Below are 69,940 nucleotides of genomic sequence, written 5' to 3'. Positions count from 1 at the left end.
AGTATCTATGAGTGGCGGGTTCTGCTGCCATGATTGCTCTGTGTGCTAATTTCTCTTGTTGTTTGCTTCTTGCATTGGGTACTCCTAAGAAAATGACTGCTAGTTGCCGTTGGGGTTCTTGATAATCTCCTTCCGCCTTCTTCTCTTTCTTCTTTGGCTCATCTTGTTTTCTTTCCGTGTTGTTTTGGCGCCCATTTTCTTTTTTTTGCAAATTGTTGTTGGAAGGTAAAGCAATCAACTATCTTATGCCCGGAGCCTGGATGTATGTGGCATGGCAAATTCTCAAATTTTGGGCCTTCTTCCCCGATAGTCGTTGTTGCGGTAATTGCTATGACCGTTGCTATTGTTGTAGTTGCCATTGTAGTTGTTGTTGTTGTTGTTGTATCTTCTCTTGGTATCCGTTGTTGCCACCATATTGTCTTGCCTTGGCCTTTTATCTTGTTTCCTATAATTAGGCCTTCCTCTGTTTTCCGAGTTGTCTCTAGCAAACCTGTGCCGGGTTATTTCTTCTGATGAGATTAACTTTTCTACTGTCTTTTGAAGTCTTCATTTGTCCTTGGGTTCTCACTGTAGTAATCTTTGAATTGCCAATTTGCGAAAATTCCTTCTGCAAAAGCTTCAATTACTTCTCTATTAGTACTGTCATGGACTTGTGCTCTGAATTCCCCAAATCTTCTATAATAATCTCTTAGGCTCTCCCCCCTTCTTTGCTTTACTCCTTTCAACTCGGCTGTCGTCATTGGATGAGTGATTATTCCTACAAAGTTGTTGCAGAATGCTGCTTGCAAATCTTCCAAATATCTAATTGATCTTGGCTTCAGTTTGTCAAACCATTGGAGTGGCATTGCTTCGAGTGCCATTGGAAAAATAAAGCTTTGATGTCGTCATCTCCCCCTGCCAATTCAATGGATTGAGAATAAACTCTGAGCCACTGCCTTGGTTCAACTTTGCCATCAATATTGGAGTGGTTTGCTGGCTTGAATTTATGAGGTAGCTTCAATTGTTTGAAGTCGTTCTGCGAAGCAAGGGAATTCTGTCATAGGGTTCTGCTCTTTCGTAATCAGGTGACCTTGCTCTTGGTAGTAGGATCTATCTTTCCTCAACTCGGATTCCCCTTGGTCGTCTTCTCTGTCAAATCTTCTTGATGTCTCTTGGAATCGTTGGCTTAACTCTGGCCTGCCTCTTTTCTTGTTGCTTTTGAATAGTGCTCTTGACTTCCGTTGACGTCTCCGCTATCCGTAGGGCCTAGCCTTTGAAAAATTGATTTTTTGGGTGGTTGCTCTCCTTGTTGTTCTTGTCGAATTTCTGCTCTTCTTTCTCTTTGCCTTTGTTTGTGAGGTTGTGTAATTCTCCTCGTTAGCTCTTCAATCCTTTCTCTCTTTGTGTTCTTTGCAGCTTCTCTTTCTGCCTTCTTTCTGTTATATTCAGTAAGCTCCGCCTTGTATTTGGTTCAAGATTTGTTTTCCGTTGCTTGGCTTGGTTTCTGCGGCCAGCTCTTAACTTGTTCTTCTTTATTCTTGCCCTGCTTTTGTTCTTCGTTCTCATTACTGCCGCTTTCTTCATCTAGCGATATATTGCCTTCTGACTCATCAGATGACTTGATGTCAGGGATCTGAAGTGGCACTAGTGGCTGTTCTAATGGTTCCGCCATGTATATGGTGTATCTCTTTCGAGCTCTTCTTGTACGATGTCTCGGCCCTCGTTCAGTCGAACTGTCCGTGGTTTCTGAGCTTGATCCGAGTTCTTTTCCCTCTTGGTACGGTAGTTCTTGGGGATAGCTGCTAAGCTAGGCTTTTTCTGGAGTGAAAGAACTCGGCCAGTGTACTACACAATCTTGTGGGGTCACAGTCATGATTAGTCCTTGCTCTCCATCTAGGAGTATTCTTCTTGCTAAGCTCATCTTGTCTTGAGTATAGTTCTGGTAGATTGACGCTGAGTTGCACAGTCCGAAAATTTCTGAGCTCTTACGCCGGAATGGTTGGGTGAATGGAACAATACCCCTCGTATCTTTTTACGATTGCTGCCGTTGTCTTGGAGTCTGATGAGGTGTGGGCTCTTACGCTTTGAAGATTGTGTTCGAGTTGGAGTCATATTCCATCTCCTTCTCCGTGTCGGTTTCGTAACCACTTTCTCTTCTTTTCTTCGAGTTGGTTCAGAAGTCGAAAGCTTCATCATCTTCTCAGCGAGTTTCTTTCTTGACGGGTTTTCTTCATCGTTGGATTCTTTTTGTTCTTGGAGACGGGTATGCGGCTTGTCGTCGTCGTCAGCTTCGCAGATCCAGGATCCAAGATGAAGGTTGTTCCCGCTGAAAATGTCATCTTGAGGTCGAGGTCCACTGAGCTCTCGAGAAAAAATTTGTCGAAAGCCCCCCTACTTGGCGCGCCAGCCTGTCGATGTTTTACCACCGATAGCCTGCCACGGGGGGTAACCGGGACAGTTGTTCGGGCTTCGGCGAATAACGGAACTCGGTGGTTTACGCAAAGAGACTCACGATTTATACTGGTTCGGGCCCTCGACTAGGTCGAGTAATAGCCTTTACGTCCAGTCGGCGTTAGCCTGTTTGCGTCGTGTTGCTTTGAGTATTGAGTATATGTTGTTTACAAGGGGTACCCTCACCAGCCCTTTATAGTCTATGTGCTGGAGAGAGTTGTTTGAGTCCTACTCGGATTACAAGGTTGGAGTCCTAAGCTATGCTTTGGGCACCTTTCCTTGTATAACCCGAGTTGCTGTCCTGGTTCTGCATGTTGCTTTCGATCCGTTCTTCTATTGATTGGGCTATGGTCCTTCCTGGTAACGCTGCATGTAGGGGATCCCATGGATCCCCCATCGACAGGGGTACCTTTAGTCCCGGGTGGAAGACCTTTAATCCGGGTTGGTGATACCAACCGGGACTAAAGGTCACCCTTTGGTCCTCCGCCAGGGATGTTTCCTGAGGAACAAAGACGATGGTGGTGGCCACCACCACCAGCTCTGGCAGGTAGCCAGTATCATGGACGGCAAGAGCGGCGGCACCGAGCCGCTGACATGGAGGCGTAAGTCAGCACCTCCTTTTGTTACTGGCTCTAGGTGGGAACACATGGCCGTTGTTAATGGGGTTGTCTACTTCATGCCTATCGAGCCCAAGACCAATGTTGACGTCCATGAAAATGGTGATGCGGCTGCACGCTGGAACCGCATAGCCGCTTTCGACCTTGAGAGCGAAGAGTGGAAGATAGAGGCGATCAATGGGCCCACATTGGGGTATCAGAAGGACGGGGCGATAGGGTCCATTGCCCTAATCGATTTCAAGGGAATCTTGGCTATGGTTCACGGGGTACATGTGAACAGCTACCCATATACAAGCATATGGCTCTCAGTTGATGCTGACAAGAGTGTGTGGGTCAGGAGTATACCATACAAATGCCCAAGAATCAGCTACGACCTGCTAAGCCATTGGGGGCCTTGTTTGATGGAAGAATACTTTTGTTGTCGAGGGTGTTGGACAACGAAGAACAATGGCGTCTTCCTCCTCGTGATATTGTTCTACTCTATGACCCTAGCACAAAGGCGTTACCGACTTCGTGGAGATGGCAAAGGGGTTCAGAGATACACTAGTCTTTTACACTGGGAGCCTCCTATCTTGAGACAAACACTACCCCGAAAACTTTTTTCCTGACGGCCAGAACCATCTGACAAAAAGTATCAGGGATCAGCCGTCTGGGAAGGCTATTCCTGGCGAAAACTATCACGGATCAGCCGTCAGGATGAACTGTCAGGAAAGGTCAACTTTCCCTCGGAAAACCATCAGGAACCAATCCCAGACGGTAACGCCGTCAGGACAGATTAATTGTCCAAGCAATGAACACCACAACTATGTCAATATATGGCTCTTGGTCGACCATAACAAAAGTGTATGGGTAAAGGAGTATAACATACAGATGCCCAAAACCTGGGAACTGACTAAGCATATGGGGACCTTGGATGATGGCAGAATATTATTGCTGGACGTTTACAAAGTTCATCGACATAGCGAGTGATGCATTGGTCTTGTACACTGGAAGCCTCCTATCTTGACAGATAACTGTAGAAACCACCTTGGAGGAATCAAATATCTATGTAAGCACCATATTATGCTAACTAATGAAGGTGAAGGTAGACAATTAATATTTGTGTGTGCAATGTGGTAATCATTATGTGTGGACCAAGTCCTATGATATGATATATATTTGTGTGTGCAATGAGGTAGTCCGCTGATAAAGGAAAGTTTGGTTGAACTACATACTCTAATAATAGTATCTCCAGCACATACCACATCATATCAGTTTCTAGATGAAGAGATTAAAGATTATTAATTAATATTATATATAGTTCTTTTAAATCCACATAAAATTTTATAATTTTGTAGCCAAAATCAATGACATGGCAGCCTTGTAAACAATGCCGTGCTGTGAAATTTTGCACTCAGACTGGTCTAAATACGTGGCATGCTGTGAAATTTTGCACTCAGACTGGTCTAAATACGTGGCATCTTACTATTACTAATTAGAGGCCTCAACGTAGGCACCACGTTAATTCTCACCAGATGCGCTAGGAAAAAGATAAGTCCTATAAATTCTCACAATGATCAGAAACATCCAGCCTTTCATTTGGTAGACTCTAATTATCTTCGTCGATAATAGCCATCAGATCTGTCGTAGTTTTATTAAAAAATTACCCACCATTGTCATTATGAAAAATATATAAAGTAACCCCCTAATTTTGCATGTAAATTACCCACCTCTGCCATTACAAAAGATAATTCAAAATAACCCCTAAATTTGTATCTAAATTACCCACCTAGGCCATTATGAAATATAATTAAAAATAACACGCTAGCTTACATCTAAATTACCCAACTTTGTCATTATTAATTTAATCCCTAACGTTGTATCTAAATTAACCACATCTACTGTGAAAGATAATTAAAAATAATTTCTAGTGATTTTATAAATTATCCTCCTTTATCATTATGAAAGATAATTCAAATTAAATAATAATCTAATTAGCATTTAACATACCCATATACTCTCTCCGTCCCAAAATAAGTGTCGTTTTGGGTTTTCGTGCCATAAGTTTGACTCGATTTATAGAAAATACGTGCAATATTTATATCTTCAAATAAATTTGTTAAAAAACTAGACAAAAAGATCTTTTCGATGATACTAATTACTTAGCATAAATATTTATATATTTTAATATATAATTGCCGGTAGTTGTTTCTCGAGAAACGAGAACGACACTTATTTTGGAACGGAGGGAGTATGGTATTGTGAACGATAATATAAGGAATTACCTTTATATTTGTATGTACCTTAGCCAATTATAAAAAAATAAACAAAAAACTCTAAAATCTACACGTAAATCATAATATATATTATTAAAAAATAATATCAATAAAGTACGATACATATATTTAATTTACATAATTTTATAATCATGAAATAAAATAATTATATTGTTATATTTCACCGTGTATATCAAACAAACATGTATACATAAGAATAAATATTAATTTTAACAACTTATGAAACATGGAAAATATTCACTTAACAAATCATGTAGCAATATATATTTTACTGAAACATTATGACATGTCAATGTTGTTAATTTAATTTTATGCATATTATGGTATATAAATAATACTCGCTCTGTCCAGGAAAGAATGCAATTCTAGCACAATATCATGTCTTACTATGTCAAGTTTGACCAATTATATATAAAAAACTATAAATATTTATTATATCAAACAAATACCATTAGATTAATTATGGTGTGTATTATCATAATAAATTAATTTAAATCCATACTCCCTCCGTCTCAAAATAAGTGTCGTTTTGGGTTTTCGTGCCACAAGTTTGACTCGATTTATAAAAAATACGTGTAATATTTATATTTTCAAATGAATTTGTTAAAAAACTAGACAGAAAGATCTTTTCGATGATACTAATTAATTAACATAAATATTTATATATTTTAACATATAATTGCCGGCAGTTGTTTCTCGGGAAGCGAGAACGACACTTATTTTGGGACGAAGGGAGTAACTGTAAATACTATTTACTAAAAACTTGGTCAAACATGAACTACTTTATTGGGCACGCAACTCATAGTTGCATTCTTTATTCGACAGAGATAGTACTACACATATAATCCTATGATATAATAAATTCAACATGACAAACACTACATGCAATTACTAATATAAGTTAAATCATGAATAAATTATTAATCATTCGTACTTAAATTAGTTTACTCTATATTATACAAATATTATGCTATGTCGATACCGGTAATTAATTTATAAAATAATAGTATTACACGACAATTAAATTATTTAATATAGTAATTTTAACATTTTAATTGTTGCAGTGCAATTGTAATGGATTTTTCTAAATTCAATATCATAATTGTTGCAAAGCAATTGTAATGACTTTTTATGTCAATATAGTAGATAAAAATTTAGCCAAGAATCTACACTTTTTCATAAAAAAGTTTAAAATATATGTTATGGTAACACATTAACCTAAGGATAAAAAACAAATGTATCTATCATGGGACATGCAATTAATAAACGTCGACTCCGAATTTCACAAAAGTCTCCAAAAAATACTGCCTATCCTAAATCTATAACGAGCCAATCTATCTTATTGATTTGGTAAAATAATTGGTAACAAATAGTTCCGACGATGTTCAAAAGGTTAGCCAATCTCACAAAAATGTTAAACTACACAACTAAGCTAAGTGGTCTATGTCAACCAGTGACCATGATAATCATGTTGCCACATCCTTTTGAACATGCAATTTGAAAGATGAAACTACGGTATGTCAAGGTCAAAGCAGTGACTTAATTATGTGGATGGCATTCGTTCACAAGCAAAATATAATAAACCAATAAATGAAAAACCAAACATCTAAGTAATGACATTAACCTCAAAATTTTCTTCATACAAAAGACTACAAGTCATGAAAACAATTAAAGGTACAGATTTCAATATTCAAGAATATTAGTTAATAAGAAAAAAATCCAACTCTATGCACGCGTGTAACTCTAGATTCAAATGAAAGTTATTAGTGATACGAAGAAACTTTGATTAGTTAATATATATTAAATAGGGTTTTCTATCCGCACGGGTTCATGGACTCGCACGGGTTCATGGACTAATCCTAATTAATTTCCCATGAGTTGTACTAATTTACACGTACTCTATTAGAACAGATTTTTTATTAGCTGGGTCCGTCGTCTGCCATCATCTGTTGCATCGTTGGAGTTGGGAAACGAATCGGACTCCGTATTCTACTCGAACTCAACTGACCCGGCCGGCTGTGTCCATATCTCAGAAAAATATATAATTCCATCTCTGGCCGGAGCACTTATGCAGGAAAGAAAAAGGAGGAATCTTAATCTTAATCCATTTGTACGTGAACTCTTACCGAAACTTTTAGGCCTTGACAGGACTATATATACGTGGGAGTTTTATGTTGTAATTATGGATATTAAGAGGATTAAAGAATAGTCTCCCTATCTTGTGTCTACTCGTTATACTTTTCATCTACTATTGTGTTGATCATGGGATACAGAGAGGGAAAGATCTTAACCGCTGATGATATGTTTTATTACACGTTATCAGCACGACAAGCTCTACGTCTGCATCGCCATTGAAGTCAACGCCGACCTCGACGTTGACATCCGTGCCGACGTCCTCGCCACGACTACATCGACAACGTCGACATCGCTGACGTTGTTAGCGGAACGGATCTGCTACCTCTTCCTGCTATAAATCCGCACTGCATCGATATGTACCGTTGTCATCAAGCAGATTGATCTATTACTATGCCAAGCGCCCTACGCGGTATGTATCTACTAGCCCACTGCCCTACGCGGCACATGAGGTAGATCAAATTGGCATCCTCTATCCCGTATGATAAAGAATTTCATCCTGCAGATTGCATTTGTCCGACTATTAAATCGGGCTAATATTTGATCTAATTAATTTCTACATGCAGTAGATAGACGTACATGTATAGTATATATATATGCAAACGCTATGTATATGCACAAATGCACGGCTTGCTTGCTGCAATCTATGAAATTAGTCGCAAACAAGAAGTTAGCAACTAAACTATCCCCACACATGTGCGTATTAACAATATATAGCAAACATGCATGTAACATGAAGTTACGAGAGCTAGCTATGTCTATTTACAGTACGGCCAGGAAGCAAGAGCAAGACTAGTTCACGGCGAAACCAGCGTGTATGTAGTGTTGCTGCACTAACACAATGCGCCAATTTGTTTGATGCTAGAACGCATCACATCGTTAAGCCATGAACGACGTGTTGCTGTTGACGTTGTGCTCCAGATAGGATCGTGTCTGAACCATGCACGACTCCGAATTAGAACTGCCTACACGGTAAACGCACATAGTACTTCACTTGTATCCGGTATCGACTTGTAGTCGCGATGTGGCCCGTATGCCACACGACCTCCTCGGAATCATTGTACTAGGACATCTAGGAGCCCTTGGCATCAGCTCGGCTCGCATGCCTCGAGTTGCCCCTTAGGCCCCATGGCACGGCCAGCACGCCGCAAAATATCCTGCTAAGTGCGATGACCCCATGCAGATGAGCTGACATCGTCCGTGTCTTTTGCCTGCACGCGCCGAGATTCGTGCTCCGACCGCTCATCACGGAGTAGCCTGAAGCTCTGATGTTAAAATATTTTCTCTCCCCGTGCCTGGATTGAGTGCAATCCACCTGTAGCTACTTGCCGTTGCCTGTTAGCCTGAAGCTGCAGTTTGTACATAATATCGACATCGCAAGCTGCTGTTTGTGTGAGGTCGCTGAACGACCTAAAGTATTTATTTGTTGCTTGTGTATATATGCTTTGTATCAGTATTTTTAAATGTATTTATTTATCATGCATTATGGATATCACTATGCCAGAAAAGCTTATCAGTGACACCTTGATTAGTGACTCAGAAACAAAACACGTCACTATAAGAATATTAGTGACGTGGGTAAATGAGAAGAGTCACTGATTAGTTGTTGCCCATACTCCAGGAACAAGACGCGTCACTAATAACAATATATCAGTGACTCTTGCAAAGAAAACGCGTCACTGATAAAACCTGTGACGCGTATTGCTTAGCCGCGTCACAGATATATGGCTGTATTGGTGACGCGTATTGCTCAGGCGTGTCACTGATAAGGCAAGTGACACGTTTTGCCTAGACACGTCACTGATACAGGGACATATCAGTGACTCTTCTCAACAATCCACGTCACTGGTACAGCCGGCTGGACAACAAGTCAGATGTATTTGGCATTTGGGCTGCAAGGCAGGACCAAGTAATACGCGCAGGCCCAAGTTGGGTACAGACGGGTTGCTCAAAAAAAAAGTTGGGTACAGACGGACTCAACTCCGTTCTCCACAAGCCGCCGCCCCCGTCTCTCTCGTCGCATCCCTCTTCGTCTCCTCTCATCGCTCCCCCACCGCAGCAATGTCACGAGCAGAGATCACGACTCCGCCTTCCCCCGGTGCTCCTCCGAGGTCCCAGCCCTTCCCTGCAGCCCGTCCGCGCCCCCCCTCGCGCCACCCCCGCTGCCCGGTCTTATGCTGGCTGTCCGCTACCTCCACACCGATGCGGCTCCCCAGCGCGCGGACAGCAGGTTGCCGCCCCTCCGCGACTCCACGACGCCGCGGCTTCCCCGCATCTGCACCGGATCTCGTAGGGGCAGGAGGCGCTCCATCCAGTCCTCCACTACTCCAGGTGTGGCCTTCTCCATCCCCATTCGTCTCACATCCCCAAACCCTAGATGGCGCATCAGCGGTCTAACGGTTTCGTCCTACTCTTCCGGAGGGGCGCTGGCAAGGAAGCTGGATCTGAGACGACAAGGACGTGCATGAACTCGCACTACTCTCAGCCAAGTTCAGGACCTCAATTCAGTCAAGCATGTCGGCACCAATATTCCATCAGGTGAACATGTAAGTAGCTAATCAGCCTGTATCTTCTTTGTTCAGTTGCAACAGATTGTGTTTTGTTTAGGCCCAGTTATCTTGGCTTTTTGAACTAATCAGTTCATTTTTTATGCAATATATAAAAAATTGTATGAAACCTGAACATATGCGCAGATGGCAATTTGATAGCTAAGTATTGAAACTAATCTTTACTTTGCGCTACATACATATCTAATTCAGTTTTAAATTTTAATTGAGTTGGAATTTCTGTAGTGTGGCATTAGTTAATGGGATTGCTAGCTTAGTTCCTGATAGAGCGGTATTGAGTTGCCTGATCCATGAGCATTATTGGCATGATGCTGTTATGCAGCTCAGCCAAATTCATAAATCGTCCATATTTAGATAACAGGGCAGGTCCTCTGGAACACCATCTTTTGATTGTATATATATGAAATAGCAGGTCCTCTGCAACCATATGGGTTGCTTAAGTATTACTTATGGAATGATTGTTTTTTGCTGACAAGAGGTACTTGATTACTGCCTTGATGAACTGAGTTCTAGCATAACTGAGCATGAAGAAACCCGGATGTATGGTTGTATGTTGATGAATCGGCTGAGGGTTCTGCTTTACAGTTTTAGTTTGAGTTCTAGTCTAATAAACAAGCTTTAGAAATTAATGCCGGTATACTAAGTATATGCACACTGAACTGCCACACAACAGTCTTCAGCAAGAAGCACACTGTGATTAGATGCATCATCATACAAGAATATGTAATGCTGAAACTGATTAGTTTATTTTTACATAATCAACAGACCATATATTTATTCTTTTTTTTTCAGTGCACCGAGGAAGCTCATCGTCCAGTAGAATGTGTGGAGTGGAATGTGAGTGCTCAAACTGCATTAGGCACCTGAAGTACTGATCTATAAAGGGACAGTTCTTGTGCGAGGTATAGTATTGAAGACATTGACCTGTGAGCACATGACTTGTAGTCAGCCTATACTTAAATTTTGATGTTTGCAGGGCTGCAGGTAGCTATGTTGGCTTCTAGCTGGTAATAAACCACTCTAGCAAATGCAGGTAATTAACGAACATGCTTATCTTGTAAATATGTGTTAATGAAGTTACAACTTTGAGTAGTATTGCACAAGTTACAACTTTCGAAATCGACACCATTCAGTACGCACATTGTGCTGCTCTGTTTACTAAAACCCACGTAGCAATGCTTCAGTGCCTCAAAGTAAACACCAAACAAGGTTTGTGAATTTAGTTTTCCATTTTAAGTCACACACTCTTTTGCCTGGTCTATTGCTGCTCTGTTTATTAAAACAATGGCTTGCATTTTCATGGATGCACCAGTGTTTGGATGCCTCAAAGTAAAGAATAAACCAGGTTTGAGAATTTGGTTTCACAATTTTCGTCTAATTTTCTACACTGCAATGCAGGCCTTACTGTTTCAGCTCCAGTGTACAGTGCCTGCTAAGATATGCAATCATTTCTTCCTGTATATATGGGCAACCATTTTCTTTTCTCCAATGAAATTGGAACAAAAAAAGAGTCCGACAGCCATGACCATAACACAGTAGCAGGTTAACTCACTACTTGACAATTCTATATGAGATTATTCTACTTCCATATTTCATATAGAACACTGCATGCTCTGTTGTTTCTTTACCCTTTTCGACAGTGCCTATCCTTACTATGTACCATCTTCCAAAGAACTGTACTTATTCAATATTCATCCATATATGTAGTGTTAAGATCTTTTTGTTCTTTCATCGATGGAATCTGATACAGCTAGTTGCAGGTGCCCTTTTTTAAAATTAGGCTTTACGGGAGCATGGAGCCGTTTTACAGTTTTATTTTACTTATATTTAAACTTAGAATTTGCCATGGAGCAGTCAGCCTATAGTACCATAATTACTGTCAACAGTTATTTATGCTTATATGCTTAAACTTTGCTGATTATTAGTCTAGCTCTTGCAAATTAGAGTATTCTAGTCATGTGTAGGTACAAGGCCTCTGCCTCGTCAATGGTTTAGGTACAAGGCTCGTACCACTTGTTTGACCTGTGGATTTGTTTGCTCCATCATACCACTTTGAAACGACCCGATTTTCCACGAAGGGGAAATCCACGGATTCGAAATATAATGTGATAGTCCCAAGAGATCACCCCATCACATTATCATATAACAGTTGATATTACAGTCATACATCGTGAGATTACAGGCTTACAAGATATTACATTACTTGGGAAAACACCTAATACATGGTTAGTCTAGCGGGGGCATATCTAAACGTCATCAGAGCTGGCGAAACATGTCGTCGAGCGGAGGCTCCTCCTTCATGGGCATCATCAGAGTCGGCGTAGAGTGTTAGCGGGCATAGACTTCATCTCCTGAACCAAACTTGAGCGTAGGCACGAGATCGTCTAATCCTTCCATTCTCCAACGTTGTCGTCGAAGATGTCGTCCAAACCTGGTTCCAAAGTATCAGTACGATTTGTACTGGCCACTGGCTCCCACGCTATGCTTTTGCGTAAGCTTTGTGGTAGGTGGAATCCAAAGGGATAAATCAAGAGGCCTATATATATGGATGGCTGTGGTTTTCCTATGCAAGTATCATCAATATTATAATAATAATAATTGTTCATCAAGTTTTAATCCATCTCATCCACACACATTCTCCCATTCCAGTCACACACATCTCACCACGCCTCACTCTCAAGTCGGCAGGCACGACTCCCTCTCGAGCCTGTCTCAACGGCCCATGGCCGGAAGGTAATAACACCAGGAGGTAGATAGAAGACTCATCTCTCTGGTCTAGTGTAACAGAACACAGGAAAGGTCCATAGCCGACAAGTCGGCATATGTATCGATCGATTGACCATACACTCTGCAGAGGTTTCACATACCCACAAGATAGCCATCATCGATGTTGTACATCATCTAGGCAGATTCCGGCCACCTACTAGCCTAGAACGATGCCACCCTACCACTCAGCCCTGGGCCACCCCGGGTAGAAACCGGCACGCTGAGACTATGAGACATAGTACCAGGCCCAGGGGTCACTATGCTGTCTTAGGAGGGTGTGGGTCCAAATGCCCGTACCTCCCTACACTATCCGCTAACAACCTAGCAGTAGTGGCACCATCCTACCAAGTGGTTCGGCCGTCTCCCCCCCCATAAGGAAGCGAGTGGGATGCAAGGGATTCCCATGAAGCTGGAAACTAGCACTTAAAGTCCTTAGGCTTGACCAAGCAGGACATCTTCTCGTGGGGATAACCATCACCCCGTGCCTCAATGACACCTCCCGCTCCACAGAGGCTCTCCACCCCGGGATCACCTCAAGTCACATATACCCACCACAGGTAACTCTCTCGGGGATGCCCAGGTCGCACCCCTGGCAAGACTTGTCCAACGAATCGTCATGTATTCCTGCTTGGTCGACTCAACCCTCACCACACACCCAAGACACACGCAGCACTCTCCCCAATGGTTAACATGTTTTACCATATCCTCGGCACCAAGTGCCATAGCCACTCACAACCATCCTCCACCATGCATCACATCACAGATATAATGCGCAATAGAAGTAAGTAGTAAGTATCAAGTATTAAGCAAGCGTGTCTAGCCTATCAGCGGGTGTGCAAGTGTAAGGTTGCAACAAGGTAATGGCTTTCAAGCAATTCTACCATGCAACCTATCATAATTCATTTGCATAAAGTAAAGCGCTAGCAATCTACATTATTGCATGCCAAATAGGATCTACGAGGTTGGGTGGGACGTGGCACTTGTTTATTGTCCATTTCTGAGATCCACAACGTACTTGTAGTCGTTCTCCTCCATGGTCTTGTCGTTGATCACGCTCTCCTCTAGCAGTCTCTGATCCGAACAACGTTATCTTGATGCAACTACCTTGTGAAACACACTCAAGGCAAGAGAACATTCAGTACTCGAAAAGACGACAAGACACAGAAGGAACACCAAAGAGGAAATGACTTAGCCCTCTTGGTAGATGTCCGATCCCTGGGCCAAGAATCAGGAGTGGTTGTTTGCCAAGCACAAGCTTAAGTCAAGGCCTAGCCAATACTTCCCGGGCCGATCATGGTCGACCTGTACGGCTCCAATAAAATGGACAAGACCCTAGCTCATCTTAAGCAAACACCACGGCTTGCGATCTTTCGATCCGGGCATCATGGAGATTGACAGGAATCAAAAGAAGCAGCTAAAGCAATTCCGGTCTCTCTCTCAATCCGTACACCATTGTAATTGATGAGAACTAAGAGAGGGTGGAACAAGAGAGATAAACGAAGGCAGTGGTCTACTTCTTCCAATACACGCGCCATGGAAAATACAGGGTATTGGAATGGAGCGACGCACCAAGGAACACAAGTGCTCAATCCACTTGTAGGGCACCAGGACCTAGGTGCACTAAATGCACTAAGACATCTCTAGGGTTCTTAGCGGTGAGGTTTGTCACTGCGAGAACCACAGAAATGCTACGGTCCAATGGGGTACAATCATAAAAGGGCTTAAGCATGAAAGAACCAATAGAGAGGGGCACATGATTTACCTTCATTTCATCCACTCGCCATTGCAACGACAGGAATCAAATGAGTGGAATCAAAAGGGCAATAAACACCAAACAAGCAAAAGGCTGAATCCACGTCTTACAGGATCGACAGGGATTTGAGGGCAAGATAGAAAAGAATGGAATCCGCACTCTTTCGACCAACTCATCATGGAATGGACGAACGTTGGAAGAAGAAAGACACAATCCCACGATCCAAGCCAACTCATAGGGCTCCACGACCGTGCAACTAAAAGGCACAAGGCTATTCCCACGGCTCGCAGCGATGCGGTTGTCACCGCTTAGATCTGAAGGAGCGCTATGGTCCAGGTGGCACAATCATACGAGATGCCTAGGATAAACACGAGTGAAAAAGAGGTAGAGCCCGATGGTCATGGCGAGGGGACTCGTGGCCATGAGCTTTTACCTACACAAGTTGGCATCTGTCTTCTATGATCATCATATCCCGATTCATCCACTAGGTTAGGCCACAAAGGGCTCATTGTGTGTGGGTGATATCTGCACCAAGGTTCAGTCCACAATAGCCAAGTCCTAGGGCTGAACCGGGTTACTAATAATCGTAGTACGTCAGAGTCAACTAAAAGCAAGGGAGCGAGTTACGTTCGCCATTACGACCATGGTGGGGCGAACCCACGACCAAAATGGTCGAACGAGGTACGATCCCTCGGCCGGCTCGGAGGCACGGTCCTTAAACGAAGAAACACCACACAAGAACCAAACCAACAATGAGAACACAAGGACTAAACCGACATGACCACAACGGACGGAGTAGGACATTTCCATAGTGACGAGAGGAATGGATGGTTGGCCAGCTACAGCCTACAGTGGCTAGCTGTGGCTGGCTGCAGCTGGCTGTGGCTGGCTGTGGCTGGCTGTAGGTGGCTGCGGTTGGCCAAAGGCTGGCTATGGCTGACCAGGCGTGGCAGCGACTGACTAGGAGGTGGCTAGTGTGGTCGAACATAGCTAGGGTTGGCAACGAAGGCGCTCGACAAGACGACGGGGCTAGATTGCAGGTCCAAAAAGAGGCAAGTCTCGGTCCCGCGCGGTGCAGTGCAAAACAGGATGATGAGGACAAGTCCATGGCGTAGAGCATGATTTTAGAAAAATGTGGAAACTGGTTTCACATTTTTCCGAGGTCGTATGGATTTTCTATGAATTTCCAAAGGTTAAATCCTTTTCTTGAAAAAGAAAAAGGAAGGATAATCCAGGGCTCGACACGTGGCATGCTGTGATTGGTCAGGGATGTGGCAGTCTGTGACAGGTGGGGTCGGTCAACAGTCAACGTGGACCGGTCAACAGTCAACGTGGACCGGTCAACGGTCAACAACGACCGAGCTCTTATCGGGCTTTATGGGCCGGGTCATGGGCCGGTCTGGGCCGCGCTGGCCCGGACACGTGTCGCTCTGGAAGATGGCCACGTGGTGGTTTCGGGCTCCTAACGGGCCTGGTCTGGACTATGCACGTGGGAGCGGCTCATGGTGCACCCATGGGCAAGGCCTGGTGGACCACGGGCACGGCTTTCGGTGAACCACGTCCACCTCTCCCTCTTCTCTCATGGGTTCACGGCGGAACGGGTGCATGGCGTCGCTGCATTTTAAGCTCGGGTCCATGGGGGTTTGGCTCACGGTGGACCACAGTGCACGGGTCCACAAACCGCACACACGGTTCACGGTGGACCACGTGCATCTCCTCCTTACTCCCTCTGGTTCACGTGGATCGGGCTCATGGCGCTACTTCTCCCTCTCTTTTCTCTTCCCCTCTGTTCCTACCGCGACGGAGGTCCTGCCGGCGGCGAGCTCGCGCGCGTTCTCCGGCGGCTCGGCTTCACAGCGAAGGTGCGCTAGGGCTTCGCGTGGTCAGGGCGAAGGTTATTGTGGGGTCGCGGCGAGGCCGCGGGGCTTCGGGCGACCGGTGCGCACGGCGCGGCGGCGCGGGACGGTCGGGTCATGGCGGCGAGGCGCCATGGGGCACTACCAAGGCTCCACTGGTGCGCGTCGGTTCTCCGGTGCTCCGGCGAGCACGACTAGGGTTCCAGGGTCGACTACAGGGGTCGTGGCTAGGTCGATCACGGCGCCGGCGGTGCTGCGCCGATAGCGGATGATGGTGAGGGGATTTGGGTCGCTAGCAGGGTCGAAGAATCACCTTTTCCTCCAATTAGTGCCTTCCGGGGGTCAAGGGATCTGCCCCTGGTGACCAAAGAGCACGGCGGAGCCCGTGCGTGGCAAAGGCATACGGCGAACCTCTAGTGAGCTCACTGCCACGACAAACGGCGACAAGGGAGGGGCTTTAGGCCTCATCTTCACCATGGCCAGATACGGCAGGTTAGGGTGGAGCTCAACGGCGTGCTCCCGATGAGCGAGGCGGCCGGAGGTAACGGGGAGAAGTATGGCACCGCGGCACTCTAGAGCGCGTCCGCGCCGGCGAGGTCAGGCAGCCAAGGCAGTCGGAGCTCATCTTCGGCTCTGTGCGGGCGTAAGGTGCGTCCTACGATGCGACGAGTCCGTTGGTCGGGGCTTTGGTGTCCCAGAGTTTGTGGTGAGTCCAGAACGTGGCGGCGTCGTGGTGGTCCGTGGCCTTGGCGAGCGAGTGCGGTGAGGTGGGACGGCGACGGCGTTCACGAGCCGCCAGGGCTCGGCAAGGCTGCGCGAAGGCTGGTGAAGGTGTGCGTGCGTGCGTAGTGTTCTGTGGGGCATAAGGGTTCGGTCTTGCGTCCCTGCGAAGTAGGAACGCGGCGGCTGCTATGGCGACGGCGTGCGCGGCGAATAGAGAACGACTGGGGCTCACCGTAGGGCTCGTGGTGGTAGGATAGTGGTGCTGTGGAGAGGCGATGCAGTGTCGATCGGTAGTAGTGCCGTGTCGACCCACGTCGAGGAAGAAGGCGATCGGCGTCGTCCCCATCTCCAACGACCACGAACGGACTCCGGCGGGCGGCGTTCTTCTTCTCCTTCCTCTTCTTCTTCATTTCACCGACTTGGCGTGCTGCGGAGGATGACGTTGTGGTCGCGACGAGGGTGCGCAGCCGTGAGGGTGCGCTAGTGCACGAGTCGACGGCGCTTCCCATGTCCTCGTGGCTCTGGCTCCCCCTTCTTCCTCTTCCCAGCTCCCTCTCTTCTCCTTCTCTCATACTCTCTGGCTTGGGATGGGCAGAAGGCCGTTTGTGGCGGCGCGCGGAGTGGTGCGGGCTAGGGCTCCAGGGCTCGTGGTTTTATAGCCCGAGCTCGGCCATGACGAGGGCGGACGGTGGATGGAGTTGGATGGGCAATCAGAGGGCCAGGGGTGCTCCGAGGCTAGGGTTTTAGGGTCATAGGGTGACCGCGAGGGCATCGCACCCGTGATCGCGGCGTCGTCTGGTAAAAAAGGAGGGGACAGGGAGGGGGCAGGGCCATGCCCCTGCCATGGCCACGGCAGGGCGTGAGTGCAGCGAGTCACGCACCTTGCGTGACCCTGTCGGCCAGCGGATGCCAGTGTGGTGTCCGCGCGGGGTTGGTGGCGTGGAGACGGACGGCAGCGATGCAGCGGTGCCCTTGGATGCTGCCCTGGCACCGCGCTCCTCTGTTCTGTGGGGAAAAATAGAGGAAAAAGGGGGACCGGAGGAGAGGGATGACGGGTGGGGCCCTATGGTCAGCGGCAGCGGCGAGGGAGAGGGCCTGGTGGTTGCTGGCGGGCTGGTTGTGTCCGTGGGCTGCGAGCGGGGCCTGTGGGGGTGCTTGGTAGGCCTTGCGCGCGAGCTGGGCCAAGGCGTGGTCGAGCTGGAGGAGTTGGGTTGTGGCTTTGCTGCTCCTGCGTGGGCCTGTGCGAAGAGGAAGGCCTGGGCCAGCAAGGCGGTGGAGGGCAGGCTGGGCCACGGGCAGGCTGTGAGGCTGGGCTCGGTTGGCTCAGTGCCTGGGCTGGTTGCTGATCACGGGCCAGATTGGCCTTTCCTTTTTCTCCCCCATTTCCTAGTCTTTTTCTATTTTACACTCTGAGAAATAGATGAAGGGAGATAAAGGGGATTGAAGGGAATTCAAAAGGAGTTCATGAGAAAAAAGGAGAAGGAATTCCGGAGGAGATCGAGCAGAACTCGGAAGAGATAAAAGGATTGACAACAAAGTTGCTATGGATTCGCGCACTCCGACACAAAATCCTAACTCATCTAAGAAACTCCGGCAAGCTCCTACAATCAATTCTAGATGAGTGCAACAATTTATTTATAAATTGTTCTTAGTTGACTTAGGTTTGACCTAGCGACTACATGCTACACACTTTGCAGGAAATTTTTTAAAAAGTTCGTAATTTTGGCTTCTCCAAAAACCTGGGTTGTTACACACTCGCTTGACCTGTGGATTTGTTTGCTGCATCGGTGTTAGGGTTTGTTTGTTATGCATTTGGATCCGTGATTGATTTCTGAAAGGAGCAGACCGACTTGCTTATGCGCGAGAATGGGATAGATCATAGATGGGGCTGTAGGAATGCCAGTCCTATTCATAATTAGGTGTACTTGTATGGGGATTTTCTTCTGGCATGAGGTCCTGAATTAGAGATGATGTATTTCGCTATCTGGGATACCAGCTAAATTACACCTTGGGCTATAACACGAACCAGCGGCCTGTACTAGTTTAGCTATAGTTTCTAGTCTATACACCATCACATGCTCTCTTAAATGTCAATGCTCAGATGTTTACGGACAACATGTCTTTTCTGGTCTTGATCATACTTTAGTGTTCTGCAGGGATATGAACAACAATAATCTTGGAGGCAGTGACATTTCTTATAATAATCTTCTTCCTAATCTCCAGAGCTTGTGAGTCATGTCTGATGTGTACCTCATCATTCCTATTTATGTTTTATAAAAATTAATTTAGGTCTTACATAGAACTACCTGGTATGCAGAAATCTTGCAGGAGATAGCTTCATTGGGACAGCACCTTACTCCATCTCATAGATGGTTGCACTTAGGAAATTGTAAGTTGCCTTTTAAGATTTGTACTAAGCTGTTTTCCGTAAGCACTTTGGTAAGATTTACCTTTTTTTCTTTTCCTCTCCTTGGTGTAGAAATCTTGGTCACAAATTTAACAACATTGTGAGTGATTTTTCTTTCTTTAGCTATTTGTATTCAGATCTGATCTAATCACTGGTGTATACATGTCTTGTCAGTCATATATGCTGCTCTGCCTTTCAGTGCCTTTTGAAATGTAGATTGTTATTTGCTTATGTAGTTATATATGACAACTAATTATCATTTTTATTGCAACTCAGTGCTGGTTAATGATTAAAACAATTACCGTTAGGGAACTTGATCTTGCTAGAAAGAAATTCTATATTGCTGTCGACCTCTCTATCTTAATTAACTATCTGCTGTTTTATCGTAGCCTGGCAGCAGTTGGCCTACATTGAACTGAGAGGAAACGAAGTAGCTAGGAGTTATATGTACTGCCATTTATTCTATAATAAAGCAACAGTCAGGCATACCAATTTTTTATTCTCTTTGCACTAGTACAGAAACGCTTTGTACTCCCGGTTAGGAAACCCCTTTATTCCTGGTTTTCCAACCGGGACCACCAATCCGGGACTAAAGTTATCCTCCTTTAGTCCCGGCTGGACGTCCGGGACTAAAGGTCGGTAATACCAACCGTGACTAAAAGGGGCCTCCAAGCCTGGCCACGGGGCAGGCCATTTAGTCCCGATTGGTATTACCAACCGGGACTAAAAGTTCCTCTTTTTTTTTCTTTTTTGGTTTCTGTTTTTTTGTTTCTTTTTTTCAATTGATGATTAGTTTTGATATTAAAATAGGTTTTCGAATACGGTTTGTACTATGCTAATAGTAATATATATGTCGCACGCGTAAGTTTTCGTTCGAACATTGTACATAATAAATAACAAACCAATATACGTACATGCGTACATGCATATATGATGATCATATACACATATTATTTTATGTACATAATATGTGCATATATATATTACAAAGGTTTTGCATATATATAAATTCATGTCCTTGGGATAACAATTCACTCCTCCTGATTTGTTGGCTTCCACATTTCGTTCGGGTCATCGTAGAACTCGCCATTGGGGTCGATGATCTGGTCATTCAGAAATCCTGTTAGGGTCTCTTGAATTGCTTTAAGTTGATCATGTCGTATGACTCTTTCCTTCAACCATTCAGTCTTCAATAAAAGTTAAAGAAAAAAGTATTAATATATATATGTGTGTTGGTCATGTGATTACTTATACAGATACAGATGAGAGCAATAAAGATACGATCGAAATAATATAAAGGAAAAAGTATTTATATACGTACTTTGATGATCTCTTCAGTAGTTCTGTTTGAGTACGCCATGATGAACTCGCAAACATAGTATCCGCAGTAGTTGTTCCCCTGCTCCTGCCTTAGAACCCACTTTTACAACAAAAAATCAATTAGGTGAATTGAAATCATCATATGGTGTTAATTGAATATATATAAATGTAGGTATAGTACTTACTTTGTATAAGATTACACCCAATGGTACTTTGCAATGTTTCATTTTTTGTTCCTCAATGAACTTTTTCCAAACCCTGCGCCCAATAAAATAAAAAAATATTTTACCCTTTAATATATAATTATTGAGAGATCGGCGCCATTATTATATATATAGTTGTTATAGAGAAACTAAATTAATTACCCTTGGATAATATCTATCATGTCTTGATACTCCGTTTGCGGTTTTCTCAACGAGTCTAAGATTTTTAATTTACTATTGGCCATATCAATGACTATCAATATCCAGTGATTGCTGCATAAACATATATATATATAAATATATATATATATATATATATATATATATATATATATATATATATATATACATATATATATAGATATATATATTGTCTTGATACTCCGTTTGCGGTTTTCTCAACGAGTCTAAGATTTTCAATTTATTATTGGTCATATTGATGACCATCAATATCCAGTGATTGCTGCATAAACATATATATATATATATATATATATATATATATATATATATATATATATATATATATATATAGGGAGAGGCTATTCAGTAGCCGGCTACAAAATAAGTTATTCTGTAGCCACCTCCATTTACTATAATTTTATATACTAATTTACCATATTATATATATATATACATATTTACGATAGTTGGGTTACTATAACACATGGGGATATTTACCATAACATTATATTAAACCACTTAGTAAGGAGTTACTATAATCTCGTAAATTAACATAGTAATTATCATAACTCAAAGTGGCTACAGAATAAGTTATTCTGTAGCCAGCTACAGGATAGTAGTTCTATATATATATATATATATATATATATATATATATATATATGGCAACGGATCAGGTGGAAACCAAGCTTATGTGCAAACTTTGGAAACCATCAATCTGGACCGCTGGATCTGCATCCGATGGCTTCAGATAGAGGTGGGCGCGTTTTGCAATTAAACGCCCGCAATTAGCACACTAGTTGCGTTGTTTTGCGAAAACCCCCCAGCGCAAACAGGAGCTTGGCCCGTCGTTCCGGCTGGCAGCACGTCGATTCGCGCAAGAGCCGCGGATCGCGCGTCCTTCCATCTGGCCGCCGCCGGCGCATCCAGGTCCTTCGATGAGCTAACCCCTGCGTCAGCAAGCGATCGGCAAGAGGTTCTTCCGTCTGGCTGCCGGGAGCCGGGCACGCCGGGGACGCCGTCGCGCTCGTCGGCAAGCGATCGGCCTCCACAAGCTGACCCCTGCGTGGATCGAGACGGTTGCGATTTGGAGTCGACCGTGGAGTTCGTTGCTACATGAGTCCAGTCCTCCTGTTGGTACGTGAGTGTACCATGGATTCGTTCATGGTTGTTTCGATAGCGAGATGCTTGTAACCAATTTGTAACAGATCAGTCTGTAGGCGAGGGCACGTCAAGAGGCCGTGAGTCTGCGCCGCCGCTGCCATGGAGTCCGGCGCGCGTGACGTTCCCGCTGATGTTGTCGTCGCCGTTGATGCTGTCATCGTCGAAGATCCCATCTCCATCGAGGCTGCCGCCATGGATCATGTCGCTGATGCCGTTGGAGCAAGTGATCCCGTTTCTGCAGATGAACTGGAACATCCTAGCACACCACGGTCAAGTTCCAAAGAAAATTTGAAGCCAAGGATTGGAATGATCTTTGATACACTCACCGATGTGGAGGATTTCTACAAGTCATATGCACATGAAGCTGGTTTCTCTGTTCGTGTTGGTCAGCACAAGAAGCAAAATGACGAAATATTATTCAAGAGGTATTGTTGTTCAAGGGAAGGGTATAGAAAGGAGAACGTAACAAATGTTAGTGATGATTCTGGGAAGAAAAGAAAGTCACATAATATCATGGAAACCAGATGTGGTTGTGAGGCACATATTGTCGTGAAGCTTGGCAGCGACAAGAAGTATCGAATATCTTCAATGGTTGAGAAACACAGTCATGGTTTTGTGTCGCCAGATAAGAGGCATTTGCTAAGATCCAACCGTAATATCAGTGAGAGGGCAAAGAGTGCTTTGTTCAATTGTCATAAGGCTAGCATTGGCACCTCACAGGCATATCGACTTCTCTATGTCAGTGAGGGTGGGTTTCAGAATGTTGGGTGCACACTAATGGATTTGAAAAACTATTACCGTGATCTCAGAACCAAAATTAAGGATGCAGATGCACAAATGTTTATGGCACAACTTGAGCGAAAGAAGGAAGTAAATCCAGCCTTCTTTTACGAGTTTATGGTGGATGAACAAGGACGACTTGTTCGTGTATTTTGGGCGAATGCTTTATGCAGGAAAAACTATAGTGTTTTCGGTGATGTGGTTTCGGTAGATGCAACATATACCACCAACCAGTATAACATGAAATTTGTGCCATTCACTGGTGTCAATCATCACTTGCAAAGTGTTTTCCTTGGGGCAGCATTCTTAGCAGATGAAAAGATCGAGTCATATGTATGGTTGTTTAACACCTTTCTTAAGGCTATGGGTGGAGTAGCACCTCATCTAATCACAAATGATGAAGATGCGAGCATGAAGGCTGCTATTGTTCAAATTCTACCGGATACAACTCATAGATTTTGCATGTGGCATATCATGGATAAGGTGCCTGAGAAGGTCGAGCCCTCTATAAGAAAAGATGAAAAGTTTTGGGAAAGACTAAACAAGTGTGTTTGGGGAACCGAGAATTCAGATGATTTTGTGTCACAATGGAATTCTATCATAACAGATTATGAACTCATGGGAAATGATTGGTTTTCCACTAGGTTTGCCATTCGCGAGTCATGGATTCTGGTATATTTTTTGGACATACCTCTAGCAGGAATGCTTAGGACTACATCACGATCGGAGAGTGCAAATTCTTTTTTCAACCGTTTCATTCGTAGGAAGTTGACCTTTGTTGAGTTCTGGCTAAGGTTTGACACAGCTTTGGAGTGCCAGCACCAAGAGGAGTTGAAAGCCGACAATGCAAGTCTACACACCACTCCTAAATTGATGACACCATGGGCCATAGAGAAGCAATGTAGTGTGATATATACACATGACGTTTTCACTAAATTTCAGGAACAAATCTTAGCTGCAAGAGACCATTGCATTATTCAAGGTATTTCAGAGAGTGAAGATCTAAAATGTTTCACCCTCAGCAGCCAAACTGGAAAAGACCGAGTTGTTCAAATGAACAAGTCAAACATGTTTGGTAGGTGTTCCTATAAATTATATGAGTCTTATGGCATCCCATGTTGTCATATCATACAAGTGCTTAGAGCTGAGAAGCAAAGTGAGATACCATCGTTATATATTATGACGCGATGGGAGAAAAGATGTAAAAGGTGTGTACTTTATGTTTTCTCCTTCTCTGTTTACCTATATTTTCTGTTTTGTACAATAGTCTTGATCAGATATTTAATTTTACAGGGAACTATTCTTTGGTGAGGAAGGTAACCTACTAGATGAAAAGCCTAAAGATCCTATGGAGGTGGCCTTGCGGAAAAAGATTTCAGATTCACGCAACAAGTTTGAAGATCTTATTCAAATGGCCAAGAACTCCGAAGAAGGGATGGACTTTTTATATTCTAGTTTATCCAACCTAGTCGAGCCTCTCCAAAAGATCACACCTGCTTTGAGAGTTGAAAAACAGGATGAATATGAATCTTTCCTTGGTAGTAAAATTCTAAAAGAGGTCGATATACATCCACCAAATGATGTCAACTCGAGAGGGAGATCCAAAAGAATTAAGAAGAGCAAGGAGACGAAGGAGAAGAAAGTTGGAAGTAAGGGTAAAGGTAATCGGACGTGTCGAAAATGTAAGCAACAAGGGGATCATGATGCACGCAATTGCCCAAACAATGTTGTTGGCTGATATTTCAATTGAACAATGTACTATTGTGCGGCGCCAGCCATGGAATGCTTCTTGAAAACACTTTTAGTTAACTGCAATGTACTTGCTTGTCAAATTTGAGATGTCAATTTGCTCCTTTTTTTTATTCCAGTTCGACTCTACCTTCAGTTTGATCATCTGGCCGAAGCCATAGTTCACAATGTATATGCACAATATAATAGTTTATTTTCAATTCTGTGACTCCACTGAACTGGAATCAAGTTCTTGCATCAAACTAAACTGAACTGCATTTCACAATGCATCCTAACTGAACAGCATACACATCGCATAAAAAATAGCTTGACAAACTTCAGAAGAACCACTATTTGGTTTCCAATAATTCCTACTACAAAAGACAGTAGCATCTAGATGTCCGTGCTGATGCTTGGCTTCACTACTGCTATGTTCTTCAGTGCCTTTTCTCATTGTCTTCAGTACCCGGCTACAACAGACAGTAGCAAACTAGCAACATACTGCTATGTTCTTCAGTGCCTTTTCTCATTGGCTTCAGAACTAACATGTCGAGCCAGCTGGGCGGAGACGCAGCCGCGGGGGTGAGCTGCGACGGCGAGAGGCGCAGTTCAGCGGCCCGACAACGACGTCGAGGCAGCTGGGCGAGGCCGCGGCCGCGGTGGTGAGGTGCGACGGCTGAGAGCCGCAGCTCGGCGGGCCGGCAACGGTGTCGATCCGGCTCGGCAGGGCGACGGGTGCGGCCAGCCGCGCATGGAAGGGCGGCGGCAGAGAAAGGCGAGGCGGAGGGCGGGCCGCTCACGCGGCAGGATCTCGCCTGCGACCGAAGGACCTGGATGCGCCGGCGGCGGCCAGATGGAAGGACGCGCGATCCGCGGCTCTTGCGCGAATCGACGCGCTGCCAGCCGGAACGACGGACCAGGCTCCTGTTTGCGCTGGGGGGTTTTCGCAAAACAACGCAACTAGTGTGCTAATTGCGGGCGTTTAATTGCAAAACGCGCCCACCTCTATCTGAAGCCATCGGATGCAGATCCAGCGGTCCAGATTGGTGGTTTCCAAAGTTTGCACATAAGCTTGGTTTCCACCTGATCCGTTGCCAATATGAAAAGGATCAACCAAATAGGATTACGTCAGCAAGATCGACTCGTATCAAAATTGGAGAGACCAAAGAATGTGTCGGACTCCATTAGAAGGGAAAGATTGGAGTCCAAGTTATCTTTTTTCCTATTATGTAATCATGTCGTAGTTAATTAGGACTCGTCTCGGGCTATAAATAATAAAGCCCCGACTATTGTAAGGATATATACAATCAATCAATACAACAAACCCTTTTCGGCTCCGGCCAAACCCTTAGGAGTAGGAGTAGAGTAGATTCTGGCGAGATCTTCAAACAAGCAGGGCTGCATCGGTTGGGTCCGACCTCCGGTTTGCTTGTAAGTATTGCCACGGTTTATATCTTGTTTGTACGGCTGCATCGGTTGGGTCCAACCTCTTGCAAGCTTGATATAAGCTAGTTATCGGTTTAGATCTTATTTGTAAGGTTGCATTGCTTCAATCTCTTGCAAGTAATCAATCTAAGCTAGTTATCGGCTCTATTAGATTGGCGATCTAGTAGATTCATTAAGTTATCGATATTGTTTATTTAAATTAATTTATTTATTACAACAATATCTTTGCCCAATCAAGATTGACAGATTGCTAGCTTTGAACATCATTAAAATCTACTGATTTGAGTGTTTCTACATCTATCTTTATCAAAACAGTCGATTTAGGCTTGTATCGGCAAATCTAACGATCTTGATTGTTACATGTTGTGCATTCGAGCTGTTTGTACAATTATAGATTAATCTGAGGTTAAAATAGACTTGATTTAGTAAGCTTGTTATCGGCTGTATCTTCGGACCCCACTGTCAGGAATGCTAGACCAGGTTTGCTTTAATCTTAGATCTATTTATGATTAGACAAATAGTCTCGTTTGTGCTTCATGGACCCTGTATCGGCTAAATAGCCAATCCAGTTATACTTTCACCCATGACGTGTACGCATGTATCAGTTTAGAGTCAATAAATCTATTGAATATGTTGGACGCAATTTAGTCGATTCACTGCTATAGGCTGCATGGAAACACCCACCACCAGCGAGTAGGCTTCTTTGTTTGGTTTGTTGCTGCTACAGGCTGCATGGAAACACCCACCACCAGTAATCACATAACTCAGCATGTTTAGTCGATCTATCGATTTTAAATTGATTATTGCTATGCAGGTAGGATTTTATACCCGTATCGACTAAGTTAGATCGGCTAACTGTTTGTTCTATCTATTGCATATCTTGAATTGCCGTTCTAAGCTTACTATCTTCTTTATATGCTTTATAATGCTAGGAGTTGACTCTCTAGTCAATTTCCTTCGATCAAAAGGCTATTTTAGAGCCATATATTTTGGAACTGTCTGGCAACAAAACCGGCGGGTTCCAGTATTTGACATCTTCTTCTCCTTGTCAATTTCAGGGTCAAATTGGCTGGCACGCCTTAGTTCATTCTCATCAGATCCGGCTTGTTTGAGGCTTAGGGAATCACGAAGTCTCCTTCACACGATCCTGCAGGCCTCCCAAGTGTGTTGGCATAGGAGCACATTTTTTTTGTGTCAACAGAAGTATTCTCATACACCTTTTAAATTAGGCATGGTGCTTAGTTTAAACTGTTTTCCTAAATTAAAGTAGACAAGGTGTCTAGTTTGATTCTTGAACCAAAAGGTGTGCTGATTTTACTTCTAAAGGTTTTTAAATTAAGCATGGTGCTTAGGTTAAAATACCTTCCTAAATCAAATTAGACATGGTGTCTAGGTTGATTTTTGAGCTTATAGTATACTATAGTAGATATTCGTATATTTTTTGACAAACCCCTGTAGATAGACTCTCAAATTCAATTTGGGAAAGTCATGAGATAAACTCATACTGGAGATGAAGCAAGACACATGAACTTCAACAACCTTGCAGAAGGGAGACACAGCCCATTCATTAAGGAGAGAAGAGCTTTATGGAACAAAGATGATCAGACCATGTTCTTCCTCCACTCATGCTCTTCTCACTCAAGAACATTGGTTTGCAATCTTTCTACTCACTATTACTTTGTCTCTATAAGTTTGAATGAGTTTACAACTTCTATGCACAAAAATTAAAATTAAGATGTAAAATAAAATCAATCCTTTAGAGAAGAAGTAAAGGTGTGTATTAAAATATGGAAGAAATGTCTATTAAAATGTTAAAACAATCTTTTTGTAGCATAGAATATGGCCTTTAGCTCTATGACAATACTATCTGTCGGTGTTTCGTACAAGCACCGGCAAGTAAATTTATAGTAATGCGCGTTAGGCTCGGATGGTGCGCTAAAGGACACAAGATTTATACTGGTTCGGGCGGAACGTCCCTACGTCCAGTTTGCTGCTGCTTGTGTTATTAGCACCGTGAACGGTCCATAGTAAGGGGTACAAACGATCGAGAGAGGGACTGGTCCCAAGTCTCTGATGGAAGGGTTGAAAGGTGGTCAAGAGCTTTGTAGCCGCTTGACTGTGTGTATGAGTGCGTTCTCTTGTTCGGTCTTATTTTTCGGTCCCCCTTGATGGAGGAAGTGCATCCCCTTTTATAGATGAAGGGGCTGGCTTTACAAGGGTCAGGGCTCTAGGACGCGTACTCTACTTAGTCTTGTGGCTCACGTCTACCCGGTCAGGTCCTTCATTTTGATGAGTGCGAAGGAAGATAAGTGCTTACAATGTTGTCGATGTCTCTGTAGGATGTCAGGCTAGTTACAGAATGCTGCCCTACGCAGGGTATGGGCTGTAGTACAGTGGTTTTGACTTATGAGCCTCCCCCAGCCTTGCTCCGCACGCCTTCTGATTCCCATGAGTCCTCGTTGGAGGAACGCGGGGTCGGGGTCCGGTGTAGCGCCGTGGCTAAGGCCTTCTGACTGGGTGGACCTAAGGGGTCGGGAAGCGGGCGCCGCTCCCTCGGGTCCACAGCGTGGTGTCGGAATATCCGTCGTTCGTGGAGATAGCAAATCCCTGCCTGGAGCATAGCGGTTGTCGTATATCTTCGTCGGGTTCCGTGTCCCAGAGCTGAAGGCGGCGCCTACAACTCTACAGGGCGAGGTGCACGCACCTGTAATGCCTTTTGGGTTCTGCGGCGCCCGGAAGGGTCTAAAGGACCAGTCCTGTCGTTCCCTGGCAGTACTTTTCCTGCCAGGGCGCAGGGTATGGTCCTTGGAGCCATGGTTGACCCGAACGTCTTGTCTCGTCCTGTACCCATCATCATGAGGGATAGATATCGATCAGGGCGAGGCTCGTTCTTGGCCGTTAGGTGAGACGGAGACCAATCCCTATCTCTTGGGCGAGACTAACCCCGCCCCTCCGGGATCGGGCGAGGCGGAATCCATCCCTCAGCCCTCGGGCGAGACCGAGCCCTCCCTAAAGGCGTCGGGCGAGACGGAGACTAACCCAGAGCCTTTGGGTGAGGCAGGGTTATCCCACAAAGGCGTCGGGTGAGGCTAACCCCGCCCCTCCGGGATCGGGCGAGGCGGAATCCATCCCTCAGCCCTCGGGCGAGACCGAGCCCTCCCTAAAGGCGTCGGGCGAGACGGAGACTAACCCAGAGCCTTTGGGCGAGGCAGGGTTATCCCACAAAGGCGTCGGGTGAGGCTGACCCCGCCCCTCCGGGATCGGTCGAGGCGGAATCCATCCCTCAGCCCTCGGGCGAGACCGAGCCCGCCCTAAAGGCGTTGGGCGAGACAGAGTTTATCCCTCGGCCCTCGGGCAAGACCGAGCCCATCCCAAAGGTGTCAGGCGAGGCGGAACCGAACTCCTGTCATTTGAACAAGGGATGACACGGCGCCCTTATGCGTCCAGAAGTTTTTCACATTCGGTGGTTATTGGTTCCACCTTTTGGGGTACCCTGGTATTAGGTCCCCGACAGTAGCCCCCAAGCCTCTAAGTGATTCGAGTAGAACCGCCTGGAGGGTGTTTTTGACTTCGTCGAAGTTACTTTGCTGGAGGGTGCGCGCGAGCGCACCCGATGGGTGTAGCCCCCGAGCCCCCGGGTGATTCGAGTAGAGTCGCCTGGGGGGTTGTATCGGCCCCTTCGCGGGTAAGGCTGAAGGACTTAGTTTTTTATCAATTGGATGTCTTTCCGAGTGGGTTGTGGCATCCCGTTCACTGGGAACTGATTCAGGGCTGACCTAACTGGTGCTTCTGCCCTTGATTTCGGATCGTTCTTGGATCCTTCCTTAGTTGGGCCGGCCGGCGAGCTTCTGGGCCCTAGGTGGGCCAAAGAGAAAAGAAAAGGCCTTTGTGGCTTGCGTTTCCCCGGTGGGTAGAGAGTCCAGATTCGTTTGGGGAAGGCGAACCATCCGCCGAGATTTTTGGGGTGAGAGGATAGGGACTGCGGGCGCGTGTCCCACGACGTGACGCGGTAGCGCGCGTGGCAGGCCCGGAGATCGAGGCGGACGGTTGCCCTTCTCGCGTCCATCGCCCCCTATAAAACCACGGGGTTCACCCCCAAGGTTCCGTATTTCGCTCCCCTACCTTTGCGTTCTGAAACATCCGTCGCCAATCGTCCTAGCCTCTCGCGCCCGCATCGCCACCATCGACCAGCCTATGTTCGTGTTCCAGCCGCCGTCAAGCTCGCGCCTGCCCTTCCCCCCTATTGCTTTAATGGAGTTGTGGGGCAGATCAAGCATCACCTCCCGGCGTCTGGAGGGCCTCGTCCGCTGTGGCCTTCTCCGCCCACTGTCCGCCATCCAGGAGTGGTTGCTACCTGGCGACGAGGGTGAGCCGGTGCCGCCTGAAGGGTATGTCGTCTCTTTTGCCATCTTCCATGAGCGGGGATTCGGGGTACCCGCACATAGATTCCTTCGGGGGCTGTTGGATTACTATGAGGTAGAGCTGCAGCATCTAACTCCCAATGGGATTCAGCATATGGCAGCGTTTGTTGCCCTGTGCGAGGGTTTCCTGGGGATCGATCCCCATTTTGATCTGTGGTGGTATTTCTTTAATATTAGTCTGTCAAAGAGGAAGATTGGGGGGGAAGGATGTGAATGCGCCGATGGGATGTGCCAGTATTCATCTGCGCCATACCCGGTCGAAGGGTTACCCATACATGCGTCTGGCGACATCCAACAAGGGATGGCACTCGCAGTGGTTTTATGTTAGGGATGATGCGAGTGCCACCCTACCAAAGTATACTGGGCGTCTTATTGTGGATGTTCCGGAGTCGTGGGGCTGGGGCGTCCAGTCCAAAGACAAGAAACACATCACCGACCTTCTTTCCGCCCTCCAAGCCCTGAAGGGCCGGGGTGTAAAGGGGACAGGGATCATCGGTGCCTACCATGCTAGGAGGGTGGCGCCCCTGATGGCGCGTGTGCTTCACTTGCATCGGATGATGCCCAGGATATCGTTCGAGGGGATGGTGCTTGTTGACGAGGCGCTCCCTTACTCGGAAGTGGCGCAGCGCATCAAGGAGGCGACGGAGCCGACGAAGGATTCTACGGGCAGAGTCCTCGACATTGTGTATCCGGTGCCCGGACACCCCCCAATGCGGCCGGAGCCTGGGTTCTTTGAATTCGTAAGCCCTCCTCTCCCATGCTCTTTTCTTTTTTCCTGGATCTCTAGTTTTTTTAACACTTGCTTTATGACGTTGGGACCAGTCGAGGGTGCTGGTCTTTAAGGACAGCCCGGTTCCACTGCCAAAGGACAAGGTCGTGGCGGCAGCGAATCGACTCGCGGCCGAGCGGGACAAGAAAGCAAGGGAAGAGATGAAGAAGGCGAAACGACTGAAGCAGGAGGCACGGGATCGGGGAGAGGACGTGAGCAGTGAGGACGACGACGATGACGATGATGATGATGACGACGACGAGGTAGCCGTCGGCGTGGATTGGGGCGTCCTGGAGGACGAGGACACGCTGACGAGTGGCCACCCATCCGTGCAGGGGTCCTTCCCTTTCCACGCGGAGGGAAGTAGATTGATGAGGTCAGTGGAGGCTGGCGAGTCCGCCGCTTTGCATGGCGTGCCGGCCGAGGACCGATGGATGGGGGAGGGTGGGCCTATCGCCGCCATCCCCGAGGCGACGATGGAGGGGAGCAGCTCTGGTGCTGCACCCCGTGAGACGATGGAGGGGGACAGCTCCGGTGCCACGCCCGACGAGACGATGGAGGGGAGCGACTCCGGTGCCGCGCCCGACGAGATGAACCCCCTACCCCGGAGTAGGGGGCAGGTATGAAACGGTCCCGCCCAGATGAGTCAGGGCAGGGATCTAGGGATCCATCCCCAAAATGCTTCCGCCGGCCGAGGACGTCAACGTAAGCTGTTGATTCCTCTGTTTTCATCCTTTTTCCATTTTTATTTTGACTTAATGGTTATTACCTTTGTGCAGGTTCTTGCAGACGGGTCACCCCCTGGGGCTGGTGCCCAAGAAGAGTCTCGCCCTTCAAGCGGGACAGACGGCGTTGCCTAGAGTCACCCCTATTTCGGGCAGGAGTGGTGCCGACGTTGGGGCCGTGTTGGCCGACCCGACGGCACCCATGGTGGCTCCCACGCCCGCGGAGGTTACTGAGCGAGCGGCCTCCTCCGTGGCGGACGTGGAACAGCCGGCTGAGGGCCGCATACCACCGGTGGAGGTGGTTGTGACCGCGCCAAGCCAGGATCAGCCGGGCGCGGTCGTGGTGGCGCCCGAGGGTGTAGTGCAATCTGCGCCACCAGGGGCCCAGGTGGATCCACCCGTGGCGCTCGAAGCAGCCCAGATGAAGGAGGGTCCAGCCGGAGGGTCCTCGAGTGCGGCGGTGGTGCCGCACAGGGTCAGGAGGGAGCCGCCATTGGCCCCTTTGTCGGGAGGAAGCCGCTCCCCTGCGTGGGGGGAGCCGCCGCTCCAGTGGATGGCCGCTCAGGATCCGACGTCGGCTCTTTTCTCGCTCGATGATCATTCCGAGAGCATGGAGCGGGAGGGTCTTGACATCGGGATCTCGACCATGCTGAACGCCCTGGACCAGGCCAGAGGAGCCCTCCGTGAGATCGTTATCCCTACCACTCAGGTATTTTCTAGGCTTTCTTCTTTCTTCGTATGTTTTTGTGTTTTCGCATTTCTGATACCAGTCTTCTTCCTCTTCAGGTTCTTGTTGCTCATAGCCAGAATAAATCCCAATTCCTCCGCGAGCAGAAGGTGGAGTGGGATCGCCTCTCTGAGGAGGCCCGGCTGTGAGCAGACATGGCCGCCCAGCTGGCTACCGCCCAGGAGCGGGAGGCCTAGGCGCGTCAGGACATGGAGGAGGCCCATGGGATGTTTGAGGATTTGTCGGCGAGGTCCAAGCTGGACGGGGAGGAGATTGTTAGGCTCCAAAAGGAGCAAGACGAGCTGCTGCAGAGGAATGCCGCGGCCAATGAGAAGGCCGGCGAAGTCCTGAAGGAGCTGGAGATGGAGCGAGACCTCCGGCGGAAGGCCGAGAGTAGGGCCGCAGCCCTCCAGCAGAAGGTGGACGAGGACGTCGAGGTGGTCCGCTCTCTCCGGGCGAAGCTTGGTGACGCAGTGAAAGGAAGGTTGAGTGCTGAGAACGTCTCCATCAAGCTGGAAAAAGAGGCTGCCTATACGCGAAGGGCCCTTCAGGTTGAGAGCGATGAGCACGATCTTCTACAAGCTGCGGTCGGGGTGGTCCTTAACGCCCTGAATGTGACAGAGCCGGTGGAGACCAGCCCGCTCGCGGCTCGTGTCGCAGGTATCATGGCTCGGGTGGGCCAACTTGAGGAGAGTGCCTTTCACGCCGGGATTACTCAGGCCTTCACCGTCGCCCACGCCCATTACGAGAAGGAAATAAACCTGAAGGTGATGAGCGAAGGCTTTCCGTCCACCTACGAGGATGAAGAGCTGGAGGAAATGGAGAAGATGGTCGCTCCCCTTGCGAAGAACCTGGCAGACAATCTGAAAGAGATGGTTCTCCCTCCGCGGGAGTAATTAGTCGAACGATTTTGAGAACAACTTATATGTAATATATGGACAAGTGTCAGTATTTTTTGAGTCTGGACGCTTTTCGTGATTTTGCGTCATAATTTTGTTTTGTTTGAATTTTTTACGATCTTACCAATCTGTTCCCCTAAATTATACCGCTGGTTATAATGCGAGGAGACTGTTCCGAAAGAAAGAAAGGAGGTAGCCGTACCTTAACCAGCCCCCGAGTAAGGTCTGACCCCCTGCATTTGCTAGGGTCGGGGGTAACTGGAGATCGGAACTGTGGTTTTGGTGATAGGTTTGACGAAGTCCATGGATGTCATCGCAATATTCCCCGCCCTATCTTCCAACAGAAATCCCCAACTGGGGACTCTATGGGCTCGGCAAGGTGGGGCCTTCGAACCTGTGTCCCTGTATTGTTTGGCTCAAGCCCCCGAACCTTGTTAGGGTCTAATAGGGGTCGGTCGTTATTTGCGTGTTACCCCATCCTCGGTTTTCGCAATCGGAGGGGCTGAGTGAACGACACTTGCCTCGATGGCTCGAGTGTCACGCTCAATGAGCTCACTAACGGGTACGTTCGTGTGGAATCCGGGTCCATCATTTGCTGATGGGGTCGGCAGAGCCCTCTGGTGGCACTCCACAACTTCTTAACCCGCCTCCCGGTAGATGCCTGAGTCGTTCGATAAGCTCAGGGGGCCCAATGGCCTCTCCTCGATGGAGATTCTGTGGGTTTGGCTCAGGGTTAGAATCGAACGAGAGAAGGTCGAGACGTCCCTGTTCGCTTCTGAGCGGGGTCAGGCAGGGCCGCTGGGGCTTGTCTCGGTAATCTCTCCCTGGCTCTGTTCGGCGTGAGGCGGCCTCGAGCCCTTCGCGGGCCGACCTTCGAACCTCGGCTTGTGGTCGCCTATATCGAATAAGGCGACAGTCGTTTCGTGGTGCGACACGAATCGTTGGGATGCAATGTTTTGCTTATGTAATGTTTTGAATGCAAAATTTAATCGAAATAAAGGCGGGGTCGGTAATGTTACCTTGGTGGTATGAGTGGCGGAAAAGCTCCTACCAGATGGGTTCGGGCCCTGACGTTTGTGACGAGGTTGGAATAACCTGCATAAGAATTGCTATTCTTTGTTTTCGTGTCTCGGTGACGATCCGAGCCGTTCGATTAACTTGGGCAACCTGACAGCTTCTCCTTTGGGGGAGATTCTGTAGGCGGACCCCTCCGATCCCTTCTTTGAGAAGGCAGACGTCGAAACTAGAGACGCGGGGGGCGTTGAGTATGATTTTTCTGGTGAACAGAAACACCGTAGCTATCGGGGCGTAGGGTTTGCTAGTTCGTCCAGTTTTACTCAAAGCTTTGTGCCTGTATGTCGCGCCCTTAGTTTCAAGCGTATGGAGGGGTCGGGTGAGGGGGATGTCTAGACTGGTTGACATCCTCGGCATCCCCCGAGTGATGTTCGTGTCCCTACCGTTTGACGGGGTCGGAAGCTCGTGAATTAATTTTAATGCATAAAGTAAGAAAGCTGAGATGCTTATCTTTCTTTGGACGTTCGTCCGTCGTGTCTTCTGGGCCGAACGGCCGGCCCAGGAGATCCGAAAGGTCCTGTCGTTGGGTCGTCCGTGGTCCTGCATGGGGAGGCAAAAAGTTGTCTGCCTATGTGGGTGCCTTAATCGCCGCGTCCGGAGCGGGTCAGTAGTGGGCCATACCCAGGCAGTGTTCAGTTTGACCAAAGAGGGACGCCTCGCCGACCGGGGTTTGTCCCGTCAGTTCCGGCGCGTCCCCTCAGATATCAATCAGCATTGATTCCGTATTTAAAGAGGGGAAGGGAGAGGGTTTTTCGTCCAACCTTTCGCCTTTCCTTAGCTACCGCGTCTCCTCTTTAAATAGGGAGGGGGCGAGGAGTTCTCATCCCACCTCGTCTTCTACCTCCGAGCCGCTATCTCTCCTTCTTCTTCCTTTCCGCCGAATGCATCCGTGCGTCGCGGCACTTCCTGAGTGAGGAAGAGTAATGCTAGAGAGAGAGAAAACTCACAAATTTGCTCGCGAGTCTGGTGTGTGATGTCGAGCCAGAGGCTATCCAACGTAGATGAGATGGTGCGTGCTGCCCTTGTTGAGGAGTCGCTGTTGTCGAAGGAGAAGAGGCGCCGGTGGGCGTCGTACGTCATCGACTGCGCCGTCGTCCGCTGTGCTCCTCCTTTGGCAGGAGGCGTTTCTTGCTCATACGCCGTTGTCAGGGTTATGGCTGGGGATGATGGTGTAGTCCCCAAACGCTCCGGCGGAGGCGTCACTGTCGAGGTTGCGGCTGACGATGATGGCGTAGTCCCCGGACGCTCCGGCGGAGGCGTCGTAGATGGTGGTGCCTTCGAGGATCCAGCGAAGCAGCGGGATATCGGGATGTCGCCGATGGAGAGCGTGGCACGGCGACCGCAGTAGACGAGCTGGCCCGTGTACACGCCCCGGGCGTCACCGATGGAGAGCGTGGCGCGGCGACCGCAGTAGCACTTGTGGTAGAGCTCGCCTTTGATGGTTTTCAACCGGTAGGCGCCTAGGTGAAGTATTTCCGTGACGACATAGGGCCCTTCCCAGGGCGGGGAGAGTTTGTGGTGATCCTTGTTGCTCTGCACAAGACGGAGGACAAGGTCTCCAATGTTGAAGGCTCGACCCCGCACCCGTCGGCTGTGGTACCGTCGCAACGCTTGCTGGTACTTTGCTGAACGGAGGAGGGCGATGTCATGGGCTTCATCCAGCTGGTCCATGGCGTCTTGGTGAGATGCCTCGGCTCCCTGTTCGTCATATGCTCTGATTCTTGGTGCTCTATAGTCGAGGTCCGTCGGGAGAACGGCCTCGGAACCGTAGACCATGAAGAAAGGTGTGTAGCCGGTGGCCCGGCTAGGAGTTATCCTTAGGCTCCAGAGTACAGCCGGGAGCTCAGTGAGCCAACGCGCGCCGAACTTGTTCAATCGGTTGAAAATTCTGGGTTTGAGGCCTTGAAGAAGCATGCTGTTTGCGCGCTCGACCTGCCCGTTCGTCCGGGGGTGCGCGACGGCTGCCCAATTGATTCGGATGTGTTGTTCATCACAGAAGCGGACGAATTTCCTACCGGTGAACTGCGTGCCGTTGTCTGTGATGATGGAGTTCGGTACTCCAAAGCGATGGATGATGTCGAGAAAGAACAACACAGCTTGCTCGGATTTGATTGTGGATATTGGTCGAGCTTCAATCCATTTTGTAAACTTGTCTATGGTGACAAGCAGGTGGGTAAAGCCTCCGGGCGCCTTTTTAAGTGGCCCAACCAGGTCGAGCCCCCAGACTGTGAAGGGCCACGTGATGGGGATCATATGGAGAGCCTGGGCCGGGAGGTGTGTTTGCCGAGCATAGTATTGGCACCCTTCACAGGTGCGTACAATTCGCTCGGCATCGGCTACTGCGGTGGGCCAGTAGAAACCTTGTCGGAATGCATTCCCAACCAAGGTTCTTGGTGTGGCATGATGACCGCATGCTCCACCGTGGATGTCACTCAGCAGAAGTTTTCCCTGTTCGCCAGGGATACAGAGTTGCAGAATTCTGATGTGACTTCGTTTGTAGAGTTCGCCCTCTACAAGAACGAAGGATTTGGCACATCGTGCGAGCCGTTGGGCTTCCGTCTTGTCGGTCGGTAGTACGTCGTGGAGGAGATAGTTGAGGTAAAGCGTTCTCCAGTCATTGGGAGGATCGGACTCCACTGCTGGGTCCTCTTCAAGCTCCATGACCTCGGGGTCGGGCGGAGCAGTTGGTGGATCGGCCTCGGGGGTCGGACTAGAAGGGCCCTCGTCGGCCTGTTCTGACCCCGCGTAGCGTACCGAGGGTTTGTGTTGATCACTGGCAAAGACGCCTGTTGGGACTGGCTCTCGGCTGGATGCTGCTTTTGCGAGCGTATCGGCCGCTTCGTTGAGGCGCCTGGGGATGTGATTGAGTTTGAGGCCGTCGAATTTGTCCTCTAGACGTCGGACCTCTTGACAGTATGCCTCCATCTTAGTGTCGTGGCAGCATGACTCTTTCATGACCTGGTTGACGACCAGCTGAGAGTCGCCCCTGACGTCGAGGCATCAGATGCCCAGCTCGATGGCAATTCGTAGGCCATTGATGAGTGCTTCGTATTCTGTAGTATTGTTTGATGAGGGGAAATGAAGCCGAACCATGTACCTCATGTGGACCCCGAGGGGGGATACAAAGACTAGTCCTGCTCCGGCGCCCTTTTTCATCAGCGATCCGTCGAAGTACATTATCCAGTACTCTTGATCGGCGGCTACTGGTGGCATCTGGACCTCGGTCCACTCCGCGATGAAGTCAGCTAGTGCCTAAGATTTGATCGTTGTTCGGGGGACATAAGAAATGCCCTGATCCATCAGCTCGAGTGCCCACTTTGCGGTTCTTCCCGTAGCGTCATGGCTACGAACGACCTCGCTGAGGGGGAACGACGTCACCACTGTCATGGGGTGTGACTCGAAGTAGTGGCGTAGCTTCCTTTTGGTGATGAGGACGGTGTAGAGGAGTTTCTGGATCTGGGAGTAGCGGGTTTTGGAGTCGGATAACACCTTGCTGATGAAATATACCGGGCGCTGCACCTTGAAGGCGTGCCCCTCTTCCTCTCGCTCTACTATTAAGGCAGAGCTAACCACCTGGGTGGTGGCCGATATATATAGTAGGAGAGATTCTCCGTCGCATGGAGGAACTAGGACCGGCGGCTTAGTTAAAAATCATTTAACCATGTCAAGCACCTTCTGAGCCTCGGCTGTCCACTCGAAGCGGTCAGTTTTCTTCAGGAGTCGATAAAGGGGGAGCCCTCGTTCGCCGAGGCGTGAAATGAATCAACTGAGGGTGGCAAGGCACCCTGTGATCCGCTGAACCCCCTTTATGTTTTGGATCGGGCCCATCCTTGTGATGGCTGATATTTTCTCTGGGTTAGCTTCGATGCCACGCTCGGACACGATGAAGCCAAGCAGCATGCCCCTTGGGACCCCGAAAACACATTTTTCGGGATTGAGTTTGATGCCGTTTGCCCAGAGTTTCGCAAAGGTTCGTTCAAGGTCGGCGACAAGGTGGTCAGCTCGCTTGGATTTGACTACGATGTCGTCGACATAGGCCTCAACGGTTCGCCCGATGAGGTCTCCGAAGCAATTAAGCATACAGCGCTGGTACGTTGCCCCTGTCGAGAGAAGCGCCGAATGTACCCGCGAAGGGTTTCATCGGCCTTCTGGCGGCAGTTTTTGAGGTCCCATGGGTTTCCAGGGCGTTTGTACGTGCCCTGGAAGTTACCCACAAAGATCTCCGTCAGATCCGCCCAACTCTGAATAGCATTGGACGGTAGGTGCTCCAGCCATGCTCGCGCCGAGTCGGCCAAGAACAACGGGAGATTGCGAATAATGAAGTTGTCATCACTCGCACCACCCGCCTGACATGCAAGCCGATAGTCTTCGAGCCAAAGCTCGGGATTTGTTTCGCCAGAATATTTAGGGATGTTGGTAGGCGGTCGATACCTTAGGGGGAACGCAGCGTTGAGGATGTGTCGGGCGAAGGCCTGAGGGCCTGGCAGGCCAGGGTTCGGGCTTCGGTCCTCATTGCTGTCGTAGCGCCCACCACGTCGGGGATGATAGCCGCGGCGTGCTGCTTCTCCATCGTCGCCGTGGGCACGTCTCCGAGCGTCGATGATGCTGTGTACGTCGCGGCCATGGCCGAGGCGTTGATGTACAGGGACGACGGAGGGCTGCCCGCCGGCTGGCGGTGTTTGGTGTACGGATGCGTCCTTGGTGGGACACACTGAGGGCGCGCGCTGGCTAGTGTCAGGTTCGCGTCGTCGAGACAACGAACTTTCCGCCTGCTGCGCCGCTGCACGCTCGAGTAACGTGCGAATCTCCCGGTGAGCGCGGCGATCTTCGGACGTCGCGGCCTCTAGAAGGCCATGAGGCAAGGCGGTTGCTGCGGCAATGTTCTGGCTGGCTCGAGCAAAGTGAGGAAAGGCCCCATCGTCGGTGAGGATCCTTTGATGTACGGTGCGGGCCGTGGCGCGCACGCGCCCCCCGTCTTTGCGGCGTTCAATCTCGCGATTGATGTCCGCATATTCCCGGGCGAGCCCTTGCCCGGCCTCATCGATCTCTTGCTGACGAGCCCTTAGCTGCTCCATCCTTAGGTGAGATGGGGCTGTCATCTCTTCCTCGGATCTGCTGTCAGGATTGTTTGTAGGGGTGGCCTCTTCCCTAGAGGCGCTTTCGACGTGACCCTCGGGGGTCTGCGTCATGAAGCATTCCCGAGAAGGGTGGTGGCTCCCCCTACTGGAATCTGAGCTGGAGAGCGATACTGGCTCCTCGTTGAGGAGCTCGTAGAGGGTCTCCGTATCCCGCTCAATCGCCCCCACGAACTCGATGTCCGTGGGTGATTGAACCACACGTAGCGCCAGAAGGCGGCCAGCGGTCACCGCAGCGTTGCGGAGACCGAACGGAAACACTGTCGGGGCGCTCCATACGGACCCTTCCGGACACAGGGTGGCGTTGTGAGAGGCCTCCTTGGGTGACAGGACTCCCTAGGAGTTGCCCAACGGGCCCTCAAGCCTGAGACGGCTGAGGTTGATGGAAGGGGGAGATGGGGCGGCTGAGTGAGTCAGCGCCAGCTCTCCTCCTAGTGTGATGATGAAATCTAGGTCGCCGAAACGCACGTGTGCGCCCGGGGCCCAGGTGATTGCGTGGGTGGCCATCCGAGGCCTGATTTGGAATGCGCAAGCCCCCTACCTGGCGCGCCAACTGTCGGTGTTTCGTACAAGCACCGTCAAGTAAATTTATAGTAATGCGTGTTAGGCTCGGATGGTGCGCTAAAGGACACAAGATTTATACTGGTTCGGGCAGAACGTCCCTACGTCCAGTTTGCTGTTGCTTGTGTTATTAGCACCGTGAATGATCTGTAGTAAGGGGTACAAACGATCGAGATAGGGACTGGTCCCAAGTCTCTGATGGAAGGGTTGAAAGGTGGTCAAGAGCTTCGTAGCCGCTTGACTGTGTGTATGAGTGCGTTCTCTTGTTCGGTCTTATTTTTTGGTCCCCCCTTGATGGAGGAAGTGCATCCCCTTTTATAGATGAAGGGGCTGGCTTTACAAGGGTCAGGGCTCTTGGACGCGTACTCTACTTAGTCTTGTGGCTCACGTCTACCCGGTCAGGTCCTTCATTCTGATGAGTGCGAAGGAAGATAAGTGCTTACAATGTTGTCGATGTCTCTGTAGGATGTCAGGCTAGTTATAGAATGCTGCCCTACGTAGGGTATGGGTTGTAGTACAGTGGTTTTGACTTATGAGCCTCCCCCAGCCTTGCTCCGCGCACCTTCTGATTCCCATGAGTCCTCGTTGGAGGAACGCAGGGTCGGGGTTCGGTGTAGCGCCGTGGCTAAGGCCTTCTGACTGGGTGGACCTGAGGGGTCGGGAAGCGGGCGCCGCTCCCTCGGGTCCACAGCGTGGTGTCGGAATATCCGTCGTTCGTGGAGATAGCAAATCCCTGCCTGGAGCGTAGCGGTTGTCGTATATCTTTGTCGGGTTCCGTGTCCCAGAGCTGAAGGCGGCGCCTACAACTCTATAGGGCGAGGTGCATGCACCTATAATGCCTTTTGGGTTCTGCGGCGCTCGGAAGGGTCTAAAGCACCAGTCCTGTCGTTCCCTGGCAGTACTTTTCCTGCCAGGGCGCAGGGTATGGTCCTTGGAGCCATGGTTGACCCGAACGTCTTGTCTCGTCCTGTACCCATCATCATGAGGGATAGATATCGATCTGGGCGAGGCTCGTTCTTGGCCGTCAGGTGAGACGGAGACCAATCCCTATCTCTTAGGCGAGACTAACCCCGCCCCTCCGGGATCAGGCGAGGCGGAATCCATCCCTCAGCCCTCGGGCGAGACCGAGCCCTCCCTAAAGGCGTCGGGCGAGACGGAGACTAACCCAGAGCCTTTGGGCGAGGCAGGGTTATCCCACAAAGGCGTCGGGTGAGGCTGACCCCGCCCCTCCGGGATCGGGCGAGGCGGAATCCATCCCTCAGCCCTCGGGCGAGACCGAGCCCTCCCTAAAGGCGTCGGGCGAGACGGAGACTAACCCAGAGCCTTTGGGCGAGGCAGGGTTATCCCACAAAGGCGTCGGGTGAGGCTGACCCCGCCCCTCCGGGATCGGGTGAGGCGGAATCCATCCCTCAGCCCTCGGGCGAGACCGAGCCCGCCCTAAAGGCGTTGGGCGAGACGGAGTTTATCCCTCGGCCCTCGGGCGAGACCGAGCCCGTCCCAAAGGTGTCAGGCGAGGCGGAACCGAACTCCTGTCACTTGAACAAGGGATGACACGGCGCCCTTATGCGTCCAGAAGTTTTTCACGTTCGGTGGTTATTGGTTCCACCTTCTGGGGTACCCTGGTATTAGGTCCTCGACACTATCCTTGTTATCACCTGTATATTCCTTCGGGTATGTGTTGTCCACTAATCTTTTGCAGAAATAAAAGAAATTAGTAACAAGGAGCCAAAAAGATTAAAGAGTAGAAAAAGGGCACGTCGAAAGGATGAGAAAGGAAGGAGTGCAACAAACTACTCATGAACAACACATCTGGCCAAGCAAGGAAAGCTTTCACTAGGTGTTACAGTGCCATCACGCTCCAACAACAAAGGTAACATCTCGAGGTAAAGGATCATTCCCTAAAAAAAAGCTTTCCCTTGATTCTAGTGTGCACATAAATGAAGAGTAAAAAAATGTTAGAGGTACAATCTTACTTGATCCAACATGATTAACTTAACATGCTAGTTCTTTAAGTTTGTTCATAGCACCACTCTCCTAATTTCATAGTCTTAACCAAATGAGCTAAAATGTTGCACATCCTGTCTCTAGAATTTGATAGTCATAATTATGTATAGTGATATATTATAGATAGACAATCCTTCTATGCCACATCCTACCACCCATGCTAAGAATGAACAAAGTACATAACATCAACTTTACCTTGTTTAATGTGCCCAAAGTTAGAGAAGAATGAATATAGATTTGGTTCTGTTGGTGTTTTTCCACCAACAGAGCCCATGCACTTGATCTCTACATTGTCTTTGTAAGCAGGATACACTTCGAGCAAAATGATCTAAGAGGTAAAAGTTTTGAACCTATAACATACACACTAAGCAAGGTGCTGCCAGCTTCCACCATTAATGCTTCACTTCAAACTGCCGGACAAGCAAAAGAACATGGGTGGCACTATTACTATCTCAATAGAGTAACCATCAAGGTAAGAAGTCATGTTCGGAGGACTTAAATCACTGAATCCTCGCCGAAAGATAACTCTGTTGTTATCCATATTTACTTAAGCATTGCATATTTATTTTCCCATATTGCATAATCATTTTCCATTAGCATATTTAATTTATTATATCTGTATTAGAAAAGGAAATAAAAAATATCATTCATCGCTGCATATGCATTATAGAACCTTGAAGCCCCATGTAAATATCTTGTGGCATAAACACCCAGAGGCTATTTGATGTGGTGGCATAAAAATAAAATAAAAATGCATTCATCTAGTTATATTAATCTTGCATCATAAAGTATAAAATACAAAAAAATATTGAGAAAGAAGTCTTGTTGAATTTCTGCTTAGAAGAATAAAACTTATAAGCAAATGAGGAGAGGTTCTAGAGAGCTAGGCATAGGTGGTTTATCACTAACGCTTAATCTGTTCCACAAGCTATGTTGTCCATTTGAGCTCTACAGGAATTTTATGGACCAAGAGGGTGACAGAGGGATAAGAGGTTGTCACAACCACACCAAGGAGGTGCATCTCTGCTGCTGTCAACCCATGGGAAAGTGTAACCACGGAATCATCTAGCTTGGGGGAGATCATCCCTCGTATATCTAGCTAAGTATTACTTTCCCTCTACGCTATTATTTTGAGTGTGCTATCACTTAAGAAAAGAAATAAAAAGATGCATAACCATAAAACCAAATAAATATTTTCCCTTATTAGTTATATATATGTTAGATTGGTATAGAATAAAATAAAAAGAAAGAGAGTGTGTACAAAAATTTTCCTGCCTAAAATGAACTCTAAGTTATAAGCTCTTGCATGGAAATGATGAATAGTTGCTCTATCGTAATTCCTTTCAAGTACCTAGTTTTCAACCTTGAATTCTTCCGAGCTTTGGATGCAACTGTTTAGACTTGAAGATTTGCTTTGAACCTAAAACTTGTGGGTAGCAAATGCTTGATCTAAGTCTAGGTAATTGACGGATATGAGATGAGTCTTGTCTGAGCTGCTGTTTGTCTTGTTTCTAGCAATACTAGAGTTCAGGAGGTTTATTTTCTGAAAATCTTAAATGCTACATGATGAGTTTCATGTATGATAGAGCTTGAAATTTCTACCACAGCCATACATGTTAGACTAGGAAAACATGTACATCTTTAGGCTGCTTGCATTGCATTGAGTGCTGTCAAGCTTTGTTGATACCTTAGAGACTTGTCATGCTTTTAAAATCAAGATCACACACACTCCACTCAAATATGTTGCTTCTACATTGGCAGTACGCAACAACAGGCCATGTCCTATCCACCCCAAAAATATTCCACTCCTACACTGGGAGTGAACATCCAAAAATATGTCTCTTATTCATCCATCCAATCATCCTTTGCCATAAAATAAAGCTCCACGTTTTTGTATACTATCTCTTCAATCATTATTGTATTGCAGACCAGAGGCATGGGCTTTGCAAAATAAGAGTATTGAAAAAAATGGACAAGTGTCCAAAGTATTCAATATTAAAAAAAAGAGATAGCCCATGGTCTTCCTTAGTCTTGTAGAGTTCTCTAAGATCTACAAAAGAGAGGTATGTATCAAAGCAGCAAAAGTAGAATTAGGTTTTCACTACCATTACCCTTACCATTACCACCTACCACATACACCACCATATTTAGCCATTTCACATATAACTACACATGCACATCTTGATTTGATTGTATGACTCATTTCTTTGGATCCATTTTTTGACTTTACAATATATGCTTTGCAAGTATGTATGTGTTGTCTCCCACCTATGAGCTCCACATAAGCCTTAGTTGTAGGATGAGAGAGAATATTGTGATTCTGCCTCAGAGAGTTCCAAAAATACTATATATTTCGAGAAGGCATAACACTTATATTGCCTTGGTAAGGATCCATAAATACCACATATTGAGAGACCTGAGAGAGTCATATAAAGGAAACTCTGAGTTTTATTTTGAAAACATACAAAACTCTGGAATAATAGTTGAGCAAAGAGCTTGAGACATAGTGCTTGACTTGACTGTTCTGTCTTTCAATTGCTCAAGACCCAAGTGAAGGCTACAAGCCCCATGGTTGAAGGTAATATGGGTGAGTTTGAAAGTCAGAATAGTTAATTCTAACCCAGAGGAGAATTCTTGTTTGAAAGCATATGTACTTTTGAGGTGTGAACCCATTGTATCAACTCCTGATCCATCGTTGAGTTTATCTTTGCTCAGGGACGAGCAAAGGGTAAGCTTGGGGGAATTGTGGTGGTAGATAAGTACCATTTTTAACCGTCAACAAAACATGAAAAAGGACCTAAACATAATTACCACTTAGATATAGGGGGTTTACTGATAGAATTCCATGAGTTTTGGTGAATGTCTGTTTTTGCAGGGTGACAGCTGAAATTAATCAAAGAAGGCCCACATGTCCGGTTTACATAGAGATATAGGGGCTACGCACACTTTTCTGGACTCTAGAAGGTACGAGAAGGCTCTAGAACAAATGGGAGGCAAAGCAGCCATGGAAGCAGAGCCGCCGCCCTAAACCCTAGGGCGGTCGCCCTGGCCCAACAGCCAATCAGGCTCTGGCTCGTGGATCGCCCTCCACCGCCTTTGAAGATCAATAATAATCGTCCATTTAAGGTCGGTTTGATCCGACGACTGACGCTTCTCCAAAAGGGCTATATAAGCAAGGCCCCTGGCCCCTAGAGGAGGCATCCCATAATCATAATTCATATTCTCCAGTCAGGATCAGGTGAGAGGTGTCACATGAAAGGATAACCTCTCTAGAGTTAGCATAGGATCTAGTCTTCTAGATAATAGAGAGATGGAGAGCGAGGGAGGAGTTTGGAGGAGGTGCCGACCTATCAGTGCTTCTTCTTCGGTTTGTACTTCGGCGGGATCAAGTTCTACCTGAGCTTGCTCCTGAGATGTCTCTAGCAATCAACTTCTAATTCAAGTAAGATTATGTTTATATTATTCTTCTGGTTCATGGCTCTTTTGAGTGCTTTAATCCTTATTGCATGCTTGGGTTAGAGTTTTATCGTAAGTGTAGGCGTGGTGCTTAGACTTAGGTAAACATGAATATACCCTGCATTCTAGATCGGTGGTAGATCGCGTACGTGATAGGTTCGTTGAGTCCTTTGTAGTCCACATCCTGTTTGTAGGCCTAGCAGGACTGTAGTTGCTAAGGGCAATCATCCTCTGTTGGTGTCTTTCCCTTATCATAATGTCCCCAATTGAATTGTAGAAGACATATCTTACCTAGGTTAGAACTAGAGAACCTGAGATATCCTCTCTATACTCCTGTTATCGACCCTATCCTTGATTGCTGCTCCTAGACATGTCTACCTTTAATTTAGTCTCTACCTATTATTGTTTCTATCTCAGTTGTTATCTTCACTTTCTCACCTCTTCTAGTTAAGTTAGAACATAGTTGATCTCACACGTTTCCCTATGGATACGATATTTAAAACCTTCTAGGTGAAAGCTACAACGGTATCCGTGCACTTGCGGATTTATCTATGTGCATCTTAAATATACCAACATGGGGGGAGGTGGCCGAGGCAGGATCCAGCTCGGGGAGGTGAGGTGGCCGGCCAGGATCCAGCTAGGGTGACCGGCCAGTCACCACCACGGGTGGCCTGCGAGGCGCACCACCACGGGTGGCCGGCGAGGCACCATGACGGGTGGCCAGGCCAGCGAGGGTCGATGGCGTGGTGCCAGCACGGGGTGGCTAGCGTGGGACTAGCACGGGGTGGCCGGCGAGGCACAAGCAGGTGCCTAGGCCGGCGAGGCTGCTGGTTGTGTTGGGCGATGAGGGACTAGCTGGGGTCATTGGCCAGGCTGCATCTGGTGTCTCCTAGGCTGCTGATAGGTGAGGTCGCTGGCGAGGATGGAGGTGGGGTCGCTGGGGAGAATGGAGGTGGGGTGGCCGGTGAAAGTGCATCTAGCCCATTAGTGGGTTTTGGATGATTGAATGACAACGTGATTAAAGAACTAACCCGTTTGCTAAGTGTGGACAGGTAATAAGTTATCTCACAGGTACTTAATGAAAGCCAAAATGATGTGTTGTTGTATAAACAATCTAGTTCAAGCACAAGACAACAATGCAAATGGAATTCATACAAATGCTTGTTTATTGTGGGATTTCCATGTACTATGTGAAAGCAAGCTCATGACTATTAGTTAATGAGACATGAGGGATTGCATATGGAATGGTCTCATATTTGAAGCTTGCTAAATTGAAATGAAAAAGATAACAATACATATGAATGGATGATTCAACACAAGATGTGACTTAATGGCTTGAGATGGTGAAGATAGCAAGGAAAGGCTTCGAGGTACTAAGCAAGGGTGAAGGGCAAGCGATGGCTTGGCGGCCGAAGAACCTAGCTAGGGTGAAGAAGAAAGTACTTGCATTTAGTTGAGGTACTAATCAAGCTAAGATGGTCATATTGATGTGAAGGATCAAATCTATATTGGACAAGTTGATTAAAGTGACTTGATGCATTTGGAGTTATTCATATTTGATGAATGGAATCAAGTCACGTGCTCAAGATGGCTATGCTCAAGTGACAAGATCAATATTGACATGTTGGCACCCTCACTTGATGAAGATTGAAAGACACGGCATCAATTTAAAGAAGATCAACTCAAAAGGTTTAATTTTGTTTTTCTTTTGATCTTGAGTTAATAGGTATGCCGTACTATTAAGAGGGATGCAAGTTTAGGTGGTCTGAGGAAGATAGAGTGCTCAAGCATAATAATAAAATCAAAAGAGAGACACTCTAGCACTTCACGAGCACATAGAATAATTTTCTGTGACTGTCGGTGTCGGAAGTCCCGACGTAAGCCGGAAATCCCGACAGTCGGAAGTCATGACTCTTGCCGGAAGTGCTGACTCCCAGTCACTGCCTACGCTGTGACTGTGGACGTCAGAAGTCCCGATGTGAGTCGGAACTCCCGACAGTCGGAAGTCCCGACCCAAGCCGGGAGTCCCGGCATCGATGGTTCTACTAACCTGCTGACTGTGCACGTCGGAAGTCCCGACGTTCGTCGGAAGTTCCGACCGTCGGAAGTTCCGACCGTCGGAAGTTCCGATGTTTGTCGGAAGTTCCAACGTTGGCTGTCTCGAGTGGACTTTGACCTCGTATGAACAATGTTTTCTTCATACATCGGAAGTCCCGAGATCTGCGTCGGAACTCCCGACGTAGATCTGAACGGTTAGATTTTGCCTTGGAGTATTTATACCCGTCTCCTCCATTCTAACCGTTGCCCACTCATTTCATTGCGACAAACTCTCGGCCAAAACAGCCCCCAAGCATTCTAGGCTTGCCACTCCTCTCTCCTTTGCCTCCAACTTCAATTCCTAAAGGGTTTGAGTGATTGGAGAGTGGATTGAGTGAGAAAAACACTTTGAGCAAGCTTGAGCACTTGATTTCTTCGTCAAGCCGGTTTGATTTGCATTTGTTACTCTTGGGGATTTTCCCCTAGCCGGCGAGGCGTCGCCCAAGAGCTTCCATCTTGTGGAAGAGCCTTGGGAAGTTTGTATTACCCTTGATTTCTAGTGAAGAAGCTCAAGTGACCTTTGTGGTATCCTTGAGTGAGGCAAGGAGGTGGAAGAGACTCCGACCAAAGTGGTCACCTCAACAACGAGGACGTAGGAGCTCCTTTGTGGGGCTGCCGAACCTCGGGATAAATTCTTGTCTCATGCGTGCTTGTTGTTGTTGTGATTTGCTCGAAATTACATGTATTTGGTTGTCTTCCTCTCTCTAGCTATTTCTTAGGGTTTGGGCCTCAATCTACGGAGTGGTGGCTTATCAACGTCAAGAGAGTGACCCAACACCTTACCTTACCACTAGGAAGTGGGTTTGTAAGTTATCGGCATCACAAAGTTCATTTTAGCACTTGTAGTTCATTTCCCGTAGGGGTCGGAAGTGCTGACAGTTTGCGTTGAAAGTTCTGACCCAAACTGTTGGGACTTCTAACACGTCGGAAGTTCTGACCCAAACGTCGGGACTTCTGACACGTCGAAAGTTCTGACCCAAACTGTCGGGACTTCCGACATTAACTGACTAGTGCATTTTGATTCAACTCTTTGGTTGCCGCTGTTTGGCTCCCTAGGTTTATCTAGTATCTTTTATATACTTTGTGGCTAACTTGTGAGGGGTTGTATTACTCTGATTTGGAGTTTCCATTTTGGAAACTCCTATTACTAATCGTTTCTGCTTTTAAAGGTGTTGATTTTTCAGAAACGCCTATTCACCCCCCCCCCTCTAGGCGACATCCTAGATCCTTTCAGTCGGCGAGGATGGAGGTGGGGTGGCCAGCGACAATGGAGGTGGGGTGGCCGGTGATAGTGGAAGAGATGTGGCCGGCCAGAGTGAGCTGAGCACTCTGTTTCTAATCCACACGTCGAGCTAAGTGCCCCCTTGTAATATGACATGTGGGCCCTACATGCTAATTAAACTGATTGCCATATGATCGATTGTTTCAATGACATGTGGGCCCATCCATCTCATTAGCCTCTCTTGTTACGAATTCATTGTACAAACATCTTTTCTTTTTTAATCTATGCCCCAAACTTCTAACAAGTTTTTCTCCCACTTGCTAACTCCAAATCTGATTGTTTTTTTGTAAAAAATTCTAAAATCATGATCTATCAACATATTGCATTGATTTTGGCCATATTTACATGTGTCAAATTATGAACAATTCAAAATCTGAATTAAAAAAAATTACAACTTTACACCACATTTTCAACCCTCGAGATGATTTCAAATAAAAAAGTCATAAACATGAATGATGATCAACACATCAAAACCTACAAACTTTGTATATGTCATTTGTTCATCCGAGAATTTGAGAGTAACGTGCTTCATAAATTTTACATTCTCTCCTATAGTTTCTAGAACTATAAGTGAGATGTGTAATTTTTATGAATAAAGTTACTGTCAAATTGTCGGATGACCAAATGACGTAAATAAAAAATGTTCATATTGATGAGTTGTGCAAACTTTGTGTTCATCACTTTATAATTTGAAATTAATTAGTACCTCAAATTTATGCTACAACTTCTAATATTTTGTATTTCAAATTTAAAACAGCCAAAACAAAGTCAAATGACAATGTACCCAAAACCAAATTTGTAGATCTCGACGCGTTGTACAAATGTGTTTTACACATTGTTTTCATTTTCAATCGTTTATTTGCCCAAAATAGCATTTGTAGTCCTAATACAACTAAAACGGTCAATGACAAGTGGACCCAGTCCGCCAGGACCAAAATGTGCCCCGCGTAGCCTCTCCCACCGACAAGCCATCCCCACCACGCCAGTCCAAATTTTCACAGCCGCACCACGCCCTCTCCTGCCCTCTATCGCTCACCGACAACTGGGACCCACCACCCCGCCCGCTCAGGCCATCCAAATGCCTCACCATCGCCTTATCCTCTGGCACGGTCAGACAAAGGGGAAAATCCCCAATATCCTCTGGTGTCCTCGACTCGCTGCCACGCCGCTGCCACCCACCACCGCCGTCAGCTCCCCTCAACGCCGTACCGCCCACCGCCGCCACCACCCCGCCCACCTCCACCCTCGAACTCCCCGCAGACCAGCTCACCGCCCCCAGTCTCAGTCCCCTCCCTCCTTCCTAAACCTAGCGCCGTCCCGCCGCTGACCACGGTCTCCTCCTCCCTCCCTATACCGGAGCCATAGCTCACGACATTGGGAACCCAGATCCACGGATCCACCATGAAGACAGAGGCCAGAGCTCCCTCAGCGGCGCCTGGACAAGATCCAGGATCCACCTCGACGCCGGAGGACTGATCGGAAGGCCGGTGTACTAGCTCCTCTGTTCTGCTCACCTGCCGTCATCGTTCCCTCCTCCGGCGACCCGCCTCGGCAGTGCTTCTTCCCCGGCCTCCATTCACTGACCAAAGGTACTGCCCCCACCTTCCTCTCCCTCTTTCTCTAATTGGGAGCACATGAGCAAACTGTAAGCTCTGATAAGCAAAGCTTATAGCCATCTCTGTTAGCTAGCCACAGCCGCCGGCCCGACCTTCACTGGACATGTGAAGATTTTGCCAATCACTTTGTACCTCCATATGTTGGTTTTCTATAGTGAGATGGAAAGATTAATGCACTGTCTAACCCTATGGCATCATAAATTAGTTAGTGCCTTGGTTTGCTTCTTCGTGACAAATGTCCTCAGCTATATGAAAATTGAACTACAATCTATACTCAACTGTATGCCAAAAAGGCTTAAGCATTGATATCTGTCCTCAGCTGTTTGTTTTCTGCTGACATACCATTATCAATTTGTCACGTGTTATGAGGTCCAAAAAAAGGAAACTTCCATTGGGAAAACTTGATATCTGTTGCTAGGGATGTGTCATGCATTTTTACTTATACCATTTGTCTGTTAATTGTCTGTTACTAAAATGACTAAAGTTAGCACATATCTGAAGAATACTGATTAGTCTGTTCTTTCTTATACCATTTGTCTATTATTTTTTCTTCTTTCTACCATGTTAAAGAATACTAATTTGTCAGTTTTTCCTTCAACTCCTTTATAGAAACTGAAACCACCAGTTTCTGCTATCTCTACGTTTGATCGTACTATGTAATACAAGAAATGACAAAAATAAAGTATGATCAGGAGAGGGATGAGAATGTAAAGAAAGTTCAGGAACATTTATGTTTCTGGGTATTCCAGTTTTAGCTCAGGAGGTAAGAGATGTTTTGTCAGAAAAGGAAAAGGGCAAAGGGAAGACAGTAGTGTCTGACAACCCACCATCATCTGACATTGATTATGATCCAACATCTGACCTTGATAACCAATCTGACAGTGATGATTCTGGTGATGACCTCGATAATGAGGTCAATACATACTGAGGTGAGACGCACTACTTGGGCAGTTAACAAGTTCATGTTCTGCTTATTTCAAACATGTACATCATTGTACTCATCTAATCTATCTCACACTTCTGTCTTATATAATTCATAACATTCTTGTGTCTCTTGGCAAGTAGGAGAGATGGTTCCAGGAACTCACCCTCAGCAGAAGAAGCAAAAGGCGGGGGCAATGGCAGCTGCCAGCCAGCAGCCACCACGCACGCCAACAAGATTAACTAGGCTCCAAGCAGCCATGCCTTCGCCTGGAGGTCGTCCACCACCTAGGGAGAGACAGCCCTTGCCACCTAGGAACACTACAAAGGACATCCCTAAACCTATTGCCATTCGCAGTGCCACCCAACTGCAAGCCCAACTCAGTACAAGCAGTAGCCAGACTGAGACCACAGAAACTACTACCACAATGCCTAGTACTCCAGAAAACACCACAACCAGTCTAGCCATGTTTGCGCCTATTCCAAGCACAGTTCCTAGTCCTCCAAGATGCACCAGGTTATCTGCAGCCTGGTCTGTGCCTGGTGCAAACTCTATGCAAAGCACTCCTAGATTCAACCCGATCAGTTCAACCATGTCTGAGCTTGGTGCAAACACTGAGCATACTACTCCTACACCGACTCAGCAACCTACTCCCACAACTAGTGTCACCGAACCAGTTCCTATAGACACCTCGCCAGGTGCACGGAGCTCTAGGCAAAGCAATGACATCAATGAGTCTGCTGAACAATTTGATGCTGCAAATTCGAAAGGCCATGTCGATGAAGGAGCATCTTGGTTCCAGGTAAACACAATTTCCAAGCATTATTTTCTCCATTACATATCTACAATTGTTACTACTACATGAACACATTTTATTATTATTTTCCAATTGCAGTGCCCTGAAAGGAAGTCCGCAAGAAAACCATTGGTCTTGGCTTAGAGAGGCTGATAAAAAGAGGAAACAGGCTGCCTATCCAAGTGGCTGAATGGAAGAAAAGACCTGATGTCCCATTTCAGGCAGCAAAGCTGGCATCAGAAACTGGTGTTGCCCTTAGAGACTAGCTGCCTATCTACACATCTTGGAAGCTTTATCAAAGAGGGGGGCCTGCACAAGTACAAAAAAGTGCTTGACAAAGTGGCGGTGAGATAGCTATTTCACTCTGAATACTTTCTTTCATTAATCTACTCCCATGTACAAAATTGTGTCTAATAACTCATTTGTTTGGCTACAGACAAGGTTGGACGTGCAAGTTGAGGAAGAGGGACCAAGCAAGGCTGCATGCACTGATATCGTTAAGAGGGGAGTACGACAGCAGAGGTATCACCTTAAAAGGAAGTACTTCGACCCATCACTGACACAAGAAAAGCTGTTGCCAAACAACCACCACCTAAGATGAAGAAAGCGGAGTGGACCAAGCTGGTAGAGTACTGGTGTGACCCAAAGAATCAGGTCCATGCCCTGCATCATCTATTTTTGTTAATATGCAATTTAAACTATGTGCATGTGAATGAAAACTTTGTATTGCATTTGTGGTGCAGGAGAAAAGTGAAAAGAATAAAGCAAACTGAAGGCAAGTGCAGCTTCACCAAAGGACTGGATCTAGGTCCAGCCTGGTATGAAAACTATATCTTTTGCACAATTAACTTCAAAGATGGGACATTTGTAGGATAGTAGTTACCAATTGCTTTTGAACTGTCAAGTTAGCACATGCTCTAATTATTTTTGGGATGACCTCTGATTTTCAAGCACAATCTGAGTTTTACCCTATGCTTTGTAAGACGACCTCCCATGTTCAGATGAGCCTGCTGCTTGCATTGGTAGGATGAGCCTGCTGCTTTTCTAACATGATATCTGCTTGCATTTGTAAGATTATCCTGCTGCTACTGCTGCTTAACTGCATGGACAAATTATGTCAAGACAAACTGAGTTTGAGCATGCTACTTGCACCATGCATGTGTTACAGTATTAGTCTTTCAATGATGGATTTATGGTGATCTTGCTGTTGACATGTACAAATTTTGGGATCTTGCTGTTGACATGTACAAATAATCCCATGTTTCTCCACCCCCTCACTTTATCTTCTTGGATATCAATGTAAATTGTGTTTTACATGATGCTGAGGCCTAAGTACAACAACATGGAGCCAGATCCTGTTGATTTCTTTGGGGAATGTATGAATAGTCCACAAAATGGTCGTACGCCGCTTGCGGATGACATATATGTAAGTTACATAATTATTGCATACATGTACTGTACTCAAATTCAAGCCTTGTTGAACACTGTTGTATGGCATTGTTAAGAAGTGGAATCATTCTATGTAGGCACAAATGGTTGCAAAGAAGGCAAGAGAACCAGAAGAAGAAGAAGCACCAAAGTCTCCATCCAAGATTGTTGCTGATAGTCTAAGCCAGATCAGTCGTTCCTCAACCTTCCTTCCAAACATTGGTGTCACTAAAGCGTAGAGTGCTGCCCGATCCACAACAGCTGCAGTAGAAGCCCGCATGCAAGCTCAATTTGAGGCAACACTCCAAGCAAAAAGAGAGGAAGCTGCTAGGAAGCAGGAAGAGTTGCAAGCACAGCTTCGAGCTCAGCAGGCCTCTCTTGAAGAAAACCAAAATTTGTTGCGCTAGACCCAAGAAGAGGTGAAGGGGATGAGTACTAGGTTTGATGAGACTAATGCACTACTGCGAGCTATGCTGAAACTCTAGAAAGATTGAGGTAGGTCTGAATGCACTCCATGTTCACAATGCCTATGCCTTAGCTTCTACTACCTTGCTAGAACATCAAAGTTTCTCTGTTGGAACTTTGAGGACTATGTTTCTATGTTTGTGAACTATGTTGTCATAACTATGTTTGAACCTATTGCTGTGGTTGAACAGTTTGAACTTGTTTGATGGAACCAGAAACTTTGTGTGTTGCTTGAACTTGCAAGCACTTGTTATCTTAATAGCTAGAATGTGTGTATGATGGCTTGGCTCAATTGTGTATGACTTATGAGCTCTGATGACAGTGTGATGGATGATGCCTACTGATACATATTTCTGGATGATGGATTCTGATATGTATGTATATCTGTGTGTGTATGACCTGTGATGGAGATCTATGCGGCACTCGTCATTGAATGCCAGGAAATTTCATGATGATCTGTTAGATATGTATATATACAAAGCAAGACATAAGTTAACTATCACATAATACAATATGACGCCTCTGTTCGTCACAAAAGACTGCCTCACTTTATCAGACGAGTACAAAACAAGACAACACTAAAATGTCACATAATATTACATGACGACACAAGTCATCACAAAAAGGCCCCTCATTTTCTCCGAAGCCATACAAAACACGACAAAATAAAATGTCACATAATGATATATGATGATCAAGATTCGTCACAAAAAGTTGCCCAATCAACACTCCCGACTGTCAATTTGTGACGGATCATGTATTACGTGACGAGTTGACTACTAATATGTGACGACTACAGTCGTCATAAAATAGACAAATATGTGACGACAGAATCAAAACTGTAAGAAAAGGTCCTGACATTATGTGACGGTTTTCCTAATTTCGTCACGCAATATTTTTTGTGACGACCTCGTGACGACGATTTTTTCGTCACAAATTACCTTTTATGACAATATCTGTACTTTACACGACAATTGGCCTTTGTCATACAATCCAGAATTTCTTGTAGTATTTATTATTCTTTTGTTTCCTTTTCTACTTTCATATTTTATTTATTCTTTACTTTCTTTTCTTCTTTTCATAAGTTTATGTATCACTTTTTTATTTGCACAGACATACGTGATGTTCTGTCATATACTATTTTATGTCCACGTGTTGAAATATGATGTTCTATTCTGTATTTAATGATGTCTGTATAATATTAATATGTTCTCTGATGTATTTTCTTTGATGTTTGTGTAGTGTTAATGTGATGCTCATGTAGTGTTAATGCGATGTTCGTGTAGTCTTAATATGATGTTGTACAATGCAAATGTGATGTTCAATAACTTTTTCCCCTTGTTTTTAATTGACTATAATTAATTACTTGACTAATTTTTTTTTATTTTTTATCATTATATATGTGATGTTTGCGTAATGTACCTACGATGTTCTATACTATTTGTTGTGATATTCGCGTAAAGTTAATGTGATGTTCGACGATTATTTTTTGAACCGAAAACCAGGCATTTGCCGAGGGCCGCCTTCTTTGCCGAGGGCTAAAAGTTGGGCCCTCGGCAAAGACACGATTTGCCGAGAGCCGCGCTCGGCAAAGAAGAACCGACGGCAAAATGGCGCTTTGCCGAGGGCCGGGCTCTCGGCAAACAATTACTCTCGGCAAAATGGCCCTTTGCCGACGGCCAGGCCCTCGGCAAAACAGCATGCTCGGCAAAGAGCTGACGCCGTGACCTGGCCAAACGGCGTTAGCTCTTTGCCGAGAGCACCCTTGGTGGCTCTCGGCAAAAGTGTGCTCTTTGCCGAGAGCACCACCATCTGGCTCTCGGCAAAGGATTTTTATATTTCATGTGTTTTTTCCTCTTCTTTCTTGCTCTCGTCAAATAATTTTTTTTCTTCTTTTATGCGCTCTAAACTTTTTTCTCCATACACATACTACATGTGGTACTCCATTTAAAATTTGGTGTATTTTTGTAATTATTTGCTATAATTAATTAATTAATTACATTTCAAGCATTTTTTTAATCGAATAAATTTTGAACTTCGAGTGATTTAATCACTAGAAAAAAATAAGTACAAAAATGATATTCATGTTATTTAGCCATTATTCAGGCTAAATAACATTTTGTTTATGATATTTTGCACATTTTGTTTAACGAAACAAAGACCACGAATGTGTCGTCGAATGATTTAAAAATTCTTAAAAAAGGAAATGAAGTCAGAAAATCGTGAGATTGGTCAAGAAGTCATGATACCATACGTGGAGCCTATGGTAAAAAATTGAAAATGTTTTGCACAATTTGTCACGTATGATACTTACAAATCGAGACATCTCCGAATAAGTTTCATGCAGTTGAGAAGAATCCATTAAGATTTTCATACAAAATCACGATCGAATTAGGTTTGGACTTTCAAACTTTTTCTATAGTCAAAAGAGAACATAAGTTGTAACACAGCAAAATTTTGTATTTTTCTGGAGCCGTTTGCCAATTATAATTTTTTTTTGGAAATTCTTTGCCGAGTGCCCTTTAGGAAGTGATGACTCTCGGCAACGTTTTCTTTTTTTTATTCACTGGTTCAAGTTTTGCCAACAGCCCTGGTGGTGCCCTCCACGGCCGGCCCAGCCCCACCCCGACCACGCCGCAGCCCCTCCCCGCCTCGGCCACGCCGCAGCACTTACCCGCCCAGGCCGTGCCCGCCCGCCCGCGCTCCGGTCGCCGTAGCCCTGCCGTCGGCCACGCCGGCCCTGCCCGCCTGTGCCCCTGCACACTGCCGCTCGCCCGCCGTCTGTCCCCGCACCGTGTCCCCTCCTATTGCGGGCTGACATTGCCGATCCTGCCCTGCCGCAGGTCTCGTCCCCGCCGGCGTCTGCCCGTCCCGCCCCACGTGCCCGGCACACTAGGTATTGCAATCTTCTTTTTCTTAGTAGTGGTAGTGGTAGTGGTGGGGTGGTGGTGAAGTGGAGGTGGATTGGTGGAGTGGTGGTGGATTGGTGGAGTGGTGGCGGTGGTGTTGGGGTGGTGGAGGTCATGGCGGTGGTGTTGGGGTGGTGGTGGAGGTGATGGCGGTGGTGGCGATGGCGTTTTGGTGATTGTGGTTGTCGGTGGTTGTTTATGTTGGAAATGTATATGTGCTTGCCGGCCATCGTGCCATTGATATATATATGTGCTTGCCGGCCATCATGCCGTCTGTTTCTTGCAGGTTTTGGAAACCTCACCCTACAGGGGAGGTGCTGCCGAAATTTTGAATTGATAGTCTTGTGTCCTTTTGAATTTTCAGAGAAGGGCCCATCAGAGGCTAGCCGGAGTACCTCGTCTTCCTCGCCGTTGTGGGTCTACCTGCACAGCGTCGCCTCTCCACTACACCGTCCCGCCATGGCCCCGCTAGCCTGACTTCATCGCCACCTGCTGTATCACGGTCATGTATCTCTGCGTAACCCAGTTAGGCGTCTCCTGTTTGAAAGAGATATGGTTAGAAATATGCAGATCTTTGCTTATCTATAACCGTATCTATTTTGAATTGTCCACGTTTTTTTGGATAGCCAGAGGATGCGTAGATGGGGTTAGTTTTCATGGTCTGTTCCGATCCGATATAGAGTTTTGGCACTACCTTCCTGTTGTTCTCTGGATACATAATCTCCCTGTTGGGACGTGTATTTAGAGAACAGCGGGGAGGTGCTACCGAAATTCTATCTCGGATCAGACCAGACCATGGAAACTGACCCGATGTATGCATCTTCGGGTGGGATTAGGACCTATCCTTACCTATTAGATAGTAGGAACGACATGTAGATGCAAGTTGATATTTATATTTATTACTTGGTGATATATATTAGAGAGGATGGATGACCGTGAATGGATGTACTCGGGCCACCGGAGTCACAGTGAGGTTACTAGAGAATGGGTTGAGAAGACCGAGGCTTTCATCAAGCAATCATTTGACTAGGCTCTCGGAGCACGTGTCATTTTTTGTCCCTGCAGCAAGTGTAACAACAGAAAAAGGCAGACAAAGGGGGCAATGACTACACAACTAGCTAAGAATGGATTTATCAAAAACTATACCCAGTGGGTCTACCACGGTGAAGCCGGTCGTGTGAGAGAGGAGGTGGTGAGACCACGTGTTGAGGGTTATAATGCTGATGCCGGGGTAGTAGCTTGGTTAGATGACTATCACCAAGCACACTTCGCTGAAGGACATAGGGAGGAGGAGGAGCCAGAGGAAAGCGCAAAGGCGTATTACGACATGTTGTCTATGGCAACGAAACCCCTTCATTCCCACACAACGATTTCTCAGCTAGATGGGATTGGACGCTTAATGGGCTTAAAGTCTCAATTCAACCTGAGTCGAGAGAACTTTGATGATATGTTGACAATTATTGGCTCCATCCTTCCAGAGGGTCACATTCTGCCATGGAACATGTATGACTCGCAGAAACTCCTTCGTGCACTTAAGATGCCGTATGAGCAGATACATGCTTGTCCGAAGGGTTGCGTCCTCTTTAGAAAAGAACACGAGGAAGCAAAGTACTGTCCAAAGTGTAATTCATCTAGGTATCTAGAGGTAGACTCTGGTGATGGTCAGAAGAGATAGAGTCCATTCCCCATGAAAATCCTACGGTACCTTCCATTCATACCGAGGATCCAATGGCTATTCATGACTAAGGAGTCCACGAAACAGATGACATGGCATAAAAATAGGAAAAGATACAATCCTGAGAAGATGGTGCATCCATCCGATGGTGAAGCATGGCAATACTTTGATCACATTCATCATAACAAAGCTAGAGAGGCTCGTAATGTACGTGTTACGCTGGCAACAGATGGGTTCAATCCTTATGGAATGATGGCTGCCCCATACACTTGTTGGCCCATGTTCGTTATCCCCCTCAATCTCCCCCCTGGCGTCGCCTTCCAACGACAGAATGTGTTCTTGTCGTTGACTATTCCTGAACACCCGGGGAATAACATGGGTGTGTTCGTGGAGCCTTTGTTTGATGAATTGGTCCATGCTTGGGACCATGGTGTATGGACATACGATCGAGCTACAAAGACAAACTTCACCATGAATGTTTGGTACCAATACTCCCTACATGACTTCCTGGCATATGGGATATTCAGCGCCTAGTGTGTTCACGGGAAGTTCCCATGCCCCGTATGCAAGGCAGGTCTGCAGTTCATTTGGCTGCAGAAGGGTGGCAAGTATTCTACATTCAACAAACATCGACAATTCTTCCCTGCTGAGCATCCATTTAGACGAGACATCAAGAACTTTACTAAAGGTGTCTTGGTTATAGACCCCGCACCACAGATGATGACTGGTGCCCAGGTTCATGATAAAATAGATGCTCTCCGGATAATAACGTCTTGTTTATGATCCAGCAAATCCGATCTTATTGGTTTACTCTGTTGAATTGTAGGTGATTATGCAAAGATGACGGGCCGCAGAGCTTTGCGGGCGGTCAGCTCGCTTTACCAGAGGACGGTTGGTACACCACGAGTGCCCTCAGATGTCGATGCAGCTGAGGGGTTGTGTAGGAGGAGGACGAGCAGGAGGCTGAGGGCGCCGCCGCAGTAGCCTGTAGCACCAGAGCCTGAGGAGGAGGAGCGGGAGGACGAGCGGTAGGAGGGTGAGCAGGAGGATGAGCAGGCGCAGTAGGGCGAGGACGAGCAGGAGGACGAGGCAGGGGGTTCCACTTCCTGCGGATCAGTGGGTGTCTACCAGCGTGGTCCGACAAGCCTACCTGTGTGGCCGATACCTTTTGCAAGACGCCCAGTCGTTCAACCCATTGGGCAAGCGTACGTAACTTTACATTTTATCACTGCTATATTTTATATGTTGAGAATCACAATGGAAACTAATAGTTTTTCTTAATCACTTACGCAGGGCTTGGAAGGTTGTGGCTGCAGGTGCTCACAAAAGGTTGCCCAATGGCATCCTTGGTCTCCTCTGCAGGGAACACTTCCTAGACTTGGTCGTGTTAGCCTCAACTACGGAGCCGGCCTACACGTTCGAGCACTACGTCACCACCCCTGATGCTCCGGACGAGAGCGGCAAGGTGTACGGCAGCAAGGCGGAGCGGGTGATGATGGAGTTTTGGGTAAGTCTTCCTCCCACTACATTGCTCAATACATTGCTTTCGTCAGACTTTCTTGAACTAATGTATTGATAAATCTTTTCTATATGCAGGACTTCTTCAGATGCGCCGATCAATTCGATGATAAGGCGGCTATGGTGTTGGCCAAAGCCTGTAAATAACGCATCATAGACATGCATTACAGGCATGGCTTCAGGACATCATCACTTACTATGCGGTCTATCTTGGTCATAAGGTCAAGAAAGAAGATGCAAGAGGAATGACGCTGACCCGAGAGCAGTACATGAAGGTAAATATACAACATCAATATTGATTTCTTCTGAGATTGGGTAGGCTTGAATTGTTCTTATATATCTCATATACTTGATGTCCTGTAGGTACCTCCATATTGGTGCGCCAATCGCACGCAGGCCTGGATGATGATGGTCGACAGGTGGTTGAGTGGCGATTGGGCGGAGACGCACGCCCTCCGGGATCGGCGTTTGTTGATGCTAGGTGCAGCACACCATCAGGGCAACCTTTGTCTCGACGGATACGCAGCTAGATGGGTACACAGCTTCATTTATTCTTTCTGACATTTATTCCTGCATGATTTATAATCGTCTTGTTGTTTTTTCTCGCAGTCGGCGTCACATGGGGGCTAGCCATGCGGATAGCTCAAGGCATGGGCTATGGCCCACAAGGGCAAGGCGACGTCTAGCATCGACTAGAACCCGGAGGACCCAACTGAGTCGTTCACCAATGAGAGCAGCCCCGAGCGCCTCAGTCAGTACATTGAGATGGCAAGGATGGTCCATGGGCCAGGGTACGATCCGACCACCGCGAACCTTGATGGCGAGATCGTCATGAGTGTGGGAGGAGGCAAGAAGCATGGGTGGTACTGGATTGGCAATAGCACGCTCGACTCGTCCAGAACTCCCACTCTCACCCAGATCCGGGCAAGGAGCACGAGCGCAAGCCCGGCCATACTCCCAAGGCAGGAAACTTCGACGCACCGTGTGGCAGCACTACAGGTTATTTCTGTTTTATTTGTCGTTCATTGGTTTTACATTCCTCGAAATTACTTGTAACAATAGGGTGAAACGTTATAGGCCCAGCTAGAACAAGAGAGGAAGGAACGGGAGGAATACCAGGCGAGGGTGATGGCTGAGCGGGAGGCCGAGCAGATGAGGTTTGACGCCTTGGCGGCGTACGTGACAAGTCTTGGCGCCTCGATGGGTCATTCACCGCCACCAGAGCTGTTCGCTCCTCCACCTCCTTACCAATTTACTCATGTGAGTTTGACTTCTCTACCACAAACTCTTTACCGTGCATGTCGGCCATCGTGCCGTTGATATGTGGTGGTCGGCCATCGTACCGTTGATATATATGTGTGTGTCGGCCATCGTGCCGTTGGTTTCTTGCAGGTTTTGGAAACCTCACCGTGCAGGGGAGGTGCTGCTGAAATTTTGACTTCTCTAGCCTTAGATTACAATTTTATACCTAGTGCTGCAAATTTTATCTGTATTTTGGCCTTAGTATTACTATAAGTACTAATTTTTTTTCTTCTTTGTGCAGAATCAATCGACGGGTTCGAATGATGTGCCTCCCAATCCACAACTTCCGCTGCATCAGCCGGGCTCGGGAGGGTCGGGGTGGGCAACTTGGGGATGAGACTGTTGTTATTGATGTATTATTTCTGCACTTATGAGATGAATTATATTGTGAGACATGTGATGGACTTGTGAGATGTTTTGATGGATTATAATGTGAGACATGTGATGTTGGTGATATATTGTGAGATGTATTTGGTGTTTGTGATATATGTGATGTTCGTGATGTGTTGATGGTATTTGATATATGCATGATTTGTTTGTGTGGCTGGAAAGTAAAAAAAATTAAAAACACACTTTTTGGACAATTTACCGAGCGCCCGGGCAACGGCCGTCGGCAAAGAGGCAATGCATGGGAACCGGCAAAGGCCCGTTTGCCGAGAGCCTGGCAGGCGCTCGGCAAATCGTCCATTCTTTGCCGAGCGCCCGGCAGCTGGGAGCTCTCGGCAAAGAAAACAATTTTTTTTGAAAACTCGTTGCCGACGGCCGCTCTCAGCAAAGAAAACAATTTTTTTGGAATTTCTTTGCCGACGGCCGCTCTCGGCAAAGTAATAAATATTATTTTTTTAGAATTTCTTTGCCGACAGCCGCTCTCGGCAAAGTAATAAATCTATTTTTTTTATAAAAAATTCTTTGCCGACGTCCGCTCTCGGCAAAGGCTCCGTCCAAGATGGACGTTTCCGTCGCGTTACCGTCATGTGACTTTAGTTTGCCGACGGCTAGGTTTGGCACTCGGCAAAACCTTTGCCAAGAGCACGGGAGATGGCTCTCGGCAAAGGCTAATTTGTTGGAAGGCTGTTAGCCGTGAGGCCTTTGCTGAGAGCGGCACTCGGCAAAGCCTTTGCCGAGAGTCAGGGTGGCTTTGCCGAGCGCCTAGGGCTCTCGGCAAAGGTTGGAGATCTGGTAGTGCATGTTCACCATGAGACAAATGTTCGTTTAAAAAAATTATTGAAACCAGAGAAGGGCCGGTATCGCGGAGCTTTGCTCCACCATCCATGGCGGACATGTTTTGGGGAAACTTAAAATTCGTCGCTTACACTTGATGGTTTGCAACAGGGTCTCGTCCAGAGGCTAGATAACAACTAGGCGCACTCATGGCTGTGAGGAATTGGAATGGGAGGCATTGGGGTGGATGAATTTTGTAAAACAGCAAAGGGCGGACGCGGTTCTATTTTTTTAGCTTTTACAGCCGAACTGCGTCAAGGTGAGGCCGGGGTTTGGCGACGACTCGGGTAGGCTCCAGCCTCCATGGCATGTTGAGAGCGTCCCCATGCCGGTGTGGCAAGCGCGTGCACGGGCCATGTCCACTACAAGAATCCTGTTAATCCGTCATGGAAAATTTGATGGTTTCAGAAATCATCACAGATTGAGCATCATGGATTGAGCTGCGTGACGGTTTGTCGAAAACCATCACAGATTAACATAATCGGTGACGGTTTTAAACCGTCACGATAGAGCCCGAAGCCTAGTTAGTCCAGCCCGAGCCCATTTCCTGTGACGAAAAATAACCGTCACGGATCAATTGCCACATCATCATACATGCTTACGTGGATGCCTCCATAGATGCTTACGTGGATAATGATGTGGCAGCCTAGCCCATTTATTAACAGCCCAATATAAAAAATGGCCCACTTTTTTAGCCTGTTTTCAGCCCATTTGCAATCTGTTTTCAGCCCACATACATCCTGTTTCATCCTATTTTTAATTTATTTTTCACCGATTATTATAGCACATAAAAGATTCAGCCCATTATTATAGCACATACGACGAACATTAAGTCCATAAAGAAAAACAGCTCATTTTCAATTACATACAAGTTTTCATCGCACATCACATACAAGTTTTCATCCAGCATTACATAGAGTTATCATCCAGCACTAAAAACAACAAAAAAATAGGTTCGAACAGATGCATTTGCCCTCTTCTCTGCTACTAGTTCCGTTTCCAGTATGGTAGCCTGAAAAGACAAAGACCAAACACCGTATTTAGAAGCAAGTTTATGACGCCTAATACAACTCGAGCAGAATTGAAATAGCTTGCAGTAGATGCTACATGAGGAAGAACGCCCTACACAGGAAGCTTCTTTGTGATCCTTAAACTGTACACTATATAATAATATATAAAATACATTGTCGTGCTGCTAGTCAGATATTCTATGCTGCACAAAAGAGCAAGAAAGAAGACCTCGCCGAGTTGAATGAACCACAAACCTGAAGGCAGAGTAATTCTCTGAACTTGTCAAGCTTATGTTGTTATCGATTCTGAACTAAATTCATACCCAGAAATACAATTAGACAAGATTAGGCCCAAATAAAAAAGAATGGTGCCCAACTGAACAAACCAGAGCTGTACACATTAATTTGTCAACTACTGCATCTTGACATGGACTTGCGAAGCTGAGAAATTACAAAGGCCAAGATTCTGCACATACTCTGAAGCCAAAGTCGATCTTCTTACCTGCTGTGGCTGTCGATCTGCTTACTCTTGGAGGCAGTAGAACTGAGCTGAAACAGAAATACGAACATGGGCTGAGCAATAGAAGGAACATGACAGCAGAAACACGAACAGTACGAGAGGAACAATCTGCAGTTACTTGATCAAACTTCTGATCAGCAGATTATACAGATTAAAGGTCTTGTAAACACTGAAAAATACACTTCGAAAGATCCATGATTTTAGAGTTAAGAGGAGCTTACAAACTCCTTTCTAATAGGGTGTTTGTCAGGGTCAATTCCTGATCACCTTAGACGAACTGCAAAATTCCGCCAAAAAGAAATAAAATCTGACAAAAAATACTAAGCTTGTGCAACAAGGACAAGCAATTGCACCTTACATTGTTGGATGCCTCTCTGTCCAACGCTAGTTCAAAACTAAACTAAATTATTATTACAAAATTAAAGCACAAAATTATGCAGCATTCCAGTTCCTGAAATAAAGTATACTAAAAAATGGTGACATACAGTAGGTTCTTGCTAAAACTTCTGTCACGCTGACCAGAACAAGAAAAATGTTATTAGTAAACTAAAGTCAAATCATTAACTGCCCAAAATGAATTTCTGAAGGGTTTGTAACTGAAGAATAGGATTGCTAACTCCTATCATTCCTGTAACCTATAAACCCGCTCAATCAAAGACTGCCACCCAACTTTAAATTTTCAGTCTAGTGTACAGCTTGCATCACGCATACACTCCAGTAGTCCGTCCACGTCAAGCAAGCAAGTCAAGCAAAGTACAAAAGAAATAACCTTGTAGGCACTTCGTCGAGCAGGTGCTGGACGTCTTCTGATCATCAACTGCAGTAGGTATTGGGTGTCTTCTGCTCATCACCTGCAGCAGATCAAGAGGTTGGGGAGCCACCCAATGCCGGTGCTGCTCGCTCGCACGCAGCCTCCTCCAGAAGGATTCGCCCGGAATTGCGTTCGTCGTACAACCTCTTTGTAACCTAGATGCAGAGATAGGCAACGCATGTAAGAAATTCTCAAGCCCAAGCACATCAGCGTATAGCCCTGCAGAGAAACGGAGCCAATAGCGTGAGTGTGATAAATATGTATCAGGGTAAGCAGGGCAAAGGCAAGCAGCGCACCTTGTGGTTGTTGGGCAAGGGGCATCAGCCGATTTTGGAATGACCAGGGGGCTGCCTCATCACTGAGAGAGAGGCATCGATGCCAGGACAAGGAAGGTCGGCGGCGCCACCACTCAAGTCACGCCGCACGGACAGACATTCGCTCTCTCCTAGTAGCGTCGAAGGAAGGCAGCAGGGTCACGCCGCCGCCAGATCCACCATGCCCCCGGCCGAAACGATGCAGCCATGCCCGATCCGTCGTGCCCCCAGCCGGAAAAGAAACTCTGCTACGTGAATCTCTGCATTTGCTGGTGAGAACCGCAGCTCCCTAGCTGGATCCGCCCTTGGGTGATGGGAACTTAAGAGGGGCGACGGTGGGATGGGCAAGCGGTCGGCTGTGGTGGGCTGCTGTCGCCTGCCTCCGTGCGCCATGCCCCAGCCTCGACCTGCGCCAATGGCGTGGGAGTGGACGGCACTGGCTGGGATTGGGCGTGTCGCGCTAGGCAGATGGATGGGCGGGGTTTGAGGTCGGGGGAGGCGGCGGCTGATGGATGGGCACAGAGGAGTGAGGAAGGCCGAAGTGGGTGTGTCGTGTGTTAGGTTTTTGGCTCGTTATATATGCAAACTGGTATTGGGCCGTGGGCTGGATATCCATACTCAAGATCCTGTATATTGTTAGTGGTTGTGCACTCTTAGCGACGATTTTTAAATCCGTCATAGAGAAACCGTCACGGATTAACAGATTTTTGGTAGTGGTCGCCGCGGCGGGGGTAGACGAGCACGTGCTCCTAGTCTCACCACCGCCGCTGCTACGCCGGACCGCTGGCCAAGCAACGCCCTGCTACTGCTACGTTGTGCTCGTCCACTGCCACCGTGGTGCTACTGCTGCGTTGCGCTTCCCCGCCCCTGCCGCGCCCCTTCACCCGTCCACGCCCGTCCCCACATGCCAGTGAGCCTGTTAGTCTATGTCTCGACCCGTTTGGACTATTTTGGCATCCGAACAGAGTTGACCTATACGATCGTTTTGGGAATTTAGGGACCGGGATGACAAAGCAGCACAAGTTTGAGGACCGCCGGCGTACTTCACACATGATTTTCTATATGAAGGCAATTCGATCTGAGTTACATTTCAAAATAAAAAACCTATCACGGTGATGAAACTTTTACAATATCAGAGTACTTTTCAATGAGCTTCCACGTTAGCATCAATCAACGAGATAAATATATACACTTCGATTTGTTCCGACAGTTATTTGTGTCAAGATAGGAGGCTCCCATTGTAAAAGAGCAATGTATATCTGAACCCCTCTTCCATCTCCATGAAGTCTGTAAATGCCTTTGTGCTAGGGTCGTAGAATAGAACAACTTCTCGACGACGAAAGCTAATGTTCTCCGACACGCTGGACCACAATAATATTGTGCCATCCACCAAGACACCCAATGGCTTAGCAGGTCCAATCTGATACTTGGGCATTGGTATCATATACTCCTTGACCCAGACACTCTTGTCAGCATCAACATTAGCCATATGCTCGTGTACGAGTACTTGTTCACGAGCATGAATACCTCATGGACGAAAGCTAAGGTTCCCTTAGCTCGACTAGAGCAAAGTGCTGTATCTCCTCTTCCTTGTCATGATCCAACCCCAGTGCAGGGCCATTGATCACCTCCGCCTTCCACTCTTTGCTCTCTAGGTCAAAAGCAGCTATGCGGCTCGGACCCACATCATCGTCTTCATCGAGCTCGTCAGTCATGAAATAGACAACCCCATTGACAACGGCCTTGTGGTTATAGCTCCAGCAGGTATCAATAACAATGGGCGGTGCCGACCTTTGCCTCCATGTCAGCGGCTCTGTGTCGCCGCTGCTGCCGACGACATCGGCATGTCCATCTAAGATCGTGGCAACCTCGCAGAGCTGGTGGGTGCCATCGCCATCGTTGTCGTCAGGTTCATGCAGGCGGACGACCTTGAAGACGCCAGACGGATTGGCACGACCAAGGCTGTTGATGTAAGTCGTGATCTTCAGCCAGTCAATTGGATCGCTGGTGCCGAAGGCTCGCCCCGCCGCCGGATTGATGATCATGCCACCATCCCTTCCGTCAGCGAAGATGAGGGCCGGTCGCGTGGGCAGCTGCGGCGGCAGCGATGTGCCCCTCGTGATCTCGAAAGTCTTGACAACGTTGCCGTCCATGTCCATCACCCGCACCTCCGGCAGACCACAGCGGGCTCCGTTGAACACGCCGACGAGGTGCGGATCGGCGGCGCGGGATCTCTGCTCGGCGACGAAGGCAGGGTCGGAGATGAGGTCGCGCCACCCCTTGCACACGCACCGGAGGCGGCATAGGACCTTCGTCGGTAGCCTGGCTAGCACGTCGAAGACGATGTCCTCCGGCTGGGACACGCCGCCGTCATGCTTTGGTCGTTTCGCTTCCATTATCGTGTGTGTGTACGTATTCCTCGCTCGCCAGCAGGAACCATCTGCGTGCTGCGGCCGCAGATGGAAGTATATATTTTCCGAGATATGAACACAGGCCGGGTCAGTTGAGTTCGAGTAGAATACGGAGGTTTTTGAAAAAAAAAATACGGAGTCCGATCCGTTTCCAACTTCCAATGATATTCAAACAAATGACGGGCAAACAAACGGACCCAGGCACCATGCTAAATCTGTTGTAATAGAAAACGTGTAAATTAGTACAACTCTTGGAAAATTAATTATCATGCTACATATCTCAAGAGTTTCCCATATCTCTTCTCTATCCATATATTTTTTTTTTTGCAAAAAAGGAGAAAAACTCATCTCTAAGGGCACTCCCAATGGCGGCATATTAATTATAGTTTCTATCCTTATTAATTGCCATGCCAACTCAACGAAAATCTGACGTGGCGATCTAATTAATTAAGAAAGAGAAGAAAATTTGATGAAACCGTTTCCTGGATCGAGAAGAAACCACGTCAACTCGTCGTCCGAGGCACCAAGAAACCGCTAATTTGCCGTTGGGAGGAAATGAGTGATTTCTACCGGCGGCGCCCGCGACGAGACTTCCGCCTCCGCGCTCGCTGTCACGCCGCCGTCGCCCAGGCCGCTCCGCCGTCGCCTAGGCTGCCAAGGTCGCGCCGCCGTCGCGCAGACAGCTCGCATCCGCACAGGTCGCGTCGCCGTCGCTCAGGCCGCTCGCGTCCGCACAGGCCGTGCCGCCGTCGTCTAGGCCGCGAAGGTCGCGCCGCCGTCTCCCAGACAGCTCGCGTCCGCACAGGTTGCGCAGGCCACGCTCCACGACGACCTCCATGGTGCGGGCGAGCACAAGGTCATGGCTGGTGACGGGCCAACTGGCGAAGCTCGCTGACGACCAGGGAGTCGAGCTTGCCGCGGCCGGTGGCTCGGTCCCTTGCATCGCTGACGTTCGTAGCCTCTCCTCCTGCTAATTCTCTCACCTGTGGCTCCCGGTCTCATTGAGGAAGAAGAGAAGATGGACGTAGTCAGGACGGAGGAAGACAGCACGAACGGCTCGGAAGAGAAGTAGAGAACAGGTGCATGGAGGAAGGGATAATGGAGATAGAGAAAGAATGGTTTGGTATTTATTACACAAAGACTCTACCATTGTGTGGGTTAGTTTCTACACATGATTTTCGCTGACGTGGTCTTCTTGGATATCGTGCATGATTTCTACTATTGGGACTGTCCTGCTACAAACTACATATAGTTTCTATACCTATTAATTTTCATAGACACTATATATAGAAACCATGATTCCAATGGATAGTTTCTACAGAACAACTTTTTATCCAATCACATAAACTCTCTCTCTATTCTCTACCAATCACATCCATTCATGTCTTGGTTCTCGTGTAGACATGGTTTCTAACTTAGACCCGGTTTCTTTGATTTTTGTTCTCTCTCTTCAATAACTACCTTGCCACGTCAGCAAAACGCTTAGGTGACAGTACAATTAATGTTCATAGAAACTATAG

The 69,940-nt window shown here is 47.2% G+C and overlaps 2 protein-coding genes, 3 long non-coding RNA genes and 1 pseudogene across 15 annotated transcripts; 4 read left to right on the top strand and 2 right to left on the bottom strand.

Moving 5' to 3' along the window:
- The first annotated feature begins 9,432 nt into the window (after window positions 1–9,432).
- Window positions 9,433–19,813, top strand: LOC136509501 (uncharacterized). Of its 2 annotated transcripts, XR_010772363.1 has the most exons (6): window positions 9,433–10,002; window positions 10,816–10,925; window positions 11,000–11,056; window positions 11,422–11,565; window positions 19,278–19,349; window positions 19,439–19,813. It is a non-coding gene; the product is annotated as an uncharacterized lncRNA (long non-coding RNA). The 2 variants fall into 2 exon arrangements; XR_010772362.1 differs by lacking the exons at window positions 19,278–19,349; window positions 19,439–19,813 and having other exon boundaries at window positions 9,439–10,002; window positions 11,422–11,841.
- A 2,684-nt stretch (window positions 19,814–22,497) lies between these two features.
- LOC136507176 (protein FAR1-RELATED SEQUENCE 5-like) lies at window positions 22,498–24,916 on the top strand. Its single transcript, XM_066501976.1, has 2 exons — window positions 22,498–24,386; window positions 24,472–24,916. The coding sequence occupies exons 1-2, from the start codon at window positions 22,498–22,500 to the stop codon at window positions 24,914–24,916; spliced, it is 2,334 nt and encodes a 777-aa protein (XP_066358073.1).
- A 25,717-nt stretch (window positions 24,917–50,633) lies between these two features.
- LOC136508513 (uncharacterized) lies at window positions 50,634–54,947 on the top strand. Of its 9 annotated transcripts, none has more exons than XR_010772007.1 (7): window positions 50,634–51,091; window positions 51,868–52,047; window positions 52,184–52,842; window positions 52,936–53,181; window positions 53,273–53,490; window positions 53,580–54,262; window positions 54,363–54,947. It is a non-coding gene; the product is annotated as an uncharacterized lncRNA (long non-coding RNA). The 9 variants fall into 9 exon arrangements; XR_010772006.1 differs by having other exon boundaries at window positions 51,811–52,047; XR_010772004.1 differs by having other exon boundaries at window positions 51,728–52,047.
- A 3,616-nt stretch (window positions 54,948–58,563) lies between these two features.
- LOC136507174 (uncharacterized) lies at window positions 58,564–62,470 on the top strand (annotated as a pseudogene).
- Window positions 62,471–64,188: 1,718 nt separating this feature from the next.
- On the bottom strand, window positions 64,189–66,540 carry LOC136509093 (uncharacterized). Of its 2 annotated transcripts, none has more exons than XR_010772224.1 (3): window positions 65,992–66,540; window positions 65,654–65,914; window positions 64,189–64,913 (listed from the first exon to the last, which is right to left on the bottom strand). It is a non-coding gene; the product is annotated as an uncharacterized lncRNA (long non-coding RNA). The 2 variants fall into 2 exon arrangements; XR_010772225.1 differs by having other exon boundaries at window positions 65,654–65,850.
- A 1,010-nt stretch (window positions 66,541–67,550) lies between these two features.
- Window positions 67,551–68,405, bottom strand: LOC136507173 (uncharacterized). The gene has a single exon (XM_066501975.1). The coding sequence runs from the start codon at window positions 68,403–68,405 to the stop codon at window positions 67,551–67,553; it is 855 nt and encodes a 284-aa protein (XP_066358072.1).
- Window positions 68,406–69,940: the final 1,535 nt, after the last annotated feature.

Source organism: Miscanthus floridulus, chromosome 15, assembly GCF_019320115.1.
Source record: "Miscanthus floridulus cultivar M001 chromosome 15, ASM1932011v1, whole genome shotgun sequence".
Classification (NCBI taxonomy): domain Eukaryota; kingdom Viridiplantae; phylum Streptophyta; class Magnoliopsida; order Poales; family Poaceae; genus Miscanthus; species Miscanthus floridulus.
The sequence above is the reverse complement of the archived record's forward strand: the minus strand, read 5'-3'. Positions and strand labels throughout refer to the sequence as shown.

Excerpts from the sequence above, each read along its gene's own strand:
- LOC136507176 (XM_066501976.1), top strand. The coding sequence starts at position 22,498 with ATGGAGTCCGGCGCGCGTGACGTTCCCGCTGATGTTGTCGTCGCCGTT. Across the intron at positions 24,387-24,471 it reads TGGGAGAAAAGATGTAAAAG|GGAACTATTCTTTGGTGAGG; the intron begins GTGTGTACTTTA and ends TTAATTTTACAG.
- LOC136507173 (XM_066501975.1), bottom strand. The coding sequence starts at position 68,405 with ATGGAAGCGAAACGACCAAAGCATGACGGCGGCGTGTCCCAGCCGGAG.